Source organism: Nycticebus coucang, chromosome 12, assembly GCF_027406575.1.
Source record: "Nycticebus coucang isolate mNycCou1 chromosome 12, mNycCou1.pri, whole genome shotgun sequence".
In the NCBI taxonomy this organism is placed as follows: Eukaryota; Metazoa; Chordata; class Mammalia; order Primates; family Lorisidae; genus Nycticebus; species Nycticebus coucang.
Window position 1 is genome coordinate 46,432,753 of NC_069791.1, and position 60,948 is coordinate 46,493,700.

Consider the following 60,948-nt stretch of genomic DNA (forward strand, 5'->3'; position numbering starts at 1 on the left):
TGGTCACTGCCTTGGATCTCCCAGTCGCTTCCCATCTTGTCTCCCCACTCCAGCCACCAGGTCTGGTTCTTCTCCACTGATCTCAGAGCAGCTTTCTAAAACTGCCTTTCCTCTCCTCCTTGGAAAGCTGTTCAATAGCATCCTTTGCCGGAGGATACAGCCCCAGGACATGCCCAGCATGTGAGGCCTTCCTTGTCTGCCTGCCCCTGCCTCTCCAGGCCCACCTCTCACCAACCCTCATGCTTCCTCCCCTGCTTTACAACACAGCCCTACGGAACTCTCACGCCTCTGAAACCCCGGAGCCTCCAAAGGCCTGCCCTGGTAAGATACCTTCCCCATGGCCTGCTCTTCTGAGCCGTGCTAGTCTTCAAGGCTGACTTCCCCAGGAAGACAACCTCGGCCCCAGTGTGACTTTGGTGCCCCTCCTGGGAGCTCCCACCACCTCTGAGAATGCCCCTCTTTACACTCATCACAAGGAAACACCATTGTTCGTTTACTTGTCTGTCTCTCCCTTTCCACTGGATGCCAAAATCTGGAAGACAGAAGTGGTCTTTTTGTCTCTGAATCCCAGCCTGGCCTGAGCATAGTTGGCATGCTATTATTTTTATTGAACAAAATACATTTAGAAGTGAATGGAAACATTGCGAAAGATATATAACATGAATGCACTATAAATAGGTTCATCTGCTCACCCTACTCCCCGAGAAAACCACTCACCTCCTATCTTCAGGAGCACCACTTTTACAGACATAGACAAGTCAATAATTAAGCAACAGTGGATACTGAGGACAGATTACATGGTGTTCAAGCACATAACATTGGTCACAGCCTAAGTGTGGATTTGGCCCCACTGCTTACTAACAGAGAGGCGCGGGCATGTTATATAACCTCTCTCAGGTTCTGTTTCCTTCCCTGCAAAACAAATATAGTAAGAGTACTTGCATCCATAAAGTTGTTGGTTTTTGTTGTTTTTTTTTTTAAGAGACAGTCTCACTTTATCGCCCTCAATAGAGTACTATAACATCACAGCTCACAGCAACCTCCAAATTCTGGGCTTAGGCAATTTTCTTGCCTCAGCCTCCTGAGTACCTAGGACTACAGGCATCTGCCAGAATGCCTGGCTATTTTTTTGTTACAGTTTGGCAGGGGCCAGGTTCGAACCTGCCACCCTCGGTATATGGGGCTGGCACCCTACCCACTGAGCCACAGGCACCTCCCTGCATCCATAAAGTTTTTATGAGAATAAGAGGCACTAAACACAGTGCCTAGCATGTAATAAGTGTTTAATAAATTTTAAAAATAGATTGAGGGATAAGAAGTTACTGCCTTGGGCGGTGCCTGTGGCTCAGTGAGTAGGGCGCCAGCCCCATATACCAAGGGTGGCAGGTTCAAACCTGGCCCTGGCCAAACTGCAACACGAAAATAGCCAGGCGTTGTGGTGGGTGCTTGTAGTCCTGCTATTCAGGAGGCTGAGCAAGAGAATCACCTGAGCCCAGGAGCTAGAGGTTGCTGTGAGCTGTGTGATGCCACGGCACTCTACTGAGGGCAATCAAGTGAGACTCTGTCTCTACAAATAAAATAAAAAAAAGAAGTTGCTGCCTTGTTGTTGATCAATGAATCAGCTACTAATTGAATGCCTGGGTCGCCATCTTGATGCAGAAACTAGACTGTGCATGGGAGGGACTGTGTTGAGAGCTACAGAATACTTGTACTTCACTTCTTCTGAAAGGGAGGCCAGAGCTCAGAGGCAGGCATCCCCATTGGCAAAGCGACTTAAACAATGCCCTTTCTACCTCCCAGTGTGTTGGTCACCATCACATTCCGTGGACTTTCCATCTGCCTTGAGACTCTCAGCTCTCTGGGGCCCAAGCTTCATTCCCAGCCCTCCAAGCACTTCCTGGCCTCCCTGACTCACCCACAACAAGATCCCCTCAGGCCTTACCCAGGCTGGTCCTAAATGCCTGAAACTTCTCACAGACTCTCAGTCAGGTTAATCAGGTTTCCTTTTTTTTTTTTTTTTTTAATCACATGGCTCTTGAGCATTCACATGGGTGAACCATCAAGGTCAACAGGGCAAGCAGAGACAGCACACAGGGAGGTGGGGGTCCCAGGGCTGTCTCTCCCCAGCTCCCACTCTGAGTGACAGTTCCAGGGAAACATCACTCTGTGATGCTGGTAGGCTAGGAGTCCTGCAGGAAAATTTCCTGGTGCTCTCTCCCTGAGGCTGATGCCTGGTCAACCCCACACGCCTTCTCCCACCTCTTCCCCAAGGGCCACCCAAAAGCCCTCAGAGTGACCTGCCTGGCATCCCCCAGTCACAGTGTGGGCTCACCTCCCTGTCCAGAGTATCACTTAACCTCTCCTTGTCCCTGACTTAGTCACTCACCTCAAGCTGAGAATTCTATGGTGCAACATGAGTTTGATTGATGTGAGCACCCCTCGGATTTATGAGGGGATTTCACAACAAATGGATGCTCATCATTTTACCTCACATAGTTACGTGATATCGTGATTGTGATTATAATGGGTATGACTTGCTGAGCACTTAATATGTGCTTGACAGCAACCTTGTTTTTAAAAAAAAGTAATATTCTCAATTTAGAGCAGAGGAAATGAAGCCTCAGCAAGGGATATAGCAAGTCAGGTCACAAGGCTAGAAAGTGGCTGAGCAACACCAGAACTCATGTCCCCAAGGCCGCCTCCATGGTGGACGCTGCCGAGCAAGGGACACCCAGCCCCTGGGCTGCTCCCAGTCTCAGAGGCCATGATGGGGACTGCTAGACTCCCCTGAGAAATTTCAGATGCTGATGTGTCCACCCACAAGGTATCATTAGTCAATACGATTGTTTTTCTTGAAAGTGCATAACAAACGGGACACAGACAAGAAAAAAACATGTATTGGATTGTGCAGAATTTCATGGTAATGACATCAATGCTGTGGCTCTCGTTCCGTCCTCTGGCCGGATAACGCTTCTCTGATTTTCAGAGGTTTAGATGGAGCCTCAGCCCCTGCGAGGGTCTCCTCACCTGATCTCAGATCTGCCCCTCCACTGGGGACTCGCCCAGCCTGCATCATGCAATTTGAGGACATGCGCCTTTCTTGTTCTCACTCGAATGTCACCTTCTCAGTAGGAACTTTTCTGGCCACCTATCCTAAAATAGCAACCCTTCTCCAACACTTCCTATCCTCCTTTGTCGCTTTATTTTTCTGCGTGGCACTTACGCCATCCAGCATACCATATGCATCCTGCCTCTCTCCCTTCACTGGAGCGTAAGCTCCCTGCGGGCAGGCCTTTCTGTCGGATTTCTCTGGCAGCCACAGTCTCCTGAGCAGCGTTGAGTAGGTGCTCACCCCATACTGGTTGAAAACTTGCTGTGTTTTCCTTCCAGTTTGCCTTAGCTGATTGAGTTTACTTTCCTTAACTAAACTATAATGTCCTCAAACATAGAAACAGATCTTATAATGTGTATCTCCTTTACCCCCACAACACTCTGGAAGTGCCAGGTTCATTGAAATTATTTTGGAAAACCACTTGTCTGCTTAATGAAGGACCAAATTAAGCCAAATTGAGGACCATAATCCCTATGCCAAGGGACATGGATCTTTTCATCATTGTAAACTGACCTCTGCCTCGGAGGATTTGAATCTCCTGGCAGGCAACAGCATGAGATGCTTCATGGTAAAGATGGATTTCTCTTTTACTCCACAAGATCAACTACTGGAGACCCTCGCATAACTTCTAAAACTGTTTTTCTCTTCCCCCAGCCTTAGGAGCCTATTGGGTCCCTTCTGGACCTGTCACACCAACAGCAAACTAGGCTGAGTTAGAATCCAGCATATTCTACAAGTTCTTGTACCTGCCGGGCCTGCAGAGGAGGCACCACCCCCACACAGGGCCACTGCAGGGGTGACAGGCTTAGACGGCAGAGGGGTCTCACCCCCAGCCTTGCTTTCCCAAGCCAGGGTGGGCATGTGCTGCCTGCACCATGCATAGTCTAGGCCAAGGGGAGAGCTTGGATTTCCAGGGCTGTCACACCCATTGTGTGTGTGTGCACATGTGTGCACACGTGCTTGCATGTGGGGACCTGGCTCTGCCTGACTCACTGCTCTCCCAAGGAGATGGGCTGGCTCCTGGGGGACACCCGGTTGTTAAAATCCAGAAGGAGGGACCAGCCTCTTGACCCTGAGAAAACTCTCAAGGTGCCAACTCAGAGGATTAGAGCCCTCTGCCACCACCCGAATCATGCCACAAGTGGCAGTGGTTAGACAATGAAGTCATCTTTTCTTCTGGCTTTGGTGGTTACTATTTTTAACTGCGTTGAATGCCCAGGAAGAACCTGGGAGGAAGGTAGCCAGGGCAGCAGAGACGGGCTTCCCGGCTGAGGAGCCCACAGCTCTGGGATGGTTTCCTGTTTGCCACAGGAGAGTGTGTTTGCATGTTGGGGGAGGGCAGTTATTCCCTGACTGTGCTGAGGTTTTGCAACACATTAAGGACAAGAAAGAAGAAATCTTCAGCTTTGCCCAAGCTCAGCCCTCATGGCAATTATTTTTTCTGCTGGGGTTGGGAGGGAGCAGGAGAGAGAACGGAATGGAAAAGAAGTCAGCTTTAGTGGAACAGGATGTACTTAAAATTCTCCTTGTCTGTTATCCATCCCCGAAGCTGGCTTCTCTGTGGCCGTAGGAGGCCACTGCGACTTCATACATATTTATAGCATTTGGCAGATTTGTGCAGCACAACTCTAACAATGTATTTTAAATGAAGCTAAACAAAATGCCTTCCCAGTGCCTGGGATAGGATCTTAATTTTTTTCTTTTCTTTCTTTCTTTTTTTTTTTTTTTTTTTGGTGAGGGAGGGAAATGTGGTGAGGAGAGATGGTACTGGCAAGAGCATCACAGATAATCACAGCGTGGAAGCTGGCCTGGGTCTGGGTGGGAGCCAGACCCAGACCAAAATGGGACACCCTGGAAAAGATGCAGCCACTCCAATTAGCCGGACTGTTCCCAGATCTCAGAGCTGCTGGGAGCAGGATCCCACCGGCCCTCCGTCCTCCATGTTTTCTAATGACTTTTTCGTAACTCGATTCTCTCCAGCCATATTAGCCCTACGCAAAGGGACTCACTGCCTGCCCGAATTCTGAGGAAGGTGCTTATCAGGGATCAGGTTTTCTGAAATCAAACTGCAAAGGTCAAAAGTCCCAAACCAGTGTTCCTTTTCTTCTGACTCCAAATTATATTACAGAAGTTTTTGTGTAACAAAATATATTTACATTATTTTCAAAATAAATTATAGGCCGAATTCAATCTCACTGGCCCAAGGGCAGGTCTGTAGGTAAAACTTCACTGACCGCACTAGGCCTTGATTTCCTCATTTGTAAAATGAAGATACTGAACTAAGGGCTCTTCCATCTCAAAAGTTCTAAGATGCAACAAAAACACATCTAGCATCACTCCTCCAATCCCTCTTCCTAGCCGAGCCCTGCTAATTGTTCCTCTGCCTTATCTCCTGTGTTCGGTTTTTTTTTCCTCCATTCAGAAGGGATCAACCTGAGTTTAGCTTGAGTTTCTCAATGCTGCATTATCAGAGCTGTCTTTGGGATTTCTTTGGTTTCAATTGTTATTTTAACTGATACCACGCCCAGCTGCTCAAACAACTAGGCTCAGAGACTACTTCACCTCTGGTTCAGAACCCATAGGTAACTCCACACTTCCCCACCCACACCCTCCTGCAACACCGTCAGCCTCTCTCCGCACAACATGACCTTGGGGCTCTTATCTGTTCACTCCTGAACGTTCCATTTCCCCCTGAACAATAAACATAGCCTTAGGGCTTCTCCTTCTCGGCCTACCAGCCTTCACCTGTCCCCTCCTTCCAACCTCAGCCTGGCTACCCTGCCAGGAGACCAATACTCATTCCCTTTAGTGCTCTTTGCCATTTTGATGACATTCTCCATGTCATTCTTTGGTAGCTTCATCTTTGTTTATAAACCCCTTTAAGACAAAGTGCAAGACCGCATGCCCGTTCGTTCGTTCTTTCTTTTTTTTTTGTACAGACAGAGTCTTACTTTATCACCCTTGGTAGAGTGCTGTAGCATCACAGCTCACAACAACCTCCAACTCCTGGGCTTAGGCAATTCTCTTGCCTCAGCTTCCCAAGTAGCTGGGACTACAGGCACCTGTCACAACACCCGGCTATGTTTCTGTTGCAGTTTGGCCAGGGCTGGGTTTGAACCTACCACCCTCAGTATATGGGGCCGGCGCCTTACCCACTGAGCCACAGGTACCGCCCTTGCCTGTTCTTTCTTCTGTTGAAATGCCACAACCCCTGAGTCTTCTCCTTGACTTGAAGTGCAATACTTGGGGTATTGATGTTCAAAGGATGATTGTTAATAATTAAGGAACTTAGCTGACCTTGAATTTGCAAATAATTCACCAGTGACTGAACTTGCTCCCTCCCACGCCTGTTTTCACGGCTAACTGTATGTGCCCACTGCAGTAAGCATGCATATCAAAGACTATGAGGGGACCCAGGCTCACGTAAGTGCTGAACCCATCGCTTGGCTATTGACCAGGTTGATGAAAGCTGAGATCATCCCTTTTGCTAATGCCGCCTTCTTCTTCAACTAGGGCCCATGGTTGGTTTTTATTCTCTTCTCTGCAAATTAAGGGTAAGGTGACTTGGCCAAGAAATCCTATAATGAAAGACTCTGTGGAGAGGTATCATTTTATTTTTATAAGTATGGTAGTCTGTGTAGAGTCAACCAGTACAGCATTTAATCCATAACATAACGATTCTGGGATGGTTGCTCCTGTTCCCTGAGCAGATTCTGGGATGGTTGCTCCTATTCCCTGAGCAAAACCATTACACACAACCTAAAGAACAAGAGGTTTTGGTCTCCTTCAGTAATGCCACCCCCATCATGTAGAAGAGACGGCTCCTAGGAAGGGCATTGCCTCATCTTCTGTACCTTTAGTTAACGAAGGATAAAAGCATTTGCCTACAATTTTGTTTTGAGGGCTCAGAAATTAAACTCTTTCCTCTGTAGTCTTTCTGGACTCAATAGTCTTTTTGATGCCATATATAAAGATTCCTGCGCATTCTCCAGAAATGCCACTTCTTGGGACAAGTCTTCAGAGATATACTGTGACTTCCAGGTTTGGATTCTATGAAAGGATCTGCCTGGTCCCCACAGGGCTGTCATGGTGAAGACATCAACAGTCGCTGTTGGAATAAAATGGCACTGCTGTGCCTTACCTTCTTGTTCTGTCTGCCTGGAATGCTCTAGGAAAGGAGGAAGAATGAGGGTATAAATTCACTCTCAGCCATGCGTTCTACTCAGTACCTTCACAGGCCGAAATAGGTTGTTCCTCAAGGCATCAGGAATAGGGGGAGTGCACAGAAAACAAACTTGAGAGGAAATGGCTTATATTTTCTTTTAATTTAAGTAGTATCTTGGTATAAGTTCTGGACTGAAGATCTCTTTCAATTGTTTGAGAAAATAAAGATCAAGTCCTCAACCATCTTTTACTCTCTCTGATTTCTCCATCACTCAACATCCTGCTTCTTTCTCCAAGGGCAGGGTCGTGACCCCAGGAGGAATCTCCTCAGTCAGGTTCAACTAGGGGATAAATCAAGCCACCAAATTAAAGGGGTGGTGCCAGGTTCGCCCACCTCTGGCACCTGAGGGAAAAGTGTCACTTGCAACCTGAATCTTCCCTTTGGTGTAGAGGGAGTGATTTCCAGCCTTTCTGGTTATAACACTCTCTTCCCATTCCTTTCACTTCATTACACCACCTATGAGACAGACAGGCTTGTTATTTTTATTAACAAAATGAATCAAAATAGATTTATTTAAGTATTTAAGAGTTTCTTGAGACTCGGCGCCTGTAGTTCAACGGTTAGGGCACCAGCTGCATACACCAGGGCTGATGGGTTCAAACCCAGCCTGGGCCTGCTAAACAACAACAACAACTGTAACCAAAAAATAGCCAGGCGTTGTGACGGGCACCTGTAGTCCCAGCTACTTGGGAGGTTGAGGCAAGAGAATCACTTGAGCTCAAGAGTTTGAAGTTGCTGTGAGCTGTGACACCATAGCACTCTACCAATGATGACATGGTGAGACTCTGTCTCAAAAAAAAGAGTTTTTTGAAATCACAGGGGCCCTACTGTCATAACCTGAACCACAGCTGGAAGTCCATGGATCAGAAGCTCTGGAATCAGACAAACCAGGTTTAATGTGATTTCTAGCTGCAGGGCCTTGGTCAAGGTATTCAGACTCTCAGAGCCTCATTTCTCAAATGGGTGCAGACACCATCTTGAGTTGTTAGTAACAATAAATATGATACATAGAAGCAAGTTACTCAGTACATAGGCTCTCAAGAGCTGGTAGGTTTAAGTAATATATTAAAATTAGAGGAATAGGTGCCACCACATGTAGGAAAAAAACTAATAGATAAAACATTTATTCCTGAGCCATTTTCTTTAGCTTAGGTCACCAAAGGATTAAAATTAACACATGCAGGAGGGTAAAACTAAGCATAACAGACAGGTGAAAAGAAAGACAGAGGACAAGTCAACAGAAAGGAAACATTCCAGATGAAATTACACCTTTGGAATCCTATACAAGGGCTGGGTGTTGGAGCTTTAGTCACTGCCCAGGGTTAATGAGCTGGAGAGCACGTGGCCGGGACACCCTCTCAGGCAGGAGTTGTTCCAGCAAGAGCCTGCGCTGTAATGGGAGAAAAGCCATTTCCCTGCAGTCTAGACAGTCATGCTCACTCCAGGGGAGCCGGGAACCAACCGCAAAGCCATCTCTCCTGCCTCTGGGCTGTGAGGTTTTGGAAAAGCCTAGAAATAAAAGGCGGAGAATCTTTACGATCCCGATGCTTGAGCAAAGCAAGGATGCCACATGTGAGGGCAAGGTGGGCTGGCTGTAGCACCAGGTTTTCTGGAATCTCTTAAAAATAATGGTGAACACAAACAATTTACAAGAATAAAACAGTACACCTTTGCCACAACACATGCAAAATACAGAAATCTATCCAATTCAGACACATGAAATACAGTGAGTTTGTAGTTAGAAACCAGAATAAAAAGTACACATTTCTAAACCACATACTGAACTAAACCTAATTCCTTTTCCTTAGCCCTAAATAAATTCAAAGTACAGCCAAGCAAGGTGGCTCACACCTGTAATCCTAGCACTCTGGGAGGCCGAGGCAGGAAGATTGCCCAAGGCCAGGAGTTCAGCCTGAGCAAGAACAAGACCCAGTCTCTATGAAAAACAGAAAAATTAATGGGGCATGATGGTGTGCACCTGTAGTTCCAGCTACTCAGGTAAGGTAGGAGGTTCACTTGAGCCTGGGAGTTTGAGTTTGCTGTGAGCACTGATGATGCCACTGCACTCTAGTCCAAGTGACAGTGCAAGACCCTGTCTCGGAAAAAAAAAAAAAAAAATCAAAGTTGGCTTACATATTAAAAAATGTAACGATGTGCCCACTGAGTAAGATAGGACAAAATCAATCTTATAGAATTGTGGATTTTTAAAAGGTACTAACTGAAATATCAAAATATGTTTAGAATCAAACTTAAACCACAGCTTGAGAATTTAATGCCAATTAGACTAAAACCAAAAGAAAATAAAGAAACTCAGTCCATAATGATGATGATACTTCCTAATATTTGAATCCTAGAGTGATGACATAGACCTACCCAGGGTGGGCTGGTCCTGCCTTTGAGTGATCTCAATACCTTCTTTTTTTTTTGAGACAGAGTTTCACTATGTCATCCTCAGTAAAGTACCATGGCGTCACAGCAACCTCAAACTCTTGGGCTTAAGTGAGTTCCTTGCCTCAGCCTCCCAAGTTGCTGGGACTATAGCTCCCGCCACAATGCACGGCTATTTTTTTGTTGCAGTTGTCATTGTCCTTTAGCAGGCCCAGGCCAAGTTCGTATATGCCTTGGTATATGTGGCCGGTGCCCTACCCACTGAGCATGGGCACCAAGCCTATCTCAATACCTTCTAATAGGAAAATCTAACTCCTAATGTGGCCTTTGAGAAATGTGTTGGGCTGGAGATCACAGAGAGAATTCAGCACCACATATGAAAACAGAAGACAGCTAATTAAATTTCCAATTTAGTAATTATCAACTGTATTATTAGCATATTAACCAAGGATTATGCCAGTGCTGGGTGTGTGTGTGTGTGCGCGCATGCGCACCCGCAAGCATGTCTGTAGAATCAGTATGTAGGCACTGTTACACGTGGATGTGTTTTAATAATGAATAATTAGCAACGTAAAAGAATGTATTCTTAGAGGGAGCCCTTAGAGGGAAATAGAAAGATGAACCCCCACCAGCTGGACCAGTACAGAGTAAGTTATTTGCACTGCCAAAAAATCTAGGGATTAGAAGGAATCGATATCACACTTCCAGAGTGACATAGAAATTGGGGACGGCCTCTAAATGGAAGGAGGGGAACGTCTGGGCAATTGGACAGGGGCTGGATGCAGACGTGGAGTGGTCATTTGAAGGTGAAGATGCTGGCAGAGGGCAATAAAGAAGCTCAATTCCATGCAACTAAGAGTTTGACAAGGGCTCAGATTTTCAGACGTGACAAACCAGGAGGACTTGGCCACAAGGCCTCGGTTTTCTGTGGTTTCAGATTTACTCATCTGAGAAACATGGGACCTACTAGCCATTGTAAAAACACAAACCCTGCGATCCCCGAGAGAATGAGTTGCTGATTCAGAAGCTAAAGAAAGAAAGAACTGTGTGATTCCTGGCTCCTTCTTCTTCCGCATTCTGGGCTCTGTTCCTGCGGCCTGTCCTGCCTGCTCTCAACTGGGAGGCTGCTCTGAGGGGCTGGATCAGAGGTGCACAGGTCTGAGAGGAGTGTCTGCGGAGAGGACACCTTCAACATTTCTCTACAGCAGTGCAGTTTGAGGTGTGGCGTCTACATAGTTGCATATTTAATATATCAGCCCAAGTGGGAATGATTCCTGAGTTCGTCTGGCCCCACCTTGAAGAGTTTAACTTGGATTCTATTTCTCTTCCCCTTGTCCTACTTTGCCCTGTGGCTGAGAGAGGTTTTTCCATTTCATTTTGCAGACATGTGAAGCATCTTACTCCCCCTATTTCTTCCACCCCACTTGTCCACACATCTGGAGTAATATTTACATCTGGAGGCCATTCTCATCTAGAAGATTTCTTTCAACATTCTTTTCTTTGAAACTCAACCCATGTAATGTCTTGTTCAAAAGGGCCTCTGAATTATTAGAATCATTTGCAGAGGCTCGGGAAAAGATCCTTCCGTTCAGCCCCTGGGTGATGGAAAAGATCCTTCTTTTCAGCCCCTGGGTGATGGAATTTATGACTCAAACCAAACCCAACATGATGTTTCTGATTGCTTTTTCTTAAATAATGACTTTTCTGAGCTTCCTGTTTAAAAGGACTGGTGATATCAAGCAATCACGAGGCGATAGGAAGGTGATATTCAGCAACCACAAGGGTGAATTCATCTACTAGCACTGTGACCTTGAACAAGTCAGGTCATTTCCTCATCAATAAAATTGGAATTCATTACTTAAAATGAGACTAATCATCCCTGCTTTGTTATCCCACAGGAGTGAGTGAGGACAAGGTGAGGTGTCATATCTGAACGTGTTTTGTCTCACACTTGTGTAAGATAAGGAGAGACAGAGAAAGGGAAAATGGTTTGCACAGACTTAGTCTACACATCTGCACACACACACATACCCCTTCATAGATGCACAAAAGGCCCCAAACTAGGCTCCTTGATGTACCACTGAGCAGGGGAAAGACAGAATTCTCTAGAACACATGACCAAGTCAACAGCAGCATGTTGGATCAGTGGTTCTTACATGGAATTTGCATATAAATCACCTGGCCATTCTGATAAAGTGCAGCTTCTGGTCCTGTGGTCTGGGATGGGGCCAAAGTCTGCATTATAACAATCTCCCAGAGGGGACCCAGGCTGCTAGTCCCAGACCACCTGTGGTGGTAGGGAAATGGACCCTAACTCAAAAAATCCAACCTCTCTTTTAACAAGAGATTTGGTCATTTTAGAGTGTCAACTCTCATTCGTAAGCACAGACAGCTGAGGGAGTGGCGTTGACGGAAATGAAATTCACATTCCTGAAATGCACAAAGAGCCTTTCAGCTCCACCTTTACCCTCTCCGGCCAGAAGTCAGGAGCCACGCAGCCTCTTGGGTGTGAAAGGAAAACTAACTGCCCTACTTCACCCCATTCCTTGCCTTTTAGTATACACCACTGGAGAGAATACCACAGGTAGGGATGGCTGCCTTTGACCTTCAGCTGGTTGCCCGGCTCCCAGCCCAGCTGCTAGGAGAGGAAGAAACACAACCACTGCTTCGAGGAGGCACTCCCTGCCAGCTCTTCCTGTACCCGAACCACGCTGCCTGGCAGCAGGAAGGCAGGAGAAAGGGTGGGACAGAGAAAGGAGGGGGCTGCCGGGGGATAGCCCAGGGCTTCCAGGCACACAGACACACACTCAGCAGGGTGGAAAGTCAGCAAGCCTCAAAGGGAGGGTGCCAATGGGTGTGAACCTAGAAAGCAAGAGGCCAGAAGGGTAAAAGCATCCAATTTTTCCATTTTATTATTTTTTAAATACCAATAATATGAGGAGGAGAAAAAAAATCCTATTTCTTAGATAAGTTGGCAGGGCAAGAGGAAAAAACTGGAAAATGACTTATAAAAACCAAGGGAATCATTGAAGGGTGTGGGGAGAAGTTGGTAAAAAATCTTGTGCTAAAAACTAAAACATGCCTTGAAAAGTGACCAAAAACCAGTTTGTTGTAAGGTCTAAGAAGCTGAAGTGAGGCGCAGCCTGGGTCATGGCTGCTCCTGAATAAGAAGGGGCCCCAATTCCCCATGGCTCACCTTTGCCACCCACAGACCACACCATCAGGGTCTCCCGGGGAGAGACCACTCCAGCCCACAGGAAGTTGCTGGCAGCAGAACCCAGTCCAGGGAAGTGGCTAAAGTGCAAGAAAGATTTTTGATTCAAGTTGCAGTTACAAAGCTTTAGTTTCTACAGAGGTTGAAAGCCTGAATTCAGACCATGAAGATTCTCTTAAGCTTGGAACTGCCTCTGATCCTACTTCCTGTCGATTTTGCCCTCCAATCCCTACTCCATCTTGCCGTAAGGATGATCTTTCTGAAACACAAATAGAATCACATAGCTCGAAACTTTTTCATAGGTCCCGGTTGCCAACAGAGGAAATTCCAAACTTCTTAACATGGCATCGATGCTTTCCACAGCCTGGCCCTAGCCTACTTTTCCAGAGTCATCTCCAGCTGCTCCCCACCTCCACCCACCCCAAATAGCCACTTACAGTCCAGCCACAAAACCAGACCGCTCCCCCCGCAGGCCGTGAACTTTCAACTCTCTGTTCCTCTGCTCGTTGCTATAATTCCCCATTTAGCTTATCTTCTAAACAAGCCCCATTTACTCTTTTAAAAGATATGGGAATTTAAAGCTTTCAAAATAACTCATGCACATAATTTAATTTTTTTAAGTGCAGAGATTTTCAAATGCAAAGTAATGATTCCTCTTCCCTTTCCCCGTCCCCTTGTCCACTCCCTTGACCAAATAACTTCCTACGCTCTTTGAATTTTCTCTACTAGTGTTATCTTCATTTCTCTGGAAACTATGTCTTGATTTTCATAAAACGATTTCTTAATTTAGCAATTTTGCATAATCTGTTTTGCATTCTGCCTCTAAATACATATTTATCACACATGTAACATACAGCTATTTTCATTATCCCAGTGGAAATCTTTAATAACTTTAGGATAGGTGACCATCAGAAGCATTGGATAGTAAGAGGTAGAGCCAGGAGTAGGGGCTCTCATCTGAAATCTGAGCACTCTGGGAGGCTGAGACAGGAGGATAGCTTCCAGCCACGAGTTTGAGACCAACCTAAGCAAGAGAAAGAACCTGTCTCTACCAAAAATAGAAAAAAATAGCCAGGTGTGGTGGTGGAGTGCACCTGTAGTCCCAGCTACTTGGGAGGCTGGGGTAGGAGGATCACTTGAGTCTGGGAGTATGAGATTGCAGTAAACTAGCCTACGGCGTCAGAGCTAGATACTGTCTCCACAAAAACCATCACCCTGCATTTCTTCTCTACGACTTAAGTGGAAGATATTTAGCTTCCAGAATTTTATGTCTGCCTCTGGCTTATTCTACTCTCATTTGGCAGAAGTGTGTTCTCAAATGACCTCAAAGAAAAGGTGTGCAAAATTAAACCTTTGGACTATTCATCTGTCTCAAAACTTCTTTTCCTTTGTCTTCAGAATTTATAGATATTTTTCTGAGTATAGAATTCCAGTTGAAAATCACTTTCCTTCATAATTTAAAGCAGGTAAAAATCATCTTATAGTAGGCTGATATTATTTCTTCTCTACTTTTCTCTCTGAAAACATTTATGATCTCTCTTTTTATTGTTAGTGGCCTGAATTTTATAATGTTGCACTTGCCCACTCTTATTTATTGCAGTGAGTACCCGGTGAATACATCTTTCTTAAATTTTGCAGCCTCTAACTCTGGGGAATTCTCTTGCAATGTTTCTCTGTAATTCCTTCCCACATCTTTTCTCCTTAGTCTCCTTCAGAGTGCCTATCAGCTAGATGTTGATCCCCTAAACTATTCTAGGTTTCATCTTTTTGGTTCATTTTTCACTCTCTTCTTGTTTTGTTTTTCCGCTATGTTATACTCTGACCTTCTATTTAACATTTTCCTACCCTACCATCCTCTTCTTTTAATCAATGCTGTGTCTTCACAAATGTCTTTGAGGATACAGATTAGAGTTTCCTTCAGGCTCCTTATGCACTCTGAATTAATTCTTATTTTCCTATGGACTCATTTCTCTTTTTCTCAATCTTGTTTCACAGTTTCCTCAACTACCTACCTAATGGCGCCACCAGCAAGGTGGGCTGTGAACTCAGAGTCCACTGCAGGCCTTGCACACTCTCTGGCCCCACTTGTGCTGAGTGGAGCTGGCCCAGGATCTGGTGCTAGCTCCCACGCCTAGAACTGGTCGTTCAATTTCTTTAGAGAGGAGCAATCGTTCCCCCATGATCTCAGGGTGGAGGAGTGGAGAGTTTCTCTCACCCTCTATCTTGCTTTTGCGCACCATGAAACGTGGAGTTTTGAATCCTCTAAATTGAGAGGTTTAACACTTACAGGGTCCTACAAGAGAAATTGGCCCTCACATGGCAGCATCTTCACTGCCCCCCCTGCTCCTGGTCCTTCTGTTCCCACAATCCACATGTTGCTGGCCGCAGAAAACCCTCTCCATGTTCTCTCAATTGTTGAAAATTTAAACCAGTTTTTATTCCTTTGATGTCATGTCAAGAGGTCTCCAAAAGTAAATAATGTAAATGTGTATTTCCAGAAACCACAATACAAATGAAAATTCTAAAATTTTCCTGACAAAAGGTACAGATACCCTAAAAAGAAACAGAATTTCATGTTAATTGAGTAAAGAAATACCATGTGTGTGTATATATAACAAAAAGTAAAAGTTAAGATATAGAATGGAGAAGTGGAAAGATCTCTCTCCATATGATAGAAGACCACCCCAAAAGACAAACAAACAAAAAAAAAAAATAATGAAGAGGAATAAATACTTAAAAAATCATTTCTTGAAAATTATTCTATTGCCCAGAATCCAGTGTTTTTGGTGTTGAAAGCAAACCTCCAACCTATGATTTTAACTCCAATTAGATTACCTTTCTTTTGTCACCCTCGGTCGAGTGCTATGGTGTCATAGCTCACAGCAACCTCAAACTCTTGGGCTTAAGCACTTCTTTTGCCTCAGCCTCCCCATAGCTGGGACTACAGGCGCCCACCACAATGCCTGGCTTTTTGTTGTTGTTGTTGTTGTTATTGTTTTCATTGTTGTTTAGCAGTCCCTGACCAGGTTAGAACCCACCAGCCAAGGTGCCTATGGCCAACACCCTAACCACTGACCTATGAGTGCCAAGCCCAGTTAAATTATCTTTAAATTGGGGGGCAAAAAAAAATGATATATCAGGCACAAGTAAAAGAAGTACTCCAGTAAGAAGACAAAAAATACAAAGAACCACTATGAGACTTATGTTCATTGAGTAAAGAAATACCATATAAACTGTGTGTGTGTGTGTGTATGTACAACAAAAAGTGTAAGTTAAGATATAGAATGGAGAAGTAGAAAGATCTCTCTCCATACAATAGAAGACCACCTCAAAAGACAAACAAAAAAATTAATGAAGAGGAATTAATACTTAAAAAATCATTTCTCAAAATTAAAGAAAATAAAAAGCTCCAATTGAAAAGACTTATGGAGTATTATACATAGATAAGCTGGGGGAGGGGCAGACACATTATAGTGAATTTGCATTGTGCCAATACTGCAAGCAGAAAAAACTAAAAATTTGCATAGGTAAATAGCCATTACAGAAATTAAAATAGTAATCACTTAATGAGGCTAGTGGCTATAATCGGAATTCTGAAACAGAATGAACAGAAAAAATTATAGCGTCTGCATACATCATTATATATTTAACATACACAAGAAAATTCTACAAATCATCATGAAAAAGATTGGAAATCCTAAAGAAACATGGATAAAATATGTAATACACAATTTTTTTAGTCTCTCTCTGTTGCCCAGGCTAGAGTGTCGTGGCATCAGCCTACTTTACAGCAACCTTAAACTCCTGGGTTCAAACAATCCTCTTGCCTCAGCCTCGAAAGTAGCTGGGACCACAGGGTCCCACCACAACACCTGGCTAATTTTTCTATTTTTAATAAAGATGGGGTCTCACTCTTGTTCAGGCTGGTCTTGAATTCCTGAGCTCAATGGATCTCCTGCTTTGGCCTCCCAGAATGCTAGGATTACAGGTGTGAGCCACCAGGCCTGGCCATAATACACAATTTAAAGAATGGATACCAGGTATGAGATGAGTTATGCCTTTTGTTCAAGCAGTGATATACTACTTTACACACCTCCAGTCCACAAGGATTAGAAAGCCAAGTTCTAGGGAAGATTCAGGGAAATGGGCTCATTCTGTCACAGCCTTTCTGAGAGCAACTGGGCAGGATGTAGTGAAATTAGGTATTCATGTTCCTTATGGTCCAGCGAGCCCCAGGCTGGTATATGCCCGGAGAAGCTTTTACCAGGGTCCACACATGCACAGGGCACTTTTTCCACCATTAGAGTCATTGAGTTGGGGGAGGGGTGACGACGGGGGAATAGCAGCATGCTACCTTGCACTGTCTGCTAACGACAGTGTAGCTGAGGTTAACTCGGCTTTCTGCATCTGAGGTTCCAGAAAACACAAGTCACCACACACAAGCATTGATCTACACCTTGTCCCCACCCTGGGTCAAGGCACCAGTGCCAGAAAACCAAAGGAGCTGCTCTGCCACTGGCCACAAGTGCTTTGACCACAGAGGTGGGCTATAGAGTGGATCTGAACTCCCAGCAGACTCCCTCCCCCCATCTCCCCATTCTCCTGGCCTTATGAGAAAAAGAGGAAGCCTCACCCTCTATAAATAAACCCCTCCCTGGCCCTTAGTAATCCCCGGGCTTAGTTTATCCCAGGGCTACCAGCCCATTTCCCTCCCAAACACCGTTTCCTTCTACAGAGCCCTTGCAGAGCAGGTTCTTCAGCCCCTGAGCAATCCCTGCCCCCTTCACGCTGCCCCCTACCAAACTGGATCAGCGCTGCCCTGTGTCACCTGGACTATGGAGCATCACTGCAGCATCTCATGAGCCTCTGACCCATGGGTGCAGGGAGGGCCAAGGAACCAGGAGGAGGCAAGAGCCTATGTTTTTCAGGGAAAAGAAATTATTTCAGCATCAATAACTACATCTGACCCTCCTAGGTAATTAAACTGAGCAACCAGATAAAGAAACCCCACCTGTCACAGATAAGGACCGGAAACCAGCCTGTTGAAATGACGCAGTAATATAGACGAGGCAGCTCAAAGGTGAACTCTCAGAGCTGGGGAAGTTAAGGAGAGACAGATTCTTTTCATAGGAACACCCCCTGCACCGTTTATCTCGCAGGCACCTGCCCCGGACATCTCTTTGAAGTCCAATCCTCTGTTTTTCTATTCTCCCTGGATTCCTACTCCACGGACCTTGCCTCACGTGGTTCCCCAGCTCAGAGACACACATTGCACCACCTTCTTTGACCTACCTGGAGGGAGATCCTCCATCCAGGACTTCTCGGGACTTCACCCAGACCATACAATGGCCTGAGGCCTTCCCAGGTTGCTTGTCCACGGCTAACAAAAAAGAGAGACAGCATGCAGCACTCACTAAGGGTTCCTGTAGGCACAACTGGGCTATTGAGGCCTGGTCGAGAAAAACCATAGAAATAGAAAATATAGGTCCTGCCCTTAGAGTGTGTGAACAAAAGTCTGTGGGCCACCCATTAAGTTCAAAACATCACCCTCAACACTTCCATATACATTTCTCCATTTATCTGCACAGTGATCCCAAGAGTTAAAGCCCCATTCTCTGCGTTTTCCGGAGAAGTGAACTGAGCTTCTCCCAGGTTGAAGAACCTGTTGCCTCTTGTAACAGCCAGAAAGTGACAAATCCAAGACTTCTGACTCCAAGACTTGTCACAACATCGTAGTAGCATTAAAGAAAATATATCCTGCTTGGACATACAGAGGACTGGGACCTGAAATAGACTCAAAGTATTTTCCAAATAACACGTTAACAAGAACAAATGCATGAGATAAAAATAAACTCTGAGCTTGCGTGCTCTGGTCTCTTCTATAGAAAGGAGGAGGTTCAACAGTGACAGATTCTTCAATGAGGTAAATTTGAAATCTAGATTGAAAGAACAGAGGTTCTAGATTGACAGAGAAGAAAAAATAAAGTTGGAATTAGCATCTTCTCTTAAGGTAAGGTAGACATTCCTACTGTCCATGGAACACATTTTCCACTCTGTCTACAGAGTAAGAGGAATAGTGCTTAAACGTGGCAGGGGAGATTCAGGTTAAAACAAAAAATATTTTTGGTGATGAGGTGGCTAACTACCAAATTATTTCATTAAAGGAAGTGGTGGAATGGAGTTTTTTTTGTCTCCCTCGGATGATTTTGGCTTATTCCTGTTGGAGTGAGGAGATGGAACACATGAGCTCTGGAAACGTCATGTCCAAGTGGCAGTTCTGTGGCTAGAAGAGAATTTTATTATGCTCACATAAAAAGGTTCAGGGTAGCCCGTACAACAACATGCTATTGCTCAAGCCCAGACCCTCCAGGAGAGCCACTGCAACATCATTTCTTACCTTTCCTCTCTGGTTCCCAGACTCTGACAAGCAGGAACCAGAAAGGGCCTGAGTCACCAGGTCACATGACTGAAAGTGCACACGAGGCCTCTCTCCACACTTGGCACAGCCGCATGAAACCAAAATCGCCTTTGCCCTGCAAGCTGAGGAACACTGAGCAGTTACAGGTTGTGTCAGGAAACATCTCAGGGCTGCCATCCAGCTGCTGGAGCTTTAGATTTAGCCCAGTCGCTGTCTGCCGCAGAAGAGGATGTTCACAAAGGCTTCTTTCCTGCGCTCGCCTGCTGCTCAGGTGCGAGTTTTCATTAGCTTGTTGGTTCATGAGTTAGTTGGTTGGTTAGTTAGCTGGTTATTTGGTTGGCTGGTTGGTTGATTGGGGGTTAGTTAGTTTGATGGCTAGTTGGCTAGTTAGCTAGTTTTGCATAGAGGACAAGAGCATACTCTACCTCTAAGAAAATGATGGTCGTTCACAGACCCATTGAAGACTTCACTGCCACTGTGGGAAAGCAGAGTTTGAACCCAGGTCACCAGGAAGAAACTCTTCTCTTCCTGCTCTAATCGTTTCCATTTTCCTAAGAATCCCGGACTCAGAGACTACTCAAATTAATCAGACCTTAGGAATCTAGTCCAACGTTGCCATTTTCCAGGAAAGGAAGCCCAAGCCCAGAGAGGAGACAAAGTGACTTGCCCAGGGCCACACATCCCAGTGCCCTTCACTGGGGAGTGGACATGCCACTGAGGATGAAGATAGGGACGAAGGAAGTCAGCTATTTCCTCGTGGGTCTCAAGCAACGAGGTTGGCTAAGCCTTGACAAGTATAGTTTTAGATATTTCTCCTCCCTGTCCGTATCCCAGTCACTACCACCATCACCAAACACACATAAATGGCCTGTTCTGCTTCTATTTCCCAAGAATCTTTAGTTTATAGGCACCATCAGTTCTTTCTAGCAGAATTGGGGATGGATGGCTTCCCTACCCCACGGATAGAGGCATCTACCCTGAGCGAGCTAAGGCTGCATGGCTGGTGCTGGACTTTTGCTATTCTCATCCCCCACATCCCAGAGCCCACCTCCTTACCCCCAACATGGATCAGTCAGGCACAGACAATGAGGCGTGGGTGATGGGCTTTCAAATCAACAGGCCTAGATGCATATTAGTTGTCTGGCCTCACTCAAGACATTCAATGATTGTCATCTGTAAATTGGGGACAATAATGCTGTGGGGCCATGAGAATGAAATGAGATCATATTTGGGGAAAGCCCTTTCGAAGTTGTTATGAGAGGAAATGTGAGGGCTTTTCATTACTGGCTTCAGGCTGCCCTGAGCTTGACTGTGCAGTAGAGTTCACAGCCCAAAGGAAGGGTGTCCCCATCTGGGATGGGCCAGAGGTGGGGCTAGGTTTTGGAAATGTGTGCTCCCCCACCTGTGTACACAGGAAAGCGCCGCTTCCCACAGCCCTCAGAGGGGCACAGATGGGGTGGGTCGTGGCTGGGCCAGCTGTGAACCCAGTCCCACAATGCTGCTGCTCCATGACAGCCTGAAAACCTTGTTTTCCTCTCTCTCTCTTTCTTCTTTTTGTTTTCATGGGTCTGGAGCATTTGAAAGAGGCTGTGTCACTCCTGGCAGCCTGCTCCAGGACAGCAACTCATCCCTTCCCCCGTCTGCAGACTGCTGCAGGTGCTTGTTCCATAGGCCTCTACACCCTTCACACACTCTGTCCTCCTCACCACCAGAAATGATCACCTCCTCCCTGCCTGATGTTGATGCCTCACCCTCTTTCTCTGTCTCCAGAGACTCTGGTCCTTTCAGTCTCAGAGACGGGCACCCTCTTTTACTCAAGTCAGCCATATCTCCTATTCCCTCACTTCTTCCAGAACCCTCCTTACCCCAATAAGCACCACCATCCCTATGCATTCCCCTTCTCCATCCCACAGCCCCTTTGCTCTCTCCTCTCCACAGACGTTTTCCCCTTGGCTTACAAGCACATTCAGACTTCTGATAATTTGAGAAATGTTCCTTGATTTTCTTCTGCTATGTCACTCTTTCTACAATCCTGTTTTTATTTCCTTCCCATTACCACACTTCTCACATCAGTGGCAGGAGAGACAAGCAGTCTCTTCTCATCCTGAAATCAGTATGTTGTTCCACCTAATACTGTAGAAACTTTGCTGTCAGAGGTCACCGGGGGTTGTCTAAAGGCCAGGGCCTACGTTTTGGTCCCTCTTCTCTGTGATGTTCACGTTGCACCCAGTGGGGCTCACCTTGCCCAAGGCATCAGTAACACAGTACAGACCTCGTGTCTCTCTCTCCATCTGCTCCTCTGTCCCCTGTGTCAACTCCTCTTCCCTTTATCGCCTCCTTCATATAGACTAGTGTCAAGATCCAGTTCCCAGGGCCTCTGCTATTCTGTTTATTCTCTTTCCTTTATTTATTACACCCACTTTCTAGAACAGGTGGTGGTTTCCTTTGAAAGCATCTCTATAAACCCATATGACCATTTCGACCTGCAAGTGTCTTTTGGTTATCATCTTCCTCAGGGTCTTTACAGTGATTTGATATATTTAAAATAAAATTCATAGGCCGAGGGGGGTGGATTACTTGAGCTCATGGGTTTGAGACCAGCCTGAGCAAAAGCGAGACCCCATCTCTACTAAAAATAGAAAAAAAACTGAGAGAAGAGGATGGCTTAAGCCCTAGTTGGAGGCTGCTGTGAGCTATGATGTCACAGCACTCTACCCAGGGCAACAGCTTGAGACTCTGTCTCTAAAAAAAGAATATATATATGTATATATATATTAAAATTCATCATCTCTCTTGATTCCCTATTTCTGTTAACAGTAGAACTTCTCCCTTAACTAATCCTTTAGGGGCTAAACTTAAGAGCCATTCCTAATTCTTCCACCTCTCTCATCCCCATGTTTAGTCAGTCATTGAGTCGAGTCCATTCTTCTTTCTAAAAACTTCTGCAATCTCCTTTCTTCCCTGCTAATCCTATTCCTGCTGACTTCATACCCTCCCTCGGTCAGATAAATCATTCTTTTATTCATTCAGTTAACAAATGTTTATTGAGCACCTTCTCTGTGCCAGGCTGTGTGCTGGGAACTAAAGAAGCAGAAACAGACACAGACTGCCCCTGCTCCAGCAATACAATGTATAACCTGGCAGAGAAGACAAAGGATCCTCAAGAAAACACTAAATGGATAGCTACAAACTGACGTGAGTACCTTATTTTGCCATGTATGAGATGCCATTGTTTTGCCTGAATAAAAAAGGAAAAAATGAGCATGCACATTATACATGGATAGTATTGATTCCCTTTCTATGTAAATGTTTTTAATTCTTTTATTTATGCCTATGTATTAAAAGTGCAACTCTAGACAGCAGTAGCAACATCTGTATGCAAAATAATACCCTGGAATCTGGCAATAGGTTTTGTTGAACTTACTATAAACGTGCAACAAAATCAAGTTCTCCCACAGCTATCAGGGAATGAGCTCATGGCCCTCCTGCTGCAGGTGAGTTAATGCCTTGGCCTGCACCCCCCAGGGCCAGGGGTGCAGGTGACGCCATGAAGGGACGCTTTGGTACAGTGCTGGGTAGAGCAGCACATGTGGTAGTGAAGGACTTGAGACCCCAGCCCCCCCGGCCAGCCCTAGTGCCCAGGGTGTGACAGGCAGCGGCTTGGCATCCCAGCAGCCAACAGGGCTGGGAGCAGTGCAGCCCCCCAAACAGTGTCCTGCAGCCTGTGTGCTTCCTGCCTGCCCTCACCATGTGCTCACCTGTGGCCTCCCACCACCTTGCACTTTCCTGAAAGGTGTCACAGCTACAGGGAACAAGCAGAGATCTGGGCGGACCTGAAGCCCTGGAATGACAGTACTTCTGATAATTGACAGTGACAAAGAACTCTTGGCCTTCTATGATGCATACATATCATAAATGTGTTACTGGTACATACAATTTCTTATATTGTATTAAATATCAAATACAAATATCAAATATTTTGTATCTGTTCTGGTGTTTTGTAAATATTTGTTACATAAAATTTCTTGTACTATACATGTTAAAAAATAAATGCCAATATTCCTTTATAACACAAAAAGCAAGCACCTAAATATAGACAAATAAAAATTTTAATTAAAAAATTAAAAGAGGCCAGGCGTGTTGGCTTACGCCTGTAGTCCCAGAGCTGTGGGAGGCTGAGGCGGGTGGATTGCCTGAGCTCAGAGGTTCAAGACCAGTATGAGCAGCAGTGAGCCAGAGTAAGACCCGGTCTCTACTAACATCAAAAACAGCCACACGTTGTGGTGGGCGTCTGTAATCCCCGCTACTGGGGAGGCAATGGGAAAGAGCATCACCAGAGGAAGAAGAAAATGAACAAAAAAAAAAAAAAAAGAGTACTTCAAATGAAGAAGAATGAACAAGCAAGCTAAAATTAAAAATAAAAAAAATTTTTTTTTAATTAAAAGAAAAAAAATTTTTTCTTGAAAGTTTGGGCCCAAAATGTGGGTGTGCACTACAGATGGGAGCACATTATATACAGCAAAATACGGTGCTCTGTAAAAAGAGAAGGACAAGGTCAAGGACTAACCCATGACTAGACAAATGGAGGTGGGCTGCTGACAGGAAGAAGAACACTGCTAACAGGGGATACAATTTATGCAGACTATTTGATCAGAAAAACTGCAGAAGGTTCAGGAAACTGAGAGAGACCCATGAGGCTGGACCTGACAGGACAAAGGGTAAACTGAGGCTGGGGGAGAAAGAAGGGGCCAGCTATATTGGGCCTGGTCCCCCAGGATAAATGATTTGGTTGGGCTGTGTCCCGACAGCAATGAAGAGCAGGTGAGGAGTTCTCACTGTTGCTCGCCACGAGCTCCTGCCTGAGATCCTGGCCTCCCATCCTCCAGGCTATGCCCATCACCACAAGGGTCAATCCACCAACCACTCCCTCCAGATTTACTCTCCATCACCATTGTACACAATTTATACATCACAGCCAACTGCTGTGCTCTTTGGTTCCTGGGCTATCTCTTTACTTTCCTGACTCTGGGACTTTGCTCACTTCCTTCTCCCTTCCCCCCGGGCTCAGTTGCTGTCTGGAGCTCTCATGCCTGCCCACCAATGAAGGATCACTCAGATCTAACATTTTCTGGAAGTCATAAAGCTCCCACCCACCCTAACTTAAAATGGGTCTCCACACTCTCAATAACCATGACATCTGCCACATACATATTGTTAAGAGCCTGGGTATTACAGCCAGAAAGTCTTGGTTTGAATGCTGGTTTTGAGCAAATCACTTAATTCTACAGGCCTCAGATATCTAATCCATAACATGGATAAAATCATTGTACTTATCCCATAAAGCTGCGGAGAGAAATGAAATCAGACTACATTTCTGCAGTATCTAAAAGAGTACCTGGCACATAGTAAACGTTAAATGCTTGTTATTCACCTGCTCCATCCTCTTACTTATCTAGGGAAATGGGAGACTTTTTTTTTTTTTTTTTGGAGACAGAGTCTCCCTATGTCACCCTGGGTAGAGGGCGGTGGCATGATAGCTCACAGCAACCTCCAACTCGGGCTCAAGCAATCCTCTGGCCTCAGCCTCCCAGGTAGGTGGGACTACAGGCACCCGCCACAATGCCTGGCTATGAAATGGGAGACTTTTTAAAGAAAGAGACTATTTATCTTTGTATTTCTACATCTGACATAATAGCCAATCAATAATGTTGAATAATTGAAAATGTTGAATGGCTACTGAAAAACACTGAAGAATTGTTTGATCAGGTGGAATGAAACATCAGAAAATCTTTGCATTAACACATGACATCAACAGAGGAAAAGGGGGAAATTTGACCATCTTTTTTTTTTTTTTTTTTTTTTGTAGAGACAGAGTTTCACTTTATGGCCCTCTGTAGAGTGCCATGGCATCACACAGCTCACAGCAACCTCCAACTCCTGGGCTTAAGCGATTCTCTTGCCTCAGCCTCCCGAGTAGCTGGGACTACAGGCGCCCGCCACAACACCCGGCTATTTTTTGTTTGCAGTTCGGCTGGGGCCAGGTTTGAACCCGCCACCTCGGTATATGGGGTTGGCGCCTTACCGACTGAGCCATAGGTGCTGCCCTGACCATCTTGATAGATGGGAAAAGGCCAACATTTAGGTCTGTCACTTATCAAGAAAAAACTTATCAAGAATAAAATAATGATTGCAAGAGGGACTTTACCTAACAATTGCAATCAGTGTAGCCTGGCTTATTGTACCCTCAATGAATCCCCAACAATAAAAAAAAAAAAAGAAAAAGAAAATGTTATTAATCCAAAAGGTGTGTTAACCAAAATCCTATAGATAACCTCATATTTCATGGTAAAATCTGAAAGCATTTACATTCAAGTCAGGAATAAGACAAGGATGTTTCCATCAGCATTTCCATTCTATACTAGAATCCTAATCAATGAAATAAGAAAGACAAGGATTAGAAAAAGAAGTGTACTGGGCGGCGCCTGTGGCCCAGTCGGTAGGGCGCCAGCCTCATATACCGAGGGTGGCGGGTTCAAACCCGGCCCCGGCCAAACTGCAACCAAAAAAAATAGCCAGGCGTTGTGGCGGGCGCCTGTAGTCCCAGCTACTCCGGAGGCTGAGGCAAAAGAATCCCTTAAGCCCAGGAGTTGGAGGTTGCTGTGAGCTGTGTGAGGCCACCGCACTCTACCAAGGGCCATAAAGTGAGACTCTGTCTCTACAAAAAAAAAAAAAAAAGAAAAAGAAGTGTACAAAGTGCAAAGGGAATTTATAAAACTGCCCCTACTGACAGAGGGCAGGATTATCTACAGAAAATCTGCACAGAAAATTAATGTCAATAAAATTAATAGAAGTATTCAGCAATGTTATGAGAAGCAAAATCAACATCTAAAAATCAACAATATATATTCATACTACGGAATATTACTCAGTCTTAGAAAGAAATGAAGTACTAGAACACACCACAACTTAAAAAAACCTTAAAATATTATGCTCAGTGAAAGAAGCAAGGTACAAAAGACCACACAGAGTATGATTCCATTCATATGGAAGGCCAGGTAGAGAATCAGAGCGTCTTCGCCCACACCACCCGGAGAGTGCTCCGTCTTATCAGGTATCAGGAGCTAACTGGGTCAGGCCTGATTAGTACTTGTATGGGAAAAATACAGAGAGACGGAAAGTACACCGGTGTTTGATTAGGGCTGGAGGAGCTGGAGAGGGACAGGAGAATGAGGGATAACTAAACGGACACTGGATTTCCTCTTAAGGTGATGAAAATGTTCTATTAATAAAATTGGCTGTGGAAAGGGCCCATATTTTTTTTTTTTTTGATTTTTGGCCAGGGCTAGGTTTGAACCTGCCACCTCCGGCATATGGGACCGGCGCCCTACTCCTTGAGCCACAGGCGCCGCCCAGGGCCCATATTTTTTAATATACTAAACTAACGACCATTGAATCATACTTTTTATTTATTTATTTTTTGAGACAAAGTCTCACTCTGTCGCCCAGGCTAGAGTGCTGTGATGTCAGCCTAACTCATAGCAACCTCAAACTCCTGGGCTCAAGCGATCCTCCTGTCTCAGCCTCCAGAGGAACTGAGACTACAGGTGTCTGCCACAACACCATGGCTGATTTCTCTATTTTTTTGCAGAGACAGTATCTCTTGCTCAGGCTGATCTCAAACTCCTGAGCTCAAGGGATCCTCCCATCTTGGCCTCCCAGAGTGCTGAGATCACAGGTGTGAGCCACTGCACTCAATCGGAATTGTACATTTTAAATGAATGAATTGTATGATAAGTAAACAATAAAGCTATTAAAGTTAATAAATGCCTATAAATAGGTAATAAACAATTAGAAAACTTAATGGGGAAAACATCCCGTTCACAAAATCAACAAAAACTGCACAATGTCTAGAGATGTAGTAAATGTACAAAACCTTTATTGAGAAGATGACAATGTTAAAGTAAGAAAAGACCCAAATAAATGAAGAAATAGAACTTTTTCATGAATGGAAGACTCAGTGTTGGAAAGACATCAATTTTTTAATCCATTATCAAAGAAATTCAAATGAAAAATAAATGGGTGTCATTTTTACATATTAGATTAGCAAAAGTATTTTTCTTGGTAATAATGTTGGCAAGGGTATGAATTCATGAAGTTATGCACTGCTAGGCAATATAAACTACTACTATCCAGAAAACTATTTGGCAGTTTGGATAAAAATGTCCACATTTTTATACCTCTAGGTAGCTATCAGAAACAAAGCCCAGAAGGTATAAAGATTTGTGTTCAGAAATGTTATTTCCTACATTGTTTTTAATAGCAAAAGAGGGGAGAAAACTATATAAACACTGGAAAATAAGAGAATGATTTCACAAATTATAGAATATGGTTTACTCATAAGAGAGATTGTTATGCAGTCATTCATTTAAGGTGATGTTTTTAAAGAATTCATTAAAGGTGACGTTTTGAAAAATAACAGTGACATTAACAGTGGTGTTCAGTGGCAATATATGGTATAGACCTGTCTGCAGTGTTACCCTAGCTCTGCAAATATTTACAGGGATCTTCATTCCTCACATCTTGGCACCTAACTCCCTACAGTTGCAAGATCTCATGAAATATGAGAAGGACTTTGGACAAATCATATGCAAAGCCACCAGCAAATAAGGATCTGGATAGCTAGATCAATAAAAAATTGAGGAGAAAGTCAACAGGGATGCTACAGGACGGTCCCTACAAATGATCTAACCATTAAAATGCCATGAGAGCCCATCTAGGAAATTGATGAACTCTTCAAGTATTTTTGCAAAAATATCCTTTTTATAATTGTGTTATCAAAGAGAAATGTGGAGTGAAAGATGTAGCATTAAGCTTTCATTAAAAAAAAGTCGGTCCATCTAGCCCTAAATCACTTTATTTATTGACCTTTTTTCTTAAGAATTTTTATAAAATTTCAAGTATAACAAATTTCATTTAAAATATTTATAATAATTTTTATCACAGTTTCAAGATAAATATCATATTATTTTTAACTACCTTTGGTGAAAATTTGATTCTCATTTTTTTTCCACCACCCCCCCCATTCTCATTTTAATTAACTTCAGATGATCCTTTTCTAGTACATTTACCAAAAGTTAGCAAAGGCTTTGTGACTATTATGTATACAGAATAAAAAGTAAAACAACATTGTCCAGTAGTAATTTAATATGACCCACTCATGTACTTCTAAATTTTCTAGGAGCCACATTTAAAAATCAGAATAGGTTGAATTAATTTTAATATATTGTATTTAACATGATTATCTAAAATATAATAATCTCAACATGTAATCGATATAAAAACTCCTAATGAGTTTTTTTACCAAATCTTCATAATCTATTTTATACTTACAACACATCTCAATTTGAACTAGCCGCATTTTAAGTGCTGCATCTTACAGATCACATCTAGCAGAATAAGCACCAAAATGCTTTTTATAAGGCATATGCAACTGGGCAGCGCCTATGCCTCAAGGAGTAGGATGCCAGCCCTATATACCGGGGTGGTGGGTTCAAGGCCAGCCCCGGCAACTGCGAAAAAAAAGGCATACACAACCGTATGAATGGAGAGACTTGAGGTAAGAATTGACATTTGTAGTTAAAATTATTTTTAACTTTGGCATTTAAGTATCTAATATTTTTAGCTTTCTATTTTCACTAATGAAAGATATTTTTCTGTATCTCTCATTTATGTCTTAAGTATTTAAGTAATACATGGTTATTTTTCTGTTTCTGTTTATGTCCTTTGCTAGTTGCATTTCACTTCCTGCTTTGGCTTTTCTGGTTTTCTAAGCAGATTATTTCCACTTTTTTTCCATTCTTTTCACTGGTAGCCTGGCAAACTTTCCACTTCTGAGATCATTTCAAAGCAACTCATGGCCTTGCCAAGATAATTTTTCTTTCTACCATTCCCTTTCTCATGGATCAGGATCATTTTTTCTTATGTTATTAGAACCATATTGTTTTCTTATGGAACAAACAGTTCCCTTGGACTTCTCTGTCTTAAAAAAAAAAAAAAATCGTTCCCTAAGGATCTTTAAAGTTACTGGATTCCACTTCGTTGATATTCTTTTCTTTCTTTTCTCCTGTATATTTCTTCCCTTCCATCCTTTGGAATCATACACTTTATAATATATAAATGTATGGTCACTTTAAAATAAATTGCCAAGTTCAAATTCTCAAATAATCCCTGAGCAGGAGTTTGACATCAAGAGTTGGGTTTTTATTTCAGCGGTTGGATTTCTCTGCCATTTGTCACAAAGGGCTTTTCTCCCTAAGAAAAAACTAATTTCGCATCACTTCAATATGGTCTGCTTCCAAAGCAGACAGAAGCAAGAATAATTGGGCTATGTTACCGCATTGTGTCTTGAGGAAGCTTGCATAAAATTTTCGAGGAAAACTGTAGACATTGGCCAAGACATTTCTATGTATCACTTTCTTGAAGCCAATTGCTGAATGATACTTTTCTGACATCTTTGAAGTCCCTGACTTGGTTGAAAACAGAAGTATCAATATATAATATGATCTAACTAATTTTGAAACCTTTCCTGAACATTAGACAATGGTAGTCATTACTGTCAGAAACTAGACTCTCAGAAAGTGGAAGAGTTCATTTAGATGATAGAATTGGACTACAATGAAAAAAGTAGAAAAGGTGGGCAGAGGTGCTCAAGTGGCAGCTTATTGAATACTCACATCTTACCAAAGTCATCCAGCCACAGATTTATAAATGCAGAAGCTAATTCCCTGAACATCTGCTCAGACACCCTCTGGGGCCACCCACAGGAAACTAAAAGTTGTGTTGTTTCTTCCTCCTACCAACCGCTCCCTCCAGGGATGGGCGTGCAGGACTATGAATAACAGCTTTTTAATCTAGGAAGTGGGAAAAATAAAATAGGGAGAACAAAACACTAGGATCTGGGGTGAAATGAATTAGTGATCATTTATATTTCATATGCATTGTGGGCAGTAATGTGGTGAAACTTCCAGATCAAGTAGGATTATTTGGGAAAGTCTCATTGTTCATATTCTTCCCTTCCCTGTGTTGGGTTTGGGAGACTGGCAGGGGCTCTGAAGGTGGTAACATTCTATATAAATGTCGCAGAGGTACAGAAAGAGGTAAGAAAGAAGATAAAAAAAAGATGATGAAAGGAAGGGAGGTGGAAGAAAGTAAGTGAGGGATAAATTTCATTTGTAGCTTAGGATAAATTTCATTTGTAGGGTAAGTTTCCTGGAGGGGGAACAAAGAAAACAAAATATTGGTTACAATTTAATTAAATTCAAAAACTATTGATTCAGTACTTGTGTGACAGCTTGTGCTAGGTGCTATAAGGGGGGGCCCAAAATAACAAGAGTGATTAGATCTCTACATAAGGCATCCGTGTGTCCTCCCTCCCACCTCCATGTGCCCACAGAGGGTGGTCTAGTTTCTACCCCAACCCCATCCCACTCCCATGAGGCAGGAATCCACACCAGGATGGAGCCCAAAGCAACTTAGGTACCCTCTACACAGTCTAGAGGAGCTTTAGAAGGTAAAAATGATTGCAAAGCTCACCTGGGGCCTCTGGAGTGAATAGTCTTGCATTATTATCAGCTCCTCCCATACTGGTCTCTGGCTATCCCAGAGTATTCACTCTGTCTTCTTATTAACATCTACAGGAGCTGGACTGGTGTTTATGACTCAGACCAGGAGACGGTGTTTCGGGAGAATGGCTTCCATGGCCTGTAACAACATTATCTATTTCTACATATATCCCCAAGGAAGAACAGAGGTACTGTAGGTTAAGGAAAACCCTAGTGTCTGGGGCGAAAGAAAAGAGGGGCAGAGTCGGGAGGGGAGCCAGTTACTAGCTGTTTGCAACTAGGCAAACTGCTCTGCCTGTCATGTGTCCATTTCATTGGGCTTTAAATGATGATAGCATCACCAACATGACTACAGGAGATAAGATCCCTGAACAGTCTAGAAATGTCTAATACATATGTTAACCAATATTTGCAAAATTATAAAGGAGAATACCTGGATAGGTGAGATAATAGATTGCTTAGGGAACTGAGGGAGGAAGCTTGGACTAAAAGAATGGGAGACTAGATTTCTCCCAAGAGTGCCCCTGGAGATGAAGAATGGATTAGACTCAGAAAGTTAGAAAGAAACATTCAGGACAATTAAGAAAACTATCTTAATAACCAGACTCTGCCTTAACTTGTGAACCTGTGAGGGCAGTCCTGTAGTTGTGTTGAACCTACACTCTACATGTTGCCTGTGAGAGAATCACAGCCAACAGATACCAGAGGACAGCTTGGGAGGCACAGCTGTCCTGGGCTTTAAAGGCTGGGGAGGGTTGTGTTTCTGAAGCCCTGAACTTGGGAGGGAGGGGCAGCCACAAAGGCAGGGAGCAGCCGGCCACTCAGACATCTGGCTTTAGTTCTCTCTACCACACCCTCATCTCCATCCTGTCTGAAACTGCACCCTTGGGGCTGGCCTGAAGCTGACCAGATCCCACACAAGCTGGGGTGCAAAGTGTCTTTCCCCAGACACTTACCCAGGGAAAATCACTCAAAAGTCTTGAGTTTCTTTTCCCTTTCCCTTTGTTAATTTTGCAACATACCTTTTGCCTCGTTTCATCCCACATAATAAAACTGTGAGGAGACAAATGAGGTACTGGGTTGACAAGCAGGGCTGCAGTTGAGCTGGATGTGGTCCTTTGGGTCTCACCCTTGGTAAATCCTAGAACCCTGCTTTTTCCTCATGTCTATGTATCCCCCGTCAACTAAATGCCCATAAGAACACATAGTCTCAAATATGCACCTCAACTGGGCAGATAGTTGGACACTAGTTCTGAGCAACTAAAGCAGCAAACATTTATCAGTAAAATGCAATTAATTAGCTTTGGACAATTAATCAAGGTCAATGATAAATTGAATATTATTTAATATTTAGATAGCAGGCTAAAATTTACACAGTGTTGTTTACCCAGTACCTCATTTGATAATGAAAGCTGCTTTTTGAGGCAGGTATTTGCATAGCTAGCAGCTCCAAATGATTCTCACCTCCTGGTATCCAGGTCCTTCTGTAGCCACTCCCACACTGAATAGAACTGACTATACAGGCAATAGAATATTGCAGAAATGATGGGGTGTGGCCTCCAAGGTTAGGTCATTAAAGACTTTTTAGCTTGTGCTTCACATGCTCTTGGGTGGGGGAAGCCAGCTGCCATCTTGTGAGGGTGCTCAGCAGCCCAGCAGGGAAGTTCACATAATGAGGATCTCAGACCTCCTGACAACAGCAGGCAGGAGCAACTTGCAAGTGCATTCTCCAGTCTCTATGAAGAGTTCAGATAACTGCAGCTGCTCCAAACATTTTTTAATAACAGCTTTATTAAACTATAATTCACATACCTTACAATTCACCCATCTTAAGGGCACAATTCACTGGTTTCTGTAATAGTATATTTATAGATACCTGCAGCTATCACAAGTCAAATTTAGAACACATTCTTCACCTTAAAAAAAAAAAACAAAACTCATGTTCTTTTTCTATCACTTCCCTGCCTCCTCAGCTTACCTAGCCCTAGGCAACCACGAAGTCAGTTTCTGTCTCTATAGATTTGCCTCTTTTGGACATTTCATATAAATGGAATCATATAGAATGTGGTGTTCTGTGACTGATTTCTTATACTTAGCATGATGTTTTCAAGTACATCCATGTTGTAGCATGTATCAGAACTTCATTTCATGTTATGGCTGAATAACATTCCATTGTACGTAAACACATTTTGTGTACCCGTTCGTCAGTTCATAGACATTTGGATTGTTTCCAACTTCGGGCTATTATAACTGATGCTGCTATACGTATTCATACACAACTTTTGTATGAATCTATGTTTTAACTTCTCTTGGGTATACACCTAGGAGTAGAATTACTAGACCATTTAGTAACTCTATTTTTAAGTATGTGAGGAACTTACAGAGTGCTTTCCAAAACAAGTATGTGAGGGTTCTGATTTTCCATATACTCGCTGACACTTGTTATCTGACTTTCTGGTTATAGCCGCCCTAGTGGATGTGAAATGGCATCTCATTGCGGTTTTGACACATATTTCCCTGATGCCTAATGATGTTGAGCATCTTTTCATGTGTTATTGGCCATTTGTATATCTTCTTTGGAGAAATGTCTATTAAGATTCTTTGCCCATTTTTTTAACTGAGTTATTTTTTTATTATCGATTTACATGTGCTCTTTATATAGCCTAGATACAAGTCTCCTATCAAATAGAAGATTTGTAAATAGTGTATTCCATTTCATGGATTATCTTCTTCCTTTTTCAATAGTATATTTTGAAGTACAAAATATTTTAATTTTGAGGTCCAATTTGTCTATTTTTTTTTTGTGGCTCATGTTTTTAGACTCATATTTAAGAATCCATTGTCAAATTCAAGGTCATGAAGATGTATTCCTATGTTTTTCATAATAGTTTTACATTGTTAACTCTTGTATTGAGGTCTTTGATCTATTTTGAATTAATTTTTGTATATGGTGTGAGGTAAGGGTCTGACTTTTTTCTTTTGCATGTGGATATTCAGGTGTTCCAGCATTTTTTTTTTTTTTTTTTTTTTGTAGAGACAGAGTCTCACTTTATGGCCCTCGGTAGAGTGCCGTGGCCTCACACAGCTCACAGCAACCTCCAACTCCAGGGCTTAAGCGATTCTCTTGCCTCAGCCTCCTGAGTAGCTGGGACTACAGGCGCCCGCCACAACGCCCGGCTATTTTTTGGTTGCAGTTTGGCCGGGGCTGGGTTTGAACCCATCACTCTCGGTATATGGGGCCGGTGCCTTACCGACTGAGCCACAGGCGCCGCCCCAGCATTTCTTTAAAAGACTCGTCTTTCCCCCATTGAATAGTGTTGGCACCTTTGCCAAAAATCAGTCAACCATATTCATGTTTGTGGGTGTGTTACTGGACTCTCAGTTCTATTTCACTAGTCTATATGCCACTGCCACACTGTCTTGATTGCTATTGCTTTGTATTAAGTATAGAAATCAGAAAGTGTGAGTCCTCCAATTTTGTTCTTCTTTTTCAAGATTATTTCAGCTATTCTGATTCCTTGCAATTTTTTATGGCTTTTAGTCAGCTTGTCAGTTTGTACCAAGAAACCAGTTGGGGTTCTGATGGAGATTCTATTGAACCTATAGTGAATAGGTCATTTGGGGGAATATTGCCATTTTAACAATATTAAGTTTTCTAATCCACAAGCATGGGATGATTTCCATTTATTTAGAGCTTATTTTGGTTCTTTCAATTATACCTTATAGTTTTTCAGAGTATAAATTTGGCACTTCTTTTATTAAATTTATTCCTAAGTATTTTATTTTAAGCTATTATAAATGGAATTGATTTCTTAATTTGATTTTTGGATTGTTCGTTTCAAATGTATAGAAATGCAATGTATTTTTGTACATTTATCTTGTATCCTGCAACCTTCTTGAACTCATTTATTAGTTCTAAAAGTTTTTTGGTGTATTCCTTATGATTTTCTACATACAAGTTTATGACATCTGTGAATAGAGATGGTTTTATTTCAACTTTTCCTATCTGAATGGTTTTTATTTCTTCATCTTATCTAATTACCCTGGCTATATCCTTTAAGGCGATGCTGAATAGAAGTGTTAAGAGCAACACTCTTGTCTTGTTTCTGACATTTAGGGGAAAGCATCCAGTCTTTCACCATTAATATGGTATTAGCTATAGGTTTTTCATCTTCACTAGGTGGAAGATATTCCCTTCTAGTCCCAGTTTATTGAGTGCTTTTTTTTTAATTTTTTTTTTTAATTTCAGTTTGCTTGTTCATTCTTGTTTGTTTGAAGTACTCTTTTTTTGTTCATTTTCTTCTTCCTCTGGCAGTGCTGGCTGTTTTTGATGTTGTTAGTAGAGACGGGATCTTACCCTGGCTCACTGCTGCTCATACTGGTCTTGAACCTCTGAGCTCAGACAATCCACCCACCTCGGCCTCCCACAGCACTGGGACTACAGGCATGAGCCACCACACCCAGCCTTATTGAGTGCTTTTATCAAGAGTTTTGGATTTGTCAATTTCTTTTTCTGCATCTATTGAGATGATCATGGGCTTTTTGGGCTTTCTTCCTATTGATATGTTGTGTTCCATTAATTTACTCATCAACATCTTCACCATGAACCAATCCACAGAAACTGTGTGAGATAATAAATGCTTATTCTTTTAGTAAGCTGCTGAATTTTAGATAATTTGTTATGCAGCAATAGCTTACAAATACAGTATTATTATCACTGTCTTATAAATGTAAAGAGTGGATTTTCATTAGCCTGTCTCATTAGCCTGCTCTAGGTTACAGAGTTAGTAGTGGAAATGAATTGAGCCAGGTCTTTTGACTTAAACAGTGAATTTCCCCCCCAACAAATTTTTACTATATTTAATGACTGAGCCCAAAATTGAGCCCAGTGACTGCAAATTATCTCTTGGGGTGGCAGGCCCATGTCATGTAGTTGGGCAGGTAGTTCACTGTACAGAGCCAGGTGTCTGAGGAGGTAAATGAGAATTGATCTCTGGCCTGTGCATTTCCTATCCACCTGTGCATTCCAGCTCAGAGCTGCATCTGCCCAGAGAAAATGACACTTTCTCACCTGTTCCCAAAGGCACAGTCTAATATCAGGCCATCACCTGACTGATGATACCCCCAGTGAAGGTACCTTTTTGAATTTTCACAAAGGCACTGTATAAAACCTGTTAAGTTGTTTAGCTAAAATATTAATAATATAATTAGAAAAAAATCATATTTCCCTGTTTACTTGATTTACATGCTAATCCCAGATGAATTTTTAATCCATAAGAAGATTTATTTTCACCAGCCACTGTTTTTATCACCACTTCCCCAAACCCTCACCCCCACCCCAATCCCTGACTTCTTCCTTAGGACCTTGTTTTTAGGAAGGAGAAGAGAAGTGGGGAAAACCTCATTAGTTGAGTGTCTCTGTATGTTAGTGCTTGGCTGGAGAGCTCACAAACTCAATAGCACTCAATGTGCGTGAGTTTGAGAGGCAGGTATTATTATCCCCATTTTACAGATAAGGAAGCCCACTGAGAGATAAAATAATTTATTGAAGTCACCCAGATGGTAAATGGTGAAATCAAGGTTAGAACTCATTCTGGCTCCAGAAACAATGCTATTCCCCTCAAGCTTTGCTATTCAATCTTACCAGCAAACCCAATGTGAACATTAGCATTCTCATACAGAACAGCTGCTGAACAAATAACACTCAAGCCCACAGAAATCTATATAAAATATTGGACTGCTGAACCATGAAGTATGGGATCATTTTACACATTAAGAACTCATAGCATCCCCTGAAATATACCATAGCATTGGTCTCTTTGCTGACAAGTCTCCACAGATACAATCAGTCTATGTCCTGGATCTCAGAGGTGAGTTTACTTTCTAACTCCAGGAGAGATATACTGATACATTAAGGCAGACATTCATTTTTCCTTCAACCAGTATTTACTGAGTGTTAACTATGTATGAGGTATGTGGCAGGCCCAGAGGATATAGCACTAAGCATGAGAGATATGCTCCCTGATCTCAGGGAGCTTAGAAGATAATGGGTTACTTAAACTTACCCTTCACCCTTTAACACATGCATGTGTGCACACACACACTCACAAGCACTGCAAACTGAGATAGGAGAGATAATACCTACATTGCCCTATTGTAACCCCTGTATTGGAAGGCTCAATTGACTGGGGCAGAGCTTGGTGGTTTAAAAGGAAGCAATAACTATGAAAGAAAGCAACGCCTCCAAAAACTCCCCTTGACCTCCTCAGGGAGCAACCAGAGTGTAGGCACAGAGGTCTTCAAGAAGCTGCTCAGGGGCCAGAGGAAGCTCAGGCCATTGCTCCCAACCTGTAGGCAGAGAGAAGTGTACAGCTGGAAGAAAGAGTGCTGAGAAGAGATGAACTTTAGGAAAACTTGGCTTTAAAATGAGGAATGTCCCCTCGTCCTTGCCACCATTTGACTAGGGGATCTCCGAAGATGGCAGTGTTTGGGTTCATTTTAGAACAACATGTAGAAAGAATCAATGGGCCACCCACAACCTTATCTGAACCTACAATGTCTGCAAAATTGGACAACAAAGTTCAGGCAAACAAGCCTTTTCCTTGCATAATTTTGGTGCCAAGGCCCCTTCTGGCCCAATTGTAACCAAGTAAATATAGAAGCTAAGAAAATTAAATGGAATTTTTGGAACTTGATCCTGGGTGTGCTGCAAGCTGAGGACAGAAATATTTGGATTGATGAAAGTGGGGTGTGGGTTTGTTTGTTTTAGGGTCCTTCCCATCCTACAGAACCTTGGCTAGTACTTGAGTCAGGCTGGCTTCCAGGCTCCTTGGAAAGGCCAAAGTTCAGGGTCATCTGTCCAAAAACCTCTCCCTTTACAGTGTATCATATGGAGAGTATTAGTTGACAACCCCCTTTTAAGACAGAACAGCTTCGAGAACTCTACATTCCAGAAAAACTGGTTAGAAAAGTGAAGTTGGAAACCATGTCAAAGAAACAGATGCACAGCGCTGATAAGGCAGTAATGTGGGCGGTCTCAGGGCTGCTGAAGAGGGCCAAGGGACAGCCAGTGGGCAGGGAGCTGGGCCCTGCTTCCCCTGAAGCCTGAGCAGCTCAGCTGTCACTATTACAAACTTGGGATCCAAAAATTTAATTTAGGGGAATAAGACTCAAATAGATGAGCTAGATTAGATAAGGATACATAGGCTATTGATTGATAGATAATGAGGATTGGTAGATAGAAAGACACAAGAAATCCTGGTGAGGTAGGAAGCATGTCGCACTGGAATTTAAGAGAAACGGTTTCTAGTCTAGGCTGCCCCCACTTTTGATGTGATCATAATCTGTAAGACTCACTCTCTTTTTCTTCATCCAGTAAATGGCCTCCATGGGCTAATGATTTCTAAGGACCTTTAATGCCAACGTAAGTTGGTTCACTGATTATGAGGAAGCTCTAGAATGGTGGTTCTCAACCTTCCTAATGCTGTGACTCTTTAATACAGTTCTTCATGTTGTGGTGACCCCCAACCATAAAATTATTTTCGTTGCTACTTCATAAATGGTATTTTGCTACTGTTACGAATTGTAATGTAAATATCTGATATGCAGGAGCCCCCCCAAAGGGGATGCAACCCACAGGTTGAGAACTGCTGCTCTAGAAGAAGCTTTAATGATGTGGGAAACCACCCTCCACCCCTCTTTTGGGACAAAAGAGTTTTATGGAAAGATAAACCTGAGAATTGTTTTGTATTCTCTACGCTGGTAACCAACCATAGAAAGCAATTCATAGATGAAATCAGCAGGCAATACTCCAGAGAGGACTGCACTATATCTTGATAATAATAACCCCAACCATGACAACACTAAAAGTATATTGTTACTGAGAACTCACACTGGGCCAGCCGTGGGGCCTAGCATTTGACACATATTGGCTCCTGTGGCTCAGTCGGTAAGGCGCCGGCCCCATATACTGAGGGTGGTGGGTTCAAACCCAGCCCCGGCTGAAATGCAACCAAAAAATAGCCAGGCATTGTGGCAGGCGCCTGTAGTCCCAGCTACTCGGGAGGCTGAGGCAGGAGAATCGCTTTAAGCCCAGGAGTTGGAGGTTGCTATGAGCTATATGATGCCATGGCACTCTACCGAGGGCCATAAAGTGAAACTCTGTCTCTACAAAAAAAAGCAAAACAATTTCCACAAGAATACTACAAAATCAGAACAATTATCATTCTCATTTTACAGATTAGGAACCTAAGGCTTAACGAGGTTAAGTAGCTTGTCCAAAATCACATTGCTGCTGATGGCAGAAGCAGATTCTCAGCACCAGGCGGTCTGTCGTTCATGCTCTTAACCGCCATGCGGTCACAAATGGAGGACAAGACGGAGACCCTGAGGATATCTGAAGATTCATTGGGGAAGGGAGGAGAGGCGTAAAAGCAATAAGATGCATTGTCTACCATACAGTAGCCACTCAGTAAAAACAGGAATCTAGAGGGAGGCCAGGTGGCTCCAAGGGACAGAGAAGGAACAGACTGAAAAATAGCTCTCCGAAGGGTGATGCAATCAGGTCTCTGACCACTGGCAGAATGAGGGAAAGATAAATAATAAACAGGCAGGTCCCTATAGACGGGGTGAAGGAGATATTTGGCAAGGGCAACCGCCAGGAATTCATGCCACATGTCCAGGGTCTGTCTGCCTTGCTTCATAGTTCTAGGACTACTTGAATGGATCTTGTGCACCGCTGAGTTCCCAGTGTTAATCTTTGCAAGGGTCAGTTCTGGGTCAAGTGAGCTGAGAGAAGGCTTCGCCTCCAACCAGGGAGATAGTTTTTCCACCACCTCTGCACCTGTTCCTAAAGGAAGCAGAGAAAGGACAGAGACATGAGCTGCAATTTTAATGCATTTCCCTCCCAGAGAGGCCCCTTCCCTATTTCTCTGTAGTCTTTACCTTCTGTCCAGGATTTCCAGGACTCCAATCTTCCCTTCCCCTCCTCTGTCCACACAGCTTGTTCCTGTCAGAAAACCTTCAACCCCCACTAAGTAATAATGGTTGCTCCCCAGGCAACAGTCTCCCTCCAAAAGGGTCAGAAAAGGATAGTCGACAGGATAGAAAGGAAGAGGCAGTGGCCATGTGAAAGCAGAAGTCAACCGGGAGCGAAGGCCCAGCATACAGCCTGCCACAGGGAGGGAGCGAGGGAAGTAGAAGGAGGCAGGTAGAGTTATTTTGATAAATAGTTTTATCTGATCTAAGAATTCCAAGACCTCCAGACCATGCTAAGGACCTGTCAGCAGCCAGTGAACACAACAGTGTTACAAAATGAGTCGGGTGATACATTCTATTCATGACCTTGCCATCCTGCTCTGTCCCATTTTGTTTTTTTCAGCCCTAAATCTTTTAAAATACTCCAGTGAGTGGTCCTGATAATGATCCCACTTTATCTCCCGTAGCCATGGCGGAGGGTGGGAGTCCTCTCCCCCCAGTGAAGTCACCTTGCCTGGTCTTATGGTCTTACCTCACTGCTTTTTATTAGAATTATGTGCACATTAGTCTGTCTCTCAATCTGCAGTATGACTTCTAAAGGCTACTGTGCTAGATTTTCCATTTGTCCTCCAGGTCCACTTCTGCCTTCTCCCCCCTGCCCTGGGGTTCTCAGGCTCTCTGGGACCCTCGGCTTTCTATGGGTGTGGCCAGTGGGTGATCCTGATGAATGATCATAAGGTGGGAGGAGAGAGTCCAGGTACTTATTCCCTCCTGCCAGGCATGCATTGGGCAGTACCTATATTGATCTACCAAATGCCATGGCTCCTGACCAAGGGCCCCTTGCTGATGGCCACAGCTCTGTGCAGAGCTGGCCACTCTGTCCCTTCAGGCTGAGAGATGGTAAGGATTTCCACATTGTTCCTAGACACAGTGGCAGGTGCCTGCAGTCCCAGCTACTTGGGATGCTGAGGCAGGAGGATGGCTTCTGTCTAGGAGTTCTCGGCTATAGTGCACTGTGGCAACTGAGTGTCCACACTACGTTCAGCATCAATATGGTGACCTCCTGGGACAGCGGAGGAGAGCGGGGGAGACACAGGTTGCCTAAGGAGGGGTGAACTGGCCCAGGTCAGAAACAGAGCAGGTCAAAACTTCCATGCTGATCAGTAGTGGGATTGTACCTGTGAACAGCCACTGCACTCCAGCCTGGGCAACATAGTGAGACCCCAACTCTATAAAAAAAAAAAAAAAGAAAGAAAAGGATTTCCACATTGTTGACCCCTGCATGCTCACTGTCCTTCCTGGGCCTCTCAAACTTAACCCACAGCTTTGTAAGGTGACCCTTCATTAAATCTCCTGTCACCTTTTTATTCATTAATGTTAGCTCCTTAGTGCAGAGCTGACGCTGTGCTGGACACAAGCCAGAGAGGTGGTGGGAATGAGCGTTATGCTTCCTCTCCGCCCTTCCTGCTGGGGCCCTGGAACCCCACCCCAGTCCTGCAGGGGCCCTTCCAAACCAATTCTTTTCCTTTTGCGAATTCCACTGAAGGGGATTAATATTTCTTTGAGTGTGGGCTTAGAAATCTCTCTTACAGTGTAAATATGGCTACATATTTACATTGAGACATGAGCCAGGTAAAAGCAGAAATCAACCAGGAGTGAAGGACCATCACTACATATTTACATTCAGAGACATTCCTCTCTTAATCATTACAGATGTGAATAAGCTTATCAGAGCTGTTGGGGAGATGGGTAAATAGAATATATTTTGAGAGCCTACAATTTTCTAGCCATTATTTAAGCGTGCTGGTTTATGTGAGTCCCTCAAGACGGTACAGCAGATGTTTCTTTTGCTTCCAACAAAGGGAAGGAATGTTGGTCATGGCAATGCTAAGAAGGACCCTCAGGGAAGCTCCAAGGGGTGTGGACCTGAGAATAAGTGAAAGGGATTGTATCTCAAGATAGGGAAGCGCCAGAAGGAAACTGGACTCATTCATGTATTTGTGCAGGGCTGCCCACCCATTTCCTTCCTCCTCTCTGCTCATTACTTCTCTGCACAAGCTGCCTTTCCTCCTCCTTCCCTGCTGCTTCCTTGGTTACCACTCACACATGTTCTGTCCACTTGCAGAGGAAACTCATGCTCGCTATTGCTCAAGAAGATGCCAGGTGCCTCTGATGTAGCATCCAAACACCCGAGAGTCTGGGGAAAAAATCAGGAATCTGACAAAGCAGTTTTGCGAGAGCCCTGACATATATGGCTTTGCCTGGACAGGTGACTGGTATGTCATTTGGAGGGGACTCCAAGAGGCAGGTTTTGTCCGTGTCAGGGTGCTCAAGAAACTTGAAGGCCTAGTGTGGTGGCAGATTGAGTTGACCACTCCTTTCCCCAGCATGTAAATAAGAACCAGTGAGAATTAGATCACAGCGATCGGGCCTTATGAGTAGGAGCTGTGGGATTTAATGACAGTCTGGAGGGGCCCCTGTCACTGTTATGTGATTCTCTGAGGCACAGACCTCTTTGCTACCCATGACAGGGGAGAGGCAAGGGTGTGTCAACTCTGATCACAGGGTCAGCGCTGGGATCTTGCTGGATTTGTGGCAGCACCTGCGAGCTGCCTACCATAGTATTTATTCTCATCATGCAGACAGGAGAAATGGCAATATTTCCCAGGCTCCACTAAGTTCTGGCCAAGTGCTGTAAGTAGAAGTGATATAAATATATGGCAACTGTCAGGAAACGGCTTTATAAGATAATTGTCAAGCGCTGTTTTTGCTCCTCCTTCATCTTTCCTTTCTTTTTTCCTTTGCTCTAGATGTGGATGTGATGGCTGGAGCTTGAGCAGCCGCTTAAAACAATGGGGTAGAACCCACACAGAGAAGATAACAAAGTATTAAGACTGAAATCTGGGTCCCTGACAGTTTGCATAACTCTACCAGCCCTGGACCGCTTACAATAGACTTATATTTCAAAGGAAGATATATTCCTATTTTGTTTAAAACACTGTTATTTTGGTTTCTTTGTTCTATGTGACCTGACCTAATTCTAGCTGATAAAATATCTCTTCAGGCTTTAGGTATAGTACATGTTATCTTAAAGAAATTCCAGTACAGAAATTTCACTAACTTAATTTCGTTCTTTAATTTATCCAGAGGCACCTAGATATGGAAATCACTTTTCCTTTCTTTCCAGGGAGGTGAAGTCAATATCTCATGGTTCCTGGATGTGTCCATTTCCTGGTCTGAGTGACAGGGCAGAAGGTGGAACACCATCTAGGTTTCTATCCAGGCTCGTGGACAGGGTTCCCATCCTGGTTCCTGGGTTCCCTGAGGGTAACTGGGCCACAGTCTAACTGTTCAATAGAAAAATGAGACCCACCTACATTTAGGGCCAATATACAGCTTAGTAGGGATTTAACGTCTCCAAAATGACTTGATGATCCTTAGCTGAAAAGAGGCTTAGGAAATAGAAACACATCCTTGTCTTCAACTAGAAAACAATGTTCTGTGAGTCAGAGCCAGCACAATGCAACTGGGACAGAGAATAAAATATCTGGCCATTTCAGGAAGTAGTTAGCAGTGGAGGGAAGTGGCCAAGGAAGACAGGGAGGGTGGAGGGTGAGGGCTGGCAGGGAGTGAACACCATGTTCCTGACACTCTTTTCCCCAGCTGTGCTGGCAATGGGGTGCGTTTTGGTCCTTTCTTGGTCTCCACTGCCCCCGTCCCTGCTCCAGACATAAACTCTAGATCATGCTTAATAAGTCACATTATTCCCCCATGGCAACAGGCCTGTGTCATGCTGTTTCCCACATTCAGGAAGCTCTTACCCCTCCACCACTTAGTGCAGAGTTGAAACATGTGTCCTCTATGCTTGCAAAGCACTTTATATATTCAAGCAAACTTTAATTTTAGGGATTGTCAAGGGGCTGCAATACATGCACATTTAATTTGCATGAATTTAACTGCACAGGCTCAATAAACAGAAAGCAAGAAAAGAAGAAAGAGAAAAACATCTTTTTGTTGCCGTCCCCTACAAAATACACCTTTGCCTTATTTTAAAATATGTTTAAAGGAAATTTTAGCTGAAATGCAAACCAATGGAAGTTATTTAGATTTTGATTCACGGGGTTGTTGGTGGGGTGATTTTCTGGACCATTTGGCATTTCACTTTCTATGCTGACTGTGGACTAAGTCTCCGAGTAAGACGTGACCCCTCTGCACAGCAGCCAGTGATGGCGTTTCTGATTGCTTCTCATACCTGGCTGTGAGCTTCTGAATTGGAAGGAACTTGTGATACTCATTTGGGGACCTTCTTGGCCTATCATGGTGCCTGGCACACACTTTATACTCAATAAATGTTTGTTGAAAGAAAAGTTGAGTGATTCCAGGGTTTCCCACTGGCTATGCCATAGTTAGCATCTGAGGGAAACTGTCTCACCCAGTGTAACTCTACAAGAGCCTTTTCAAACTGCATCCAGTCCCTTCTTTGAAGAACAAAAACCTGAGCTGTCCTCTTCGTAAGCATCCGTGTCACTGCAGATACGTGCCATGTGAGACAAGTAATGTCCTCATGGTGCCGTAAGCACAGGAGCTTAAGTGACTTCCCTGGTCCTCCCACTGCCAACATTGACTTGCTAATGGAATCAAGGGCCTATGTTCTTCATTAATCATACTGGCTTTCTGTAATTGGGGAAAGTGGGCAAGCCATGCTCTTGAGAAGTCAATCTGCTTTTAACTCTTCCCAAGTGGGAAGGGGTCAGACATGCTCTTGAGAGGTCAATCTACCTTTAACTCTTCAGTTATCCAGAGATCAGCCTTCTGTGATCCTGAAAACAACTATGAACCTGGAAGTAACAATGGGATAAAAGAGGAAGAGACAACTTTTTGGTGAATGAATCACCCCTTGATCACTCCTAACAGTAGATCAGGGAGAGACAAGAGGCTGCAGGTGGCTGATGATAGCTCAGCTGTGCCAGGAAGAAAAGGAGCTCCCATTGCTGGTAGCACGGAGGACATGTGTGTATCATTGTGAGAACATAACAAAGACCTCTAAAGTTTTTGTTTTCAATTTATTTCTCCCTCTTATCTCCTCCTTCCACTTTGTTTTACAGGTGGATTAAAAATCCTTGCTTTTGATGGAGACTTTACCTCTTTTATGTTTACATGGATAGAGCTGGAACATATTCTTCTTAGCAAAGTATCTCAAGAATGGAAGAAAAAGTATCCAATGTACTCAGCCCTACTATGAAACCAGTTTATAGCTTTCATATGAAACCCATAACCCAATTATAGCCCAAGAATTTGGGGAAAGGGGAGAAAGAGGAGAGGGGACGGGAGGAGGATGGGTAGAGGGAGGGTAATTTGTGGGACCACACCTACGGTGCATCTTACAAGGGTATGTGTGAAATTTACTAAATGTAAAATATAAATGTCTTAACACAATAACTAAGAGAATGTGGTGAAGGCTATGTTAACCAATTTGATGAAAATATTTCGAATTGTATATAAAACCAGCACATTGTACCCCATGATTGCATTAATGTACACAGCTATGATTTAATAAAAAAAAAAAAAATCCTTGCTTTTTATTCATCTGCTAATTCAAGCAATGTTTTTTGATCATATCCTTTGTGCCAGGCGCCATGCTGATCATTTGGGTTCAGTCAAGGAAAGCTCACAGGAAGACAAGTAAAAGGAGATGATATGACATAGAGTGGTAAGTGCTGGAATAGGGTGACAATATGGGAGGAACCTAAGCTCAAAATGGAAGAGAAAATAACAAAACAATAACGACAACAATTATAGTAACTAAAACATAGTGTTTATGGGTGCCAGATAATGTTCTATAGACTTTATGTACATTAGCTTATTTGATCCTCATACAATTTTATGAGGTGGGTAAGATTATTCTAATCCTCATTTTAAAAAGCAAATAACTAAACCTGAGGCTCAGCACCCATAGTTCAGTGGTTAGGGTGCCAGCCACATACACATAGGCTGGTGGTTCGAACGCAGCCTGGGCCTGCTAAACAACAATGACAACTGCAACAAAAAAATAGGCATCATGGCAGGCACCTGTAGTCCCAGCTACTTGGGAGGCTGAGGCAAGAGAATCACTTAAGCCCAAGAGTTAGAGGTTGCTTTGAGCTGTGACGCTACAGCACTCTATTGAGGGCGACATAGTGAGACTCTGTCTCAAAAAAAAAAACCTGAGTCCAGAGATGGTACATAACTTATTCAATGTTGTGCAGCCAGTAAATGCCAAAACTGGGATTTGAACATGGTCAGTCTGACTTCAGAGCCTGTGCGTTAACAACTGCCTTGCTCTTCCTTCTACAGAGAAAGGGGAGGTCCTCCAAGGGAGGTGACCACGTGATATCTGACCTGGGACCTGAAGGACAAGTGGATCTTAGCTCAGGCAAAAGAAACAAAAGTGTTGAAAGGCACCAGGGAGTCGTGAGTGGTGAGTCAAGGAAGGTAACCCAGGGGCAGATCAGGAATGGCTAAGAAATTTGTCCTTCAACCTGAAAAAGAAGAACTATTGCAGAGTCAGATCTACATTTTTCAAAAGTCAGATCTGCTCTAGTGGGGGCAGCAGGTTCGCTGGATTCAAACTGGAGACAAGTAGACCAGAGAGAGCAGTTGTAGTTGTCCCCCTGAGAGCCAACATCACCTGCACTGGGCAGAAGCAGTGGCAGAAGCAGAGCAGTCACTATGGCCAACGGCAGTGGGACGGGATGATGAGTCGGATGTGAGCAGGTGGGGGAGATCGAGCCACCTAAGGGATTTTACCTGGGCTTCTGGCTTGGGTGACAAATGGGTGCTGGTGCCAGTCACTGACAGCCAACCCCATGCAGGAGTCTCTATGCCATCCTGAGCAGCCCCCCACTGGGACCAGAAGGGGAAAAGTCAGAGCCTCCCCGCCCCTTCCAACCCCACTCTCCAGCACGGTCAGGCACATGAAGCCGTTCTGCTGCCTGCAATCTAGCCCCTCTGGGAGATTCCTGTCAGACCTGAAAGGGTCAACGGTCCCCCCAAAGAAGATGATGGGGATATTGTGACAAGGAAGGAGAGACTCAGTTAAGAGACAGAAGACAGACATGCCTAGAGACTGAGAGGCCAAGGGCCACACGCCTTATCACTGCCTGTTCTGAGGGTGAAATCACGAGGTATAGGAAATCATGAGGCTTGGGGTGGATCCCTACAGTCCTCAGTCAAATGAATTTATAAAATGTGCAAAGTACTAGCTAGATCCTGAGGGTTCAAGGTCAAAAAAGCCTCTCTCAGTCCAGTGAGGGAGGTCAGCTCCTGCAAAAAACTATAGTTCCATGTATGGAACCAAGTGACAGTACAAGCCCACAGACAGGCTCAATGTCAAAAGAATCTGAATGGAACAAGAAAGACAGAGACAAGAAAGATCAACTGGGTAATTTTTTCATACAGAGAACACATTGGTGCTTCTCAACAGCAGCCTGGAAGAGAAGGTGAGGAGGTCGGAGGGAGCATTGCAAGAAATGGTAGAGGTGAGCTCCAGTGGAAACTGGATAGAAGGGTCGAACGATATTTGGTAGTAAGAAGCATAGCATGGAAACCTTGAAGATCAGGTCTTCTCAGTGGCAAAGGCAGGGAAGTCTTTAAGAAGTAGGGTCCTGCGGAGTAACAGGTAGAAGCTCTAAATAGCAGAGAACTTCAGAGAGTGGCTCTGGATACCTAAAAAAAAAAAAAAGAAAGGGGTGGCGCCTGTGGCTCAAAGGAGTAGGGCGCCGGCCCCATATACCACAGGTGATGGGTTCAAATCCAGCCCCGGCCAGAAACTGCAAAAAAAAAAAAAAAGAAGAAGAAAGATGGAGCGGCGCCTGTGGCTCAGCGGGTAGGGTGCCGGCCCCATATACTGAGGGTGATGGGTTCAAACCCGGCCCGGCCAAACTGCAACAAAAAAATAGCTGGGTGTTGTGGTGGGTGCCTGCAGTCCCAGCTACTCGGGAGGCTGAGGCAAGAGCATCACCTAAGCCCAGGAGTTAGAGGTTGCTGTGAGCTGTGTGATGCCACAGCACTCTACCGAGGGTGATAAAATCAGACTCTGTCTTTACAAAAAAAAAAAAAGATGGCCATTCTTTGATGATAAGCGGGAAAAGGAGCATCTCTCTTAGATGATATTAGTGGAAAAAGCACTGTGGGTGGTAGAAAGTGGAAGCTAGGGTAATTGGCCAAAAACTAGTCAACCAGAACAGAGAAACAGAGGAGGAGAGAAGGCAAGAAGGTAGCTGGTAGAAGAGAAGTTTGAGAGGGGTTTACTAAATGAAACTAGAAGTTTGGAGACGATAGCAAAGCCATTGGTGAGTTTGAGGGGAAAGGCAATGTGACCAGTAGATGTTTACTCCGTATCAACATTACCCACTGAGAGAAACTGATCCTGTTCTTAACACTGGCATTGGTGATCTCACCAGCCCCAGATAACTGGGCCCTGGGGTCCTGCCCCCATATGACCCATAGGTGGTCTAATCCAGTGGTGTTGAGGAGGATGTCTGTTAGAAGATAAAGAATTTGCACCAGAATGTAATCAACAAACAGCTCCCCTCATTCAGAACAGAGGTCGGCAAGCTACAATCCCTGTCCCCACCAGCAGAGCCCATCCAACCCACTGGGCATTTCCCACCTGTGCCAGTTTTATTTAAAAAACAAAAGCAAAAACAAAAAACTCATGTTGGTGCACAGCAACACCATTCATGTATGTGCTGTCTCTGACGACTTTAGCACCACTCAACAGCGGCATTGAGTAGTTGTGACAGAGACTGTCTGTCCTGCAGAGCCTAAAAGGCTGACTCTCTGGCATTTTACAGAAAAAAGTTTGTCTACCTTTGATCTAGAAAGTTTTGCTCTAAAAAGTCAGAAGAACCTAAAAGTGTGCTTCCAGACATAGTTGATCTATGCTTTGGTGTAAGCTCTGCAACTGGCAGCCAGCTGGTCACAGTTTGTGCACTGGCTTCTGTGGCCAACACTGAATAGCTCTGTCCCCGGAGCAATGAGGGAAGACAGAGACAGCTCACCTGTGTGTTCAAAGGTCAGGCCTCCAAAGAGGCAGAGTCACCATCCTTTCCTCCCTGAATCCAGTCTCCCATCATGGCAACCTAGAACAGGCTGCTATCTTGGGCACCAAATTTAAAAGATGTTCAGGAGTCACAAAACAGAGGCCCTGCCTGGAGGTTATTTTGATGAGAGAAGCACTTTTGTGTATTTATGGTTGTTTGTCTTCATTATAATTAGACTGCTAACTCCTCAGGGCGAAACTTGTCTAAACCTCAACTTCTGAGTATACCCTTCATTACTAAAGGTACACAAAGTAATAACAGGAAACCACCAAACTCTTTACTGGAAAAGAAAAAAATTATATTTATTTTCACTCTATGGAAATTTGTGTGGCAGAGTGGACAATAATAATGTGGAGGCAATTTGCCCAGTTTCTCCTGATTAATTTCCTTGGACTATGCAAAAAGTTCTAGGTCAGGATGGGTATGGTTTGCTTTATTTCTTGGGGCAGGCATGTGTGTGTCTTAAATCAGGAATAGCAAGTAGAATCAGAAACATAGTTTATTACATTTTAAGAGACTAGCAAAGAAACTTCCTTAATTAGTCCAACCGGCCATCCATTCCTTACCGAACATTTACCTCCTGCCAGAAGCCATGCGAAGTTCTAAAGAGAAGAAAAACACACACACAAAAGGTTGTGGTCAGACCAAGCTGGTGGGAGAGGCCTCCTGCATGGACCAATGCTGGCGCAGGCACTGATCTGGCTCTAGATTAGCTGTTCAGCTCAATCATTTCTTGCCTTTGGTGACACAGAGATGACCCTGTCAGAATGTGGTCACATTCAGACGGCATCCCTGGGCCGGGACCTACTCAGCTTACTGCCCTGAAACCCCTGGTGCACTTGACTCACCCCAGCCAGCCCCGTGGGGCGTGGATGCCCCAGGGAGCTCTCTCCAAGCCACACCTCCCCCAGCCTTTCAGAAAGGCCCCTCAAAGACTCTTGGGCTCCAACAACCAGCACTTCCAGTTGGGCAGAAATTTCCTGCCTTGGCAATCAAGAGGCATTTTGTTGTGTTTTATTTTAAATCCACAGTACATCCCCAGGCAGCTCCACCCTCGGTTCTAATGCCATTAAATCTATTCCTTTTTTTTCCTTTTTGAGCCAAGGTCTCATTATGTTGCTCAGGCTGGTCTTGTACTCCTGGACTCAAGCGCTCCTCCCATCTCAGCCTCCTCTAGCTGAGACTACAGACACATGCCACTATGACTGGCAATCTGTTCCTTTGGACCTTTATTTTTATACACGACAAAGGGGGACTAAAAGAGAGGGTGGGGGAGAAGGTATAAAATAAGGGTCTTCCATAGAAACATGAAAAGACAATTTAGGATCCCTGGAATCCCTGTTCTGTGTCTTCACTTTCTCCCCCCTCAAATGTGTCACCTCCCTTCACCAAATAGTGATAAGCTGGTGCCCAGCCTCCACACCCCAAGGAATAGTGGGCTGTAGGAATGGTGCTGAAATGTAATGTCCCAGGAGGCTGCGATAATTAAAGGCTAGTGTAGGCATCTGCGTATTCAGACAACGGCACATAAGCATACTGCCCTTAATTTAAAACTAATAACAATGCCTTACTAATGTAATCAATGCCTCATTTATTAGGTCTTGTGGGAGAACAAACTATTTTACCCAATTGATTCTCCTAGATTCTTAGAGCTTACAGTTTGTGGAATGAAATCATTTCGACATTTTTAATTGTTACAGAAATCTTTCTAAATATATTGTATTTGTACTTACCTTCCATACGGACAGGACTATGTCACTATAAACCCAGTGTCTGGTGCCACACCAAGGCTCTCAATATATATTTATAGAAAAATAATTATAATTTCCAGTATTGAACTTCGATGAAGAAAATAATGAACTCCGAGGATTTGGAATTATGGGTAACTATTTGCCCTTACTTCAAATTGTTATATACATTTTTTACAGTCTTGTGTTTTTGTAATTCTCCTATCTCCTCCCTTATCATAAAACTACTGGATTCTTAACTTCTCTGTTCCTAAAAGTTCCCCCTGCCTCATTAACACACTGATTCTAATCTTCTGTAGATCAGAATTAAGCCTATTAGGTCATGCCTAGAATAAAAATGAATAGGGCCTATGGGAGACAGAACAGAATCTATGAATTTTTGATGCCCATGTTGGTCAGTCACCCCAAGGCCTTTTTCGCTTCCTTCTGGTTTCCCAGCTGAGTTTCAGATAGCTGTGTCTGCTATATTAATAACTCCCAGATAAGGCAAGTATCACCATAATAGCTACAATAGAAACTCATAATAGATGCCTCTTACATTGGTATGAACATCTCATCATATGTCATCAAGGGAAAAGATTGCTTCTGGTGATAGAATATGACAACTAAATTAACTGGTTCTTCCACATTTATGAGCCGAAGCCAACTGGGAACCCCAATCTAGATAAAGGGGAGCCCTCATACATCTGAAAACTCAGAGGTAAACCTCTCCCTGTGTAAGTCAAATCTTCCCTTTACTGGTGCTTTGGGTCTAACAGTTTTTCCTTCTTTGGGTTTGGAGCCTCCAAATTTATCAATCCAGGAGTAGAGTTTCCAAGAGTTCCCATGAAATTGTGAGAATCTCTCCTTTATACTAAAAGTATCTCTGAAAACAGATAAGAAAAAAACAGATGAAAATCTTGATTTTTAGTCTACTGAGAAATCATTTAGTCTTCAGTAATATGCTCTATCACCCACGAAGAGTTCAGTGAAGACAAGGATGAAATGGTCCAAAGTAGGGAGGGAAGAAGTGAAGAAAGGAGACGGGTTTAGCATCAGACCCATCGGTTCCTAAGACCCCATTGGTGTGGCCCCCAACGCCATCTCAGTTCTAAAGATAACTGGTTAAACCACAAGTTTTCTTCCCCCTACTTGATCTAGTTCAGGGCCAGAAAGTTCTTTGTTGGTTGGCGTAAGTCGGGGTAGGGTTAGAAGGCAGAACTCTTAAGCCTCAGCCCTGAGTCAGTAGCTGCCTCTCAGGTGATCTCAGACAGGATTCCAGTTCGCCATCTATGAAACCAGTGATTATACCCTTTTGTGCAGTGTGAGGTTTTGCTAATTGGTGTTTGGAAGAGCTCGTATCTTCAGATGAAAGCATTTATAGGTTTTGAGCTCTGTTTTCAGCTGAACTCTTTGTGCAGTTGGATTTTACTGACAACGCTAATGGGGCTTCTATAATTTCCATTTGGAGAACTAACCTCAGGAGCCTCCAAGTGTCATTATGAATAGATATATTTATAAATTTCTTATACTTCCCTCTAATTTTCCATCTCATAGATGATCAACATGGACTCCTTTAGCTCTACGAAAAATTCTTTGAAAGTTTTTAATTCTAAAAATATTTGGTATAAACTCAGTTTTCTTCAATCAAATTGTAGACTGAATACAGTAGTAAATCTTGGGAGCTTCAAAAACTTAATTTTGAATCTTTCAGAAAAGATCATGTTTTATTCAAAGTGAATAGCTACCTTCTATCTTTACCTTTTTTAAATAGCTTTCTCGGGGTATAACTGACATACAATAAAATGCCCTGTTTCAACTGTATAATTGAAAGATTTTGACCTACATAGACATCCATACAACCATCACCACAGTCAAGATAATGAACGTATCCATCACTTTCAAAACTTTGCCATCCTTCTCTTAGCCTTCACTGTCTCCCTTCCTTTAAAGTTTGTTTTCTAGAATTCTAGATAAAATTATAAAGCATATGTTCTCTTGTCTAGCTGCCTTCACTCAGCATAATTATTTTGAGATTCATTCATGTTGTTGGGTGTATCATAGTTCATTCCTTTTTATTTCTGAGCAGTATTTCATTATGTGGGTGTACCACAGCTGTTTGTTTATTCACTTGTTGACCGCCATGTAGGCTGTTTCCAGTTTGGGGCTATTACACATACAGCTGCTGTGGGCATTTGTGTACAAGGCTTTGTATGGATATATCTTTTCATTTCTCTTGGATCAGTGCCCAGGAGTGGAATAGCTAGATCATATGGTACAGTAAGAATAGATTCTTAGAAACTGCAGCCTTAAAAGAAACCCATTTTATCACAGGCCAGTTGACACAGCAAGAGTTAAGCTCCTGTGGCATATTTAGGGTCACAAAAATAGCACCAAATTCCTAAATAAATATCAAAACATTTCCAATATTAAATCTTAAATACATTTAAGGAAGAGTAATAAAAACAAGTAAAAAAAATTTTTTTTCCTTTTATTCCAGTTCAGCCTATCCTTCCTGGCAGCTCAGAGTCAGGCAGGACCCAGCCCTGGACAGGACGCCACCCCATCACGGTGCACACTCGCAGCCCCCACACTTACTCAGATGGAGACCCCTTTGCCAATGAACATCCCCTGCACATCTCTGAGTGTGGGAGGAAACTGGGATCCTGGGAGAAGCTCACTCAGACGTGCAGGAAACATGCCAGACCCACACAGACAGTGGCCTCAGCCAGGAACACTTTTTTTTCTTTTTCTCATCAACATTATAACAAAACAACATTGAAAACACCATTGGAGGCACTGCTATCCAATTTTCTTTTGAGTAGGTCCTGAGTAGATAGATATTGGGTTATAGAAAACATGAAACACGTGAACCCCTATATATAGCTCTGCAAGACTGCACGTGATTATCATGAAAATGAAAAATGTACACTTTCTTCTTCTTCCCTTAGGTTATGGCAATAATAGAAAGAATTTGTGTTTGTGCTGCACAATGCAAATTACAAAATGCTTTTGCGTGTATTTTAACATGTCCCACAAGTAATTCTTCTCTTTCTCAGAGTCACTCCAATTGATTGTGCCCCTAAACACCACCAACATTTCCAAGACTGGATGAGATATTCTAGACATGTTCTCAAAAGATCTCTAGATCCAGATGTCTTTTGCCCATTTGTTTCTCAAATGGCATCACTGACCCTAGGCCACACTCCCTTTCCAAAGGCTGCCTTGTCCTACCTGAAAGGTGAATCCTCCAGGTGTAGACCAGACCCTCTGCTTGTCTGTTTCCTCCTCTTGGCATTTCACGTGTCCACGGACCTGTCAATCACTAAGGCCACAGATGACAGCTTACAAATTTCCTATCTTGACTCCAACTCTTTTGCAGATAAGTCTCCACTAAAAAGATACAGAAACTGCTCCCAAGCTCTGAATTACCTTATCATGCTATTTAATACAAATGTGTGAGAGGTACCACTGAAGACAAAACTGCATTTTCACTATTTTATGCTAGAAATAACCTCATCCAATGGTTGCAGGAAAATTTTAGTGAGACCTTTGGGTTCCTTGCTGCAAAAACCTCCTCCTGGGTGGTGCCTGTGGCTCAGTCAGTAAGGCACCAGTCCCATATACCGAGGGTGGCAGGTTCAAACCCGGCCCCAGCCGAACTGCAAACAAAAAAATAGCCGGGCATTGTGGTGGGCGCTTGTAGTCCCAGCTACTCGGGAGGCTGAGGCAAGAGAATTGCTTAAGCCCAGGAGTTGGAAGTTGCTGTGAGCTGTGTGAGGCCACAGCACTCTACCGAGGGCCGTAAAGTGAGACTGTGTCTCTACCAAGAAAAAAAAAAAAACAAAAACCTCCTCCTATCTCTCTCCATCCTCTCCTCCCCTTCTGCTTTTTTGCTCCCTTTTCTCCTTTCACTCTTCCAAATTCCTCTAAATTCTGGAGAAAACCATCAGTCAAAGCAGATAATTCTAAAAGAGTCTTTGGCTGTGGGACAACTGGTTTCCCACTGCAAAAGTTAGATTTTATCACTCCCTATACAAAAATATAATTTAATATGGATTTTTAAAATTAAAAATAGAACTACCAAAGCACTGAAGAAATGGATTTTTTTAAATAATAGTGTGATAAGAGATGTTCATCCTAAGGAAAACGCAAACTCTGGAATCCATTAAAAAATTATTGATAGATTTATTATGTAAATTCTCCAGTTCTAGATTTGGAAGATATCATAATAAAGTTAAAAGATAATTGTCAGATTGGAGAAAATACTTGCTATATATACTAATGTAAAAGTGAAAAGATTACTACTCTTAATATATTAGAAGCCTCCCATATCGAATTAGACCTTAAGATTTGTACATTTGCTGTTTAAATATTACCTCAAAGACCAAAAAGGGCTGTAAACAAATGTTGAATTCTGTTATTGATAAGCACCCAAATATGTAGTATACTGATACCTGCAACTTACTTTGAAATGCATAAAATAAGATAAATTGATAAAAGAATAGATAGATGGAAAGATATGTGATAAAGTCAATATAACAAAATGTTAAGTATAAATTCTAGGTGATGGGCCAGGCGAGGTGCCTCACACCTGTAATCCTAGCACTCTGGGAGGCGGATGGACTGGTTGAGTTCAGGAGTTGGAAACTAGCCTGGTTGAGTTCAGGAGTTTGAAATGAGCCTGAGCAAGAGTGAGACCCCATCTCTACTAAAAAACAGAAAAACTAGCGGGCACTGTGGCAGATGCTTGTAGTTCCAGCTACATGAGAGGCTGAGGGCAAGGGGATTGCTCAATCCCAAACAGTTTAAGGTTGCTGTGAGCTACAACTGCACTGCACTCTATCCAGGGTGATAGAGTGAGACTCTGTCTCAAAAAATAAAAAATAAGTAAATAAATAAATTCTAGGTACATGGATACCTAGATACATGGATGTTAAGTATATATACAATTCTTTCAATTTTTTCTGTATTCCTGAAAATTTCCATAATAAAATGTTGGCAAAGAAACACCCTAAAATTAATAAGAAAATACATAAAACACCTAAGAACAGTAAGTGGAGCAAATTAACAGAAAATTTGAAATAAAGAGAAGGAAGGAAGGAGGGAGAGAAGGAAGGGGTCTCAGAATCAGCAAACATGTGTAAAGTTTGGTGACAACCACAAAAATACACATCAGAAAAAGTATACTTACTAAGATATTTATTGCTTTGTTTGAAACAAAAAAGAAAAGAAAAAAAAAATGAAAAGAAACAACCCAAACAATCCTCCCCAAAGAAACAAATAAGTGATAGAATGTCCGTGTCACAACAGTTAAAAAGAGGGAGTTAGACACATTTGTGTCAAACGGTCTATGAAACTAGTGTATGGTGCCCCATGATCACATTAATGTACACAGCTATGATTTAATTAAAAAAAAAAGAGGGAGTTAGTTCTATATGTAATAACATGAACGATCCCCCAAACTCTATTGCTCATTGACGAAATGAATGTCACAGAGTGAATTATACAAAATGACCATTTACATAAAAAATAATAATATAACTATGAAGGTATGTACCCCCCCTCAAAGCCTCAAAGCCCCAAAGCACATATATTTGTATGAATTTATCTCAAGAGAGTGAAAGTGGAGGGGGCGGGAGGAGGCTGGAGGGACATTTATGCTTCTACTCTGTAGACATCTATATTATTTGGATTTTTTACGATAAACATACATTTTATGTAAAAATACTTTGGTAACTTTTTTAATCACCTAACTTGACCCAGGACGCTAAAAATGACTATTATCTATATATTTCTAAATCTCCCTGTGAAAATTTCAAAATTCAGTCAGGAATCCACATTTTTTGCCCTCTAACATCAAAAGCCTCTACTCTTTCAGACAAAACATCTAGTGATCTTTTACAGGACTCTACTTTTCATCTGAATGTCTGGGCATTCATGTCGTAAGTCAAATGGTCACAAGCCCGTAAATCATGTGAAACTTCTTTCTTCTCCCAACTTCATGCCCTGAGGGCTTAACTCAACTCTAGATGCAGAGTCTGGTCCCAATAGAAGCACCATTGAAAGGACCATGTCTTCACACATAATGGAACGCATTCTGAGCTAAATACCAGGGATTATCTGGGGTTGGGGAGGACAGAATTTTACAAAAATACTGCAAGTCAAAGGAAAGAAAGGCAAAGATGGGGAGAAGAAAAAACACAAGGAAAGTCGATGCAGAGGGAGAAAGAGGGAGCCAAGACAGGGTTTTGACTTATATTTGCAAGATTCTGACCTGTAAAAGAATTCAGAAGGAATTTGGCCGCCTGAGCATGCGCAAATGCACGCAGGGACATCTCGGCTCAGAAAACGCGAGACTTGGTGGAGGCGAGCCCCGTGGTAAATTGCTCCTTTGTAAGGAAGATTCTAAGTCAGCGACAAACAGAAAAGAGAGTGGGAAGAGCTGAGTCGGGACACCTTCTAAAAAATTATATGGAGGTGACAAATACGTTTCTTGCTCATAGAGACCCTCAGAGTGTTTTACAAATGTGCTTTCCCTGTCTGAGGAGGGATTTTGCCTCTTATTCACCTGTACTTTCGCTTGTGGGGATAGATGGCTTTCACCTGGGATCTGTCCAAAATACCTGCGTCCAGGTAAGGACGGAATGTAGTCAGACTCACAGTGCGAGTCACAAAGCACATTTTTCACTACTTCTGCTGAAGGGGAAACTCGCCCTATGCTTTTGAGGGAAGGAGGGGTGCCCTGCTCATCTGTGTCCTCATTTTAAACACTTTCAGCTCACTCAATGCACGTACAAGGTACCTAATTAGTGTGAGATACTGTGCCTCATTCTGGAAATGCAAAAATGTGTGGCATGACCCTCTCCCCAAGAACTGATGGGTAAATATTTACAGTATGATGGATGTTTGTAAAAGGCATAGTAACAGCACAAAGTCAATAGTGATCCACTTCTTGGGAGGGTAAGAAACAGGTTCAGTGTCACAGAAGATGAGCTCTGCGCTGTGCTTTAAAAATGAGAATGAGAAGAAGCAATGGAGCAGAAGAAAATATTTGCAAAAGACATATCTGATAAAGGACTGGTATCCAAAATACACAAAGAACTTCAAACTCATCAATAAGAAGACATTAAACAATCCAGTCTCAAAAATATCTGAACAGACACCTCACCAAAGAAGAGGTACAGATGACAAATAAGCATATGAAAAGATGCTCCACATCACATGTCATTAGAGAATAGCAAATTAAAACAAGATACCACTACACACTTAGTACAAGGGCCAAAATCCAGAATAGTGACAACACCAAGAACTGACAAGAATGTGCAGTGACAGGAAGTCTCACTCATTGCCAATGGGAATCAAAACAATACAGCCACACTGGAAGACGGTTAGGTGGTTTCTTACAAAACAAAACATACTATTACCAAATGACCCAGGAGGCAGGCGTGTTCCTTGGTATTTACCCAAATGAGCTGAAAACTTATGTCCACACCACAACCTGCACATGGACGTGATAGCAGCATTGTTTATAACTGACGAAACTTGGAAGCAACCAAGATGTCCTTCAGTAGGTGAATGGACAAATAAACTGTGGTATATCCAGACAATGGAACATTGTTCAGAGCTAAAAAAAAAAACAAAAAAAACCTGTTAAGCCATAGAGGAAACTTAAATGAAAGAAGCAGATATGAAAATACACAGTATGACCCCATCCATATGAGATTCTGGAAAAGGCAAAACTAAGGTGACAGTTAAAAGAGCAGTGGCTGCCAGGGGTTAGGAGGGAGGGAGGGATGCATGGGTAGAACCTAGAGAATTCTTAGCACAGTGAAATTATTCTGTGTGATACTACAATGATGGATACATGTCAGATACACAGCACCAAGAAGGAATCCCTATATAAACCATGGACTTTGGGTGATGATGATGCGTCCACTTATTCATTGATGGTAACAAACATCTCACTCTGGTGGGGGATGCTGAGAGTGGGGAGGCTGGGAGATGGGCAGAGATGTATATGGGAACTCTCTGTGCTTTTGCTGTGAACTCAAAACTGCTTTAGAAACTAAAAGTCTGTTTTTAAAAAATATCAGTAGGAGGGTACCACTCACACCAATGTGGGCATGGGAAGATCAGGCCCCTGCATGACAAGTGAAGCGCTATTGTAAAGAAACACAAAGATATATTTTTAAAGATCATAATTATATTTGATGGTTGGGGAAAGGTAGATGATGACTGCAAAAAATAGTGATGTTGACAATTCCCAATACATGGTAGCTGCCTTTGTTATTCTTGGTCGCCTTCTCTTTGTCACTACCATCATCATCAGTAACAGCATTCCAGCAGAGGGGAACAACTAGTCTAAGGCTAAGAAACCCCTAAAGCTGTTGAGAGTCCACAGAGAGTGTCCTTCTGCTGGGACACAGGAAGAGAGGTAGGAGCTGTGGGGGAACAGACCAGGTCTTGAGAGCCACGATGACTCCCAGAGAAATGCAGGCTTTCTCCTGTAGATAGACAGGGCATCACTGGATAGCCTAAGTGAGGGAGTACATGAGATCAGATCTTCACTTCTGAAAAACTGAGAATGGGAGCCAATCGGAGGCTGCTGCCATTGCCCAAGAGAGGAATGAGGATGCTCACAGGTAGCAAGGGTAAGAGAGAAGGGAGGGAGGGGAAGCAGGTAGAACACAGGGAGTTTAGTGACTGGATGTTGAGTTGAGGGAGAAAGAGAGGAAGTACAGGGTGACATTATGGTTTTGGTAAATAAAAATGGCAGGGACCTACATGGAGGCACCTGTTGGAATAGGCTGATGAGGTGGGGGGGGTGGGGGGGAAGAGAGTGAAGAATGGGTGAGTTCTCTGTCCATGGAACTTCCCAGATGGCCAGGGCTTCATGACACCACCAAAGACCAACACAGGCAGCAGTAAGGAAGCCCTGCCACCTGAGGAGCCTGCCGTCTACATTAGCTCATTTAAGCTTTCCAACAACTCTGTGGGATAGATCATCTTGTTGTTATCCTCCTTTAACAGAAGAGGAAACTGAGGCTTACGGACTTGCTTAAAGTCACGTAGATAGTGGTGGGGTAGGCGTCTAAACACCTGTGCTTATCTGCCTGCAAACTCCACATCCTCTAAACTCAGCATTTTCAACCTTTTTTCTCTTACTGCACACTTGAACCTATAGTTAAACTTCCACAGCACACCTAAATTATGTTGATCAAAAAAAAAAATAATAATAAGTGAAAGTAAGGATATAGTTAGTGTACTGTGGATTTCTTTCAAAATTAATTTAATTATTGATCTTTAAAATTTTTCACAGCACACCTAAGATCTAACACAAGTTGAAAATCACTGCTCTAAGTCAATTAGCTCCATTGACTCATTGGACTACCACCACCTTTAACCCTTCCTCCTTTGTAGGTGGCCTTGTCCTCCTCACAGATCCAGACCCCACCCAGGCACATAACTTGGTGGGCACCCTGGGCAGGGCACAGGCTGCATGGCTGTTACATGATATCCCTGTGTTCTATTTCCTAAGCACAGTCATACACAGTTCTCATGTTCTCACCCTGAGGCAGAATTGGGCAGATCTGAAGGCACCATACTCCATGGGGGGATTTCAGCTGCTTTAGGGCGTCACCTTGCCCTATAGTTAAATGACACTTCCCAAAGGAATTATCCTTATCTGCATATATGCCTGCCTCCCTTTCTGGACAGGGAACTAACTTGGGAAATAAATAAGGCACCATGATAAGGTGAGGTTTTCATTAAGAAAAAAAAAGTAGGATTAAGAGTAAAAACTGAGTCGAGAGGAAATAAAGGAAAAGATATAATACTTGGTACATTTGTCATGAAAACATTTGGGAATTTGAAGTCTGCTTTCCTCAGCAATGTGGTGTCATGGCAATTGCTACAGCTAATTAATAGCTGTGACTTTTAGGATAGCAACTTCCACATGCCAGCCTTTGCACTCAGGTAATCCTAGTACTTAGGTAGGCCGAGGTGGGAGGATCACTTGCAGTCAGGAGTTTGAGAACAACCTGATCAAGAGTGAGACGACATCTTTACAAAATATAGAAAAATGAGTTGGGCATGGTGGCAGGTGCCTGTAATCCCAGCTACTCAGGAGGATCGCTTGAGCCCAGGACTTTGAGGTTGCAGTGAGCTACGATCTTATATCG

At 43.2% G+C, this 60,948-nt stretch overlaps 1 long non-coding RNA gene across 1 annotated transcript; it reads left to right on the forward strand.

Moving 5' to 3' along the window:
• The first annotated feature begins 19,513 nt into the window (after positions 1-19,513).
• On the forward strand, positions 19,514-45,253 carry LOC128562568 (uncharacterized). Its single transcript, XR_008373461.1, has 3 exons — positions 19,514-19,628; positions 22,424-22,552; positions 45,060-45,253. It is a non-coding gene; the product is annotated as an uncharacterized LOC128562568 (long non-coding RNA).
• Positions 45,254-60,948: the final 15,695 nt, after the last annotated feature.